The following is a 71,192-nucleotide window of genomic DNA, read 5'->3' as shown; positions in this document are numbered from 1 at the left end:
AGAAATTAAGTTTTAATCTCCCTTTTTTTTGGGGTCACCTGCAGGTGGATCACACGATCATCATGTACCTTGTGGACCCAGACGGAGAGTTTGTGGAGTATTTTGGACAGAACAAGAAAAGCAGCGAGATCTCCGGCTCCATAGCTTCATACATGAGAAAACACAAGAAGGCCAAGTAAGCCCCTGCACAGCTCTGCCACCAGCCGGTCAGTGAAGGACTTCTGTCACCACTTGTGTGCGCTCTTCTTCAAAGGAATTGAAGGGACTTTAACGCTGAACTGTATTTATTAATGTATAAATGAAGATGTCTGCAGTAACTTGCCCACATGTGCAGAAAGCAGCGGCGCACACAAGATCGCCGTTTCTGTGATAACGCGCTTGGATGTTTTCGTCTGATGTGCCTTTTTTAAAAGAACCTCAGATAAAATGTATTTGTGTAAAAAAAGATGTAACCCTAGGAAGGTTGAAAGTGTGGTTATTATTGGACATTGATTAGTGGCCGATGCACTGATCTAGGATAATATATGAATATGTACTGTATTTTTGTGGTACACACAAAACAATGTGTCTGGGATAGATCCAGTACACAGTAAAGTCCTCAGTGTTCTGTGTATAGATATAACCAAATTCAAAGAATAAGGGTCCATTTGATTGGTTAAAAGAATATTGAACCAATGAAAAACATTTAAAAGCACTTCGGACAAACCTCTTAACTCCATTGTACCCTCAAACCGTCTGCTAAAGCATCTGCCTCCACCACCTCTCTCCCTCTCATGCAAGTAATTGACAATATATAAAGTCACAATACCAACGTCTAGGCAGTATTGCTTTGTTTAAAAAAAAATATAAGGTTTACTTAATTTCCAGATTTGTTTTATTTTTCATTTCATGAAAAATGAACATATTGGAGTTACTGTAGGTGGTTTCTTCCCAACAGCAGAGATTTGTATACTGTCAGGGAGTTACCAGTGGATTCATTTACACGGAGGATTTTACTGTAGTTGAAAAGTTAACATCCCAAACTATTTTTTTACAAGCTGGCAAATTAAATTCGTTTTGGTTTGAAAAATGTTTATGGTTTTGGATGTTTTTGGTTGAGCACAAATTTTGATCTTGGTTCTGGCATCTGAATATGAAAGCACTTTGCTGTAGCACTCCTGAGCTCCAACTCTGTTCCATCTGCTGTAGACAGAGCACTTAACTTTACCAGTTTTATTTTGATGTAAGAAATGATGGCAAAGGCTCAGTGACCAAAGGATGAGCCTTCAGTAGACACTGACCACAAACATTTTAAATAAACACTTCTCCATGACCTTGCACCACCTCCAATATTATCATCCCCTTGAATCGAACATACTTCTATTCCTGCATTTTGTTAATTTGTTAAAAACTGATTTTTTTAAAATCTCATCGGAATCTATGTCTAAGGGCCTCATTCCTCATTAACCTCAATAACCTCATTCTGGGAATCAATTTGATGAAGAAAATCACACCTGTGTGAAGTGAGGGCTGCTCTTATCATCATACACCATCATACATCATCTCATTCTGGCAAATCACAATTTGCATCCTCACTTTTGTCTTCAATACAGTCAAATCTGGGCATTCAATGTTTGTGTTAACACAATGTTTGTGTAATACACAAACCCTCAAAGCTGGACATAGGAGGGGCTATATATATAGAGAGGGCATTTAGATTGTCCTGACCTGTCCTCTAAGTCACACTCCAATGTGAGTAACTCTTTCAAAATCAGAACCTCTGTCATTCTGGTCTCTGCTAAAACAATGCAACTTTGCTGCCATCTACTGGACAAAGCTCTAAACACACTTGGAGACTTTTCACATGCAATCACTCCTGCTGCGTGCATCCTGCACAAAATAAACTAGAAATGCACTCTGTCGAGCTGCCAACTTGTGTTTTGCACACAAGTTGGCCATGAATGGCCTACTTGTGTGCGAGCAGAGCACGCAACTTACCTCAATCAAGTTATTGAAACATCTGAGTTATATGTCTATATAAATCCCGTTCGAGATATCCACTACAATGTGTTCTAAATGTTTTAAGTGTAACATATAAGTTACACATATTATGTATTTTTGGTGGTGACCACCCAAACATACATATTTATGTCATTAGCCAATCCCTGATTGGCTGAGGGACAACACCGACATATGCCCCTTGGCCAATCAGGGATTATATGTATAATTCTATTATTTATGTAAAAACTGTGGTTCCTGATTGGCCGAGCGTGTCACCAAAATTCACAATCCTCGAGTGGCCGAAGGAGTCAAGGACTGTGACGGACATACGCAGCCGAAAACAGTACTTGCGCTCTGCTCGCGCATTTTCATTCCAAAATATATACAAAATGAAAACATCAGATTGTAATTAGGATATTAAGATCCATTATTAGTTTCACGGATCATACTGTATGTGATTAACTACAACATTCTAATACTGCAGCATAACCTAGCTGCTAGCAGACAAAGCATTATGGTGTGTACATGATATGCTTTTGTTAAGTGGAGGAAAATTGCCAATCCAAGTCCACAATGTGTCGTGAATCGTGACACATTGTGAGCTTGTATATATATATTATATATATATTCACTTGTGACATGCCCAGATAAACCTTACAAAATGCCTCCCTTCACACACAGAAAGAGGAGATGTTGCTACAAAGCTCTTTATTATTCCACTGGGGCCCTATTGGTCCCTACTTTTTCTCTTTACACCAAATGTCTTTGACAAAAATAACCAATCTACAAGCTTGCAACGTGTTGTGAGTTTGTAGATCATCCCATTTTCACTGAACGCTTGCCTATTATGACATGTGGTTAAACCTTTAAAAAATGCCCTCCTTCACAGAAAGAGCAGAATGCTGCTGCACACCGGGGCCACCGACGCTGGTTTCCCAGCAGTCAAAGCCAGAGCCTTGCAGGTCCTGTACGATGTTCTGGATAACTGAGCGATCCGTCTCAGGTCTTAGGAGGGTTATGCCACACCCGCCTCCTCCAGCGCCCGTCAGCTTGCTGTGAAGTCCTCTGGCCAGAGTGAGGCGGCACAGCGTGTCCAGAGCAGGGTGTCCAACACCCATCACATTCAGCTGGTGCTGGTTCATGTCAATAAGCTCCTCCAGAACATCGTAGTGCTCTCCTGTGACGGCTTCACTGCTCATCTCGGACAGGGCCTTCTCGCAAGTGCAGGAAATCGCATCCACTGACTCGAGCACAGGGTACATGATAGAGGGAAACTTGTCGATTTTGTCCTTCACCCCGGCGACAAGTGCCTTGGTGCTACGTGGCACTTTGGTGTTTGTGAGGAGGATTCTCAGCGATGGCGCCCTGCTCAGCGGTGTCATCTTCCCAGACGAGAACCTCAGCATGCCGCCCCATGTGCCCACGGCGTTGTCCACCCCGGAAGGGTCACCATGGATGATCGTCTCCCCTTGGAATGCCCAGCTGTTGATTAGCTCCATGTGTTGCTGACTCCAGTTGCCTGTGTTGTCCCGCTCTTTGAGAGCGGTGGGAATGGCTCCGCTGGCACAGAGCAGAGCAGCCGAGAGGCACACTGAGAGGGCAGCGCTTGATCCAAGACCTGCTCCGGTCGGCAACTCAGACCACACGGTCACTGTCATACTGGGAAAATCTCCTGATCCAAACAGGGAGAGGTACATGTAGAGGAATGATATGGTGGCCATGCTGCAAGTGTCCAAGTTCCCATCGGTGACACAGATAAATTCATGTATTCTCCTTAGAAGTCCCTCATCCGGCACTTTGACCTCCTTCTTCTTATCATTATAGGCGGGAAGAAGCCGCTTCATGTCAGACAGATCCCAGCAGACAAACGTGTCGATGTTTGGAAGATTGACAGAAACTTTACCCGTAGAGCTTGACTTCAACCATAAATATGTTCTCATGTTCAAACTCACTGCCAGAGCCACTTTTCCATGAACAACTGCATGTTCTCCGTGAAGGATGGCTTTTCCTGGAGCAGACACCATGCATTCCTTGACCTGCATTTCAATCATTCTTATAGTGTAAGGGGAAAGTTAGTAAAAATGGAAGCAATGGTGCGAATAACAAAGATGCTGATATACAGAACAGAAACGGAAGGAAAAGGTGTGTGATGACATGACAGCTTCCGTCTGTCTGTCTGTCCAACTCTGTGTATCTGTCGACTCGGTATGTGCCTAAATATGGAGATGCCTGATGACACAGTACTGACGTCATAGACTGTCCTCCAAGCACTCTGAAAACTCCAAATATGGAGATGGCCAACATTATAGCACTGACCTCATAGATGACTGACATCATAGACCGACAGGCATTAGTTCTAACAGCGCTAGTATATAACAGCAAAACAGAGAGACATTTTTGGAGCAATAAATAGTTTTAGTTTTGTCCGTTTACAGACACACTTGTGGTCTTTGTTAAAGAGGCACATCACAGTTGTTCAAGCAGGTCCGTTGGCTTGAAACTGAACCTACAGCAGAGGTTATAAAATCACAGACTCCTCTCCATTCCACCCATGGCAGCTGGGATGTCTAACAGCACCTCAACCCCAGTGAAGAGCCTCCTGGACAGAATCAGCCCAGAGGGACCTCAGTTGATTAGTAAGAAGAAGCTACAGGACCTGGTGAGAGAGATGGACCCCAAGGAGCAGCTGGATGAGGACGTGGAGGAGATGCTGCTCCAGACTGCAGACGACTTTGTAAACCGCGTGGCGACGGCCGCATGTCAGCTGGCACGTCACCGCAAGTCCAGCGCCTTGGAGGTGAAGGACGTCCAGGTGCACCTGGAGCGCCAGTGGAACATGTGCATCCCCGGCTACGGCTCTGACCAGATAAGGCCGTTCAGGAAGGCTTGCACCACAGAGGCTCACAGACAGAGGATGGCACTGATCCTTAAGACCAGCAAAAAGTAACAAGAGTGTATAGTGCAGTGATTCTCAACCATTTTATGGGGTGCTAGCCTCTCAACGTGTCGCTTTTGGAATGACGTCATGGCAGCCAAGTCTATAGACTTTTAATGTTTGTTTAGAGCACCTTTAACAAACATAGAGTGGCAGCGAAGTCTATGTACTTTTAATGTTTGTTTAGGGCTTTGTGATGTATGATGATGTTAAGAGCGGCCCTCACTTCACACACGTGTGAAGTGTATTGTATGTATTGTGATGGCCCCTGGCCATATTTATTATTATTGGAGTTCTACTTTTGGTTAATGATAGTATGAGGTGATATTAGTAGTAGGAGGGTATTGTGTTTTGTGTGTGTTCTGTCTTCAGTCCAGGTGGTGAGCTGCAGTTTTCTGTGAAAGAGGCTTGGATGTTGGCTTCATTGCCAATCAGCACATTGATGATCTGGTCACGGAGGCGTTGCCAGGTTCCTTCTCACCTGTGAGGAACTGATCACCCTCAGAGGATTGGTGGCTGCTCTCGTCTCCATCCTCATGTACTAAGGATGGAGCAGGACTGCACCACAAAGGTGGCCTTAAGATGGACACCACCAGGCAAAAGAAAACCTGGGAGGCCCAAGACCACCTGGCGCAGAACTGTGACGCAGGAGCTGGAACAGATGAACCTGTCCTGGGGAGAGGAGAGGCGCAACATGCTGCCAGGGATGGGATGCAATGGAGAGCGCTCATTGAAGCCTTATGTCCCATAGGGGACGAAGAGGAGTAAGTAAGTCTCTGTGGCAGGCCCAGCCCTCACTATAAAAGCCAGTCTGAGCCTGACTGTCGCTATGGGGAAGGATGCAATCCTCTTTCCCCAAACCAACTAGTGACTTTGATTATGATTTGAATCCCTTCGGAAAGGATTAGGTTTGCTTAGTTGTAGTTTGTCATTTGTTGTTGGTCTGAATTCAACTCATTGGTTCATCTTATGTAAATATTCATTCATTTATCCCCATTTCTGTTAATAAATTATATTTTTGCACAAGCTGCTGCTTCTCATTTCCAACATGTTGTGGGTCTTTCCCCTAGACACTTAACATGTTTTTTCATGGAGAGGGGTATCCTGGAACTGTCACCTGGAGGAGCAGCGGTGAGTACGTCTGAAGGTTTGAATAAGGAGGGGGAGGCGGAGGCTGATGCTTCCTTGTTTGGCCTTCAGGGCCATGGGGGATGGGTATTCCCCTTGGCTTAAGTACTGAACCGCCAACAGCAACCGGATAATGTGACTTGGGGGGGGGGTCATATTGCCTTGGTACTGCTGTCTTGAGGTGAGAGTATGCTCTTGAAGGTGTTGCTGCCACAGGTAATTGGCCTTAAACTGTGTGGAGCTTGTTATGGTTTTTGAAAGAATCTAACCAGTCAGGTTGAGTTTGCTTAAGAGAAAGTTTGCAATTTGGTGTAATTGGGCAAAATACTCAACTTGTTTGTGATGAGCAAAAAGAGTATTGCTAAAGCTGCCGTTTGTGCTGCCAATTTGTTTTAACATACCGTCCCATTTTTCACTCTGTGCACACTGAAAGTTGCTAATCATCTACCGGTCTAAACAAATGTCACCCAAACACTCAGTAATGGTAATGTCTCTTCTGAGGCTCATGTGTTATTTTTGCCATGAAAAAAGGCATTTGGCAAACTAGTTTGGCTCATCAGGGTGACTATTCTTAATCATGTGTTGATGGGGGCGTGCCCTGTGAGTCAATTAGTCGGATGTCACTCTGATTTGCATTTGGTGATTAACTTTGCATTTGATGTACCATATCGCTTTGGTCCTTATGCTTAGCACCACACACCTCAGGAGAATCGTTGCGTTTTGCCCCATTCAGTGATGGTGTAATCCATCGTAAGGTATACATTTAAAAAAGTTGTTTTGAGTATAAATTCTGTGATTCGTTCATTTTGTTGTAAAATGTGCTTGAGCCAGTGTTCTGGTCTGTTTGGTCAAATTAATTCTAACATGAGAGGTTATTCTGATTCCTGCATGGGTTCACTCTCCTAATTTGATACAATTGGCATTCCGACCCGAAAATGCATTTTGTTTACTGAACTGGTAGAAATACGGCAGTTACAGAACACACGCAATAGAAATTATTGGAAGAATATAGATTTATTTAACACTTATTTAACAAAACAAACATTTAATAAACACTGGTAACCAGTGTCTTTACATTCTTTTAAGAGTGGTGGCAGTTGTTTCAGTTCTCCTTTTTCTTGCTACATTGCAAGTGTCAAGAGCGATGTGTGTGTTGGAAGCTTGGGGGGGAGGGGGGTTCCTCTCGTAACTGCCCCTCTTAGTTTCCATTTACAATTAATACTGAGATCTGCAGTCTGTACTGCTTCCACTTTTAATGGCTAAAACAAATGAGTGCTCCTGCCCAGTCACAGGTGACATTTGTAGATAGCCCGGCCTTTATGAGCCAATTCACAGGGCTGTACAAGGAATCCCTGACCAGTTTTAAAGGTGACTTTTAAAAGACATTTTCTCTGCAACGTCATTGAGTAAATAGCTGGGTTTGTTCCAGTACTCAACACAATCCCCCCGAAGGTGCAAAAAAAACAAAAACACAAGTGATACACCACAATAAAAACCTAAGGTGTGTATCCCACAGTACATAAATTACTTCAGACTTAGTGCAAGTGGCAAAAATAAAACTTCACGACCACATCCCTCAGAGAAATACCATGGTACAGTTACAGTCCACCGTTTCTCAATGTCGTGTCCAGGGACCACCAGGGGTCCAAATGAACCCTCATAGCTCTGTAACTCAGAGTAAAAAAAGAACAATCTCAGAGTTAAACAGTGTACATTGGTGTCCCAGAGATAAAAAAGACGTTCTCAAATGGGGGCCGAATGCACACAACTGGGTGTTCTCGCTCGGGTGGGAGCAGTCGGTTTAAAGCAGGGTGGTGTGTCCAAGGCCGTGGTACCCCAGTACCACCACAACGATGCGTATGGGAAGGCACGGGTGGCGTGCTGGCTGGGGACGAGGCTGATTGGGCATTCAACACTGTCAGCAGTCACAGTAGAAAGCTTTGGTCCGGGTCCGAAATCCGAATTCTAGACGAGCCTGTGAAAGAAAACGCACAGTCATTTTCATGTAAGTCGTACAACACATTGTGGACCATGGACACGTCACACGACACGACTGAAGACAAATGGCGCGGGACTAATAGCCTTGGATTGCACACCACTTGTATGAACGTACACACATTTACGGCAGCGATTACGACTTACAACTTTACAAAAAGCTGTTGTAGAGGCCATTGGTGGAGGGAGTCAGAGGAGTCTCGGCGGTGCTGGGTTGGCTCCCCACTGTCCCCTGCCGTCCCATCAGGCTGTTGACGTTCTGCCCGTGGACGAACCCCCGACACAATGCCAGCTTGGACTCCAGGTTCTAAAAGGCAGGGACAGCAACTGTGACATTAATGTGGTTCCCTTAATTTTGTGTCTTCCTACTATACATTGTTTTTTATTATTATTTCAAACTATTTTCAAAACAAATATTACCAAAAAACATTATCAAAGATGTTCATGAATTAAAAAAATTAATTTTCCTTGTGCGCTTGCAGATCTGCTATTTTCACTAGTTTGGTTCCTGGGCAAACGTGTCATTTCTCTTTTGGGTTTTGAGCTAAAACGTTTGTAAAGTACACAGCAAGTTAGTGCTGTGGGAACCAACACACGGGCACCGGTCACGAGGACTACCCAAATTAACATGATGTGGATGTACTCAAAAAAGACACAAATCACCAACGAGCTGGCCAGATGTATGGAGAGCTGGCCAGATGTATGGAGAACTGGGATGACTGGAAGCAACGATGGAAGGCTCGTCTGAGGACGACCTAGAGAGTTTGGTAATCACTGCTCCAAACGATGCCAACCTTTCTTTTTGGCTAGTTTAAAAACCTTGGAGGGGCGGGTTATTGGCGAGCAGAATACACAAATAGACAGCCAGCTCAACAAAAACCCCTCGGCTGTTCCCTGAACTACACATCACACGCAAAACAGAAGATCACCGGCCGGCGGCTCTCACATGACAACCAGTAACTTGTTGGGGATTTTGTTGGGGCCTGCCCGGTTCATTAGACCACTGGTTCTCAACCTGTGGATCGGGACCCCCAGTTAGGGGGGGCTATTTTTAATAGCAAAAAAAAAAAAAGACTGCATCAAAAGTAATCAACACACTACTATATGATAACTGGCCAAATAATAAAAGAATATCAGTCGACCAGTCGACCTTGAGGCTTAATCAGGAGATGTAGTTTCCACAGGATAATCTAAGCGGTGGATATTGCTCATGTCTTTATGTATGTAAATTGTCTTGTTCTTTGTGTTTTGTATATGTGTTCTGCATACTTGGCTGCTGTGTCGCAAGACAAATTTCAGTGTGAACTGACAATAAAGTATTATATCATATCATATCATATCATAGCTGATCTACAATATAGCTTATATATTAATTTGTGGAACCAAGTCAAACTAAATGCAATGCCTCGACCCCTACATTCCAAATGTATCAGGGTGGTAGGTGGTCCCTAGTAGGTGGTCCCTAGTCTCATATATATATATATATATATATATATATATATATAAATAAAAAGAATTGGGCACTATGACAGCATAGTGGCATGTCTTCTTACCCCTACTTTCCTCAGCAACTCCCCCACGATGTTCAGTGCGGCGATTCGCACCGATGTCATGCCATCACCTGGCCAGACAAATACACACACATAGAACATTAATTATAATATCTTAAGAGTTGGCTAATGTGACACTACAATTTGTGAAACAAATGGTTGATAATGTTTTTATTTACCAAAATCAGATATTGGTTAAAGAATGATTTTCCTTTATACCACATAAAATGTAATAAAATGTTCAATATACTATATAGTAATCTCAATCAATACTGAATTCTTCCTCATCATTACACTAGTATCTATTAGGGGTGTGCTGAAATATTGATATTGCGATATATATCGATACGTCCTCCCACGATAAATAATCGATAGCGATTATTAAAATATTGATATCGGGAAAAAAATTATCTATATCTATATATATATATATATATATATTTGAGAACCACAGGGCTAGCTAACTGACCTGGGTTGCAGGATGGCGTGGCAGGTGGCGTGGCAAAAACGCTGGCTGAACCCGGCGGCCTGGAGGGGGGAGTGGCAGGAGGAAGAGCAGCGTGGAAGGAAGAGGATGGAGGAGATGACGCTGCCGTTTGGTCCGGCGGGGTGTGAGGAGGAGTGAGGTGGGGGTCCGAGGAAGGGAGCGAAGGCTCTTTGGCCCCACCGCCGAGAGAGGGCTTCCTCTCCTTCTGTTGCACCGCCAACTCCTGTTTCAGGTCTGCGTCACATACACAAAAACATGGATTAAAGCACCAAAACTAAAAGGAAAGAAATATCATGACTTAAGTTGTGTTAGGCCTTCTTAAAGCACATGAAAGGAGCCCCCCACGCCAGCATTCTGTTTCCTAAACAATTAGCACAATATGTAAAATTATGTTTTAGTATCATTCTAAACCTACATATGTTCCTGCTGTTCTACATAATTTACAGCCAACCGCAGCTGAAGCAATTAGCCCTTGGATTTCGCTAAAACCCACCCCAAAAAGCGACTGTCCAATGCCAATCCAAATAGTTTAGCAACCGTTGCTAAGGATGGCAAGCTTTCATCACCCCATAGCTGTCAGTGTTATTTTGCATGGCTGTGTTGTTGAACACATACACAGCTTAAGGTCTGGAAAGTTACACGACTGAGCCACCCAGGTGATGGCAATAATACTAATCACCGTAGTCTTTCGTGCATTACAAGAAAACTCTTTTAACCTCTAACATTTTGTATTTCTAGTTATGTCATGCTCATTTGTCCAGTGCATAGCCTACATAGCCTACTGCAGGCCTGGTTGACTAGATTTAGAACACATTTTGAAGCTCTTGCTACTGAAACAATCGATTATTTTTATGGAGAAATCCCGTCATTTACCATGCATCTCAATGGGTGAGAAGGGCAGCTTGCCATGTATCCCCTCTTGCTAACATGCCTATTGGACAAGGACAGGTTGGGGAGGGACTTAGCAAAGGGCTGGGTTTAACATTTGCTTTTACCAAATATCTGAGGGTATAAGATGCGTCTGAAAGTATGTATTCTGTTGCTTGCTTGAACAATTCAAATACTCTTTAATCGAAATCTTGTACATTGGCCATTTCTGGGCACAACACAAGGGTTAGCCAAGAGAAAGATGCAATAAAGAACTTTAACCGATGAAAACACTAGCTCGTTCAGTATAGACCACAGCTCACAAAACACTAGTCAATCGTGTTTTTCCTAGCATGGCAGGGCTTGAGCTCAGAGTCAGACAACTTTTGATTGGCTTGTTTTGTTTAAATTATACTTTTAGGAATTCAGAACTTGCATACTTAAGCAAACACAACATTATTCCAGCGCAATACATGTAGAGTCTTTTTCTAATCTTCATCAGTGAATAGTCCAATTGAAACTGCGCTGGAATAAAGCACAGTTTAAAGGCCAGATGCAACTAGTCGCAGCTCCTTGCAACAAAATCGTTTTAAGGCCAGTCCACACCAATGCAACTGCCATTGGGGATAATGGTTGCAAGTAGTTTATGAATTGGCCTTCCACAACAAATTTACATTTAATGACACCCAACACAGGATGGAGCTGTACGGCACCCAACACACATGCGGCCGTACCTCGTGCCTCGTCCTTTAGTCTCTGGACGGACACCAGGAGGGTCTCCTTCTCGTCCAGCTCGCTCTCCAGGAAGGCGTTCCTCTCTATCACCTGGTTCATCCTCTGCTCAAAGTCATCCAGAGACATGATGGTGGCCCTGTGGGGGAAAACAAGCACCGTTCACTCCATTGAGGTAAACTATGAAATGAAAACATGGTGGTCATTCAACAGTCTTTAAATCGCCACAAACCATGAGTCATTGTTTGTGGAGAGAAACACGATTTGAGCTCTACTCTACAAAAACAATCAACACTACTTTTGCACGCCTACATCAAATGACATGTGCGTGGGAGTAGGCAGTCAACGTATAAGAGCAAAAAAGGAATGCTACACACCATCTTCACATACAGCCAGAAAACATTAACGATACATCGTTTCGGTCCCCATATACTTAATCAGGATATGGTATTGTTGTACATTTACATTAAGGTCCAAGCGACCAAAACGTATTAAAAGGTTTCTGGCTGTAAGTGAGGCTCCTCCTTTCTCTTCGCATAGTTTTCCAGAGGATCAAAATATTTTCAGCATTAGGTGAAAGATGGATAGATAGATCTCTTTTTTTGGGGGGGTGGGTGTCAATCTGAATCTATACTTTGGTAAGGTGGTGAAAAAAGGTACAGTACTGTGGAATGCATGCATGTGTGCATGTTTAAAGCATAAAGTGTGCGTGAATGCGCATGGCCAGACCTCTTGGCCCTCTCCAGGTCATCATTAGCCTGTTCCAGCTCTCGGATGTATTTGTGCAGCTGGTCTCTGATAGCGGTGGTCTCTGCTAGGTCTCCCTCCAGGGTGGAGATGTGACGATGCGTCTCCGAGTGCTGAGTCTCATACTTATCCTGAACGCATCCCAGCCACACAAACACAAAATGGGCATAGTGGTTAGGATTGGGGCACAACAATTAATAGAACTAATCAATTGAAATATAGTCGATAATGTGAACCATTTAGACCCGAAACAGATTCTAAAAACGTCTTCTAAATCCTGACCCAAGTTTTCAGAAAGTCAAATTTATTTGAAAGAATTATGCAGCTAGATTGAAAGGTATAGTTACGTATAGGGGTTCCCGGTCAAAGTTATTGGTCAATACAATAATGGATCCCTATTTTGGGCATGTCAGGCAAAAGGTAAAATCAAAATAAGGTTTTTAATAACAGCGAAGATAGAAATCTACAAACTCACGTGCCACACTATGAGCCTAACTAGGAGCCATAGAGAGGATGACAACACAATGCATGACATTGTTTTCATAACGTAACAATGATCCATGCAGGTTTGAATAAAACCTGCCTAACTAATTATCCTGCGCTTCCACTACTGCATTTCACTAAAAAGATACTAGAATCGATTGAATCATCAACGAGTGCTGGAAACAGAGGAGAGACTGTGAAATGTTTGGAATGTGTCTATGACAAGTACATCCATCCCCTCCAGACACCAGCCCAACAACAGTCATCAGCTGCCCATCTGCACTGAATCAGCCCTCTGTGTGCAGGCATACACACTTCAAACTGTATTACACATGGTCTTTGCTGAGCCCCATAATAGTAGTCTTGACATCAGCCGACAAATCCTCAGTCTCACACATATTTGAAGGTTTATAATCATGTGCTTGGTAGCGATTAAATGTGTTTTCAAGTGTGTTCAAGGCATTTGAACCTGATGATGTTTGGTGTTAAACGATTATTTCTTATAATTATCTTTGCCTTTGTTAGGTCTTGTTTATCGCTGCCACATCCATCAAAGGGTATGTTAATGACCTCTGTGATTACATTGTTTTCTGGTGGCTGGGCCGTACTCTTGTGAAACGATGAGGACATGAGGGCAAGGTGAAGTGAACTGGAAGTGTAGGTAGGTAGATCTCCATTTAGTTTCCACTGAAGTAACGGAGTCATGTTTAAGTATTGTCTGTTCGAAAAGTGAACCTTTATCATTATCCATCTTATTCGTGCAATAGTCCAAAACAGAGCTACAGCTATATCGTCGTGACAACTTAGGCTATTAAATATCTAATACTGTAAGTTTACAACAATCAGCCTCTCAAACACATGGCTTGTACCAATGTGCAACGGGCCAGCTACCCCCCCCCCCCCCCCCCCCCCCCCCCCCCAAAAAAAACAGACATACAAGCTGTCGACGCGCCGTTTAATGGCATGGTGACAGCTTGCAGATCTGTTCTTTTGGGCACATAACCAATGATGCATGACGCGCGATGCAGTATAGACCAATTAATTGCGCGACACCATCGCGAGACGAAGCATAGATTATACTTGATGGGCTGCAGGTGCACGTGCAGCCATGGACAACCAGGCTCTACTGCCGTGATCATGAGCGCACCTCCCGTTCTTATGACAGCGACTGTAGGTGTGGTTTTGAGGACAACTGATTTGAATTGTTCAAACACAACAGAAACCAATGGATTATATATGTCAAGGGCGAGAGATCACAATAAAAACCCTAATCATTCTTCCTCCACACTGGGATAAAAACAGCATCTGAAAGTTTGATGGGGCATTTTTTTACACGCAAGTGCAGTTAGAACTTTTCCATTGCATCTTATGAGAGGTGGTGTTCTTCTGCTGCCGTTGTGCGTGCGCATGCTGTTGCTTATCAGTGCGACGTCGTCTGTTAAGGCGTCTGTAGGCTAAAACTAAGCCTGCAGGTACTGTAACATTACGTGGGCATGGTGGTCAACATAGGGAACTTGACGTGGCAATACATGGAGAAGTTTGTCAAGGAAGGAACTAAGGACGGATGGCCAAACGAGCCCTGGAACAAACTGCACATGCCACTTTATTAGCACCTGGCTGGAAGGGGAACAAGGTTAATCCTTTTATTTGACATCTTGTATTTTCACTGCTTATGGTTACTTGGTGGTCTTATTGTTGTGGGGGTTTTTATTGTTTGTATTCATGCATGGTTGATTCAAAGGGGTTTCTTGAGTTATGCATAAACAGTGATGAAGCTACTTTAATTAAGCGTTCATGTGAACATTGGTTTATTTATGCGGTTTAGGCCTATATGCTTTATGTCAACCTTTGCTGTGTGTATATATAAGTTTATGGATTTATTATTTGACTTGTGAGATCTTTCTCAGATTCTATGGTGAATTTTGGAATAAAGTGTCAGTCAAAATCATCAGTCGGCTTCACCCTTATTGTCCAGCCAGGGTCCGCTACACCAACGATATCCAAGTTTGTCAGCAAGCGGCACAATCAGAAGTAATGAATGCGGCACTGAAGTCATCGCACGTCTTTTACCTTGTAGCTCTCCAGTTCCATGCGGAGGCGGTTGTTGGCAGTGAGCAGCTCACGGTTGCGTGCCTCACACTGTTTCAACTCAGTCTCCAGCTCCACCTCGTAATCCCTGCTCATCTGCTGGAACTCCTGGAGCTCCTCCTGGCTCTCCTCTGAACTGCGCACACACACACACGTCCATTAGTACGACGCTGTCGCTTGCCGCAAAGAACTGATCTCGTCGGGGAGTGACACCGTTGCGTGAAACATGCGTAGGTCTAGTGAACAGCCACATGGGCCATAAAGACAAATGGGTTGTTCGTAAGCAAGCCGGCTCCATCATTCTAACTAGAGGTGCCCACTCTGAAACAGAGCAGACGGGAAAAAGTTATGGCCATTTTTTGTATACTACACCATAGACATACTTTAAGTAGCATGTGACATGTCAAACTAGGGGGTTTTCATGATTCTGAATCCATTCCAAGCATTAATCTTGCATGATAAACACTACTTGGCCTAAAAACGGCCACAGCCGTTATCACAAATGTGATGAGGTCAGCATATTTGAGAACCACTGACTGATACAGTACCTCTGGACCTATGCTCTGGACGTGAGACCTACCACTGGCGGTGTTTCTCTGCCAGATCCTTCCAGTATTTCACCTCCTCTTCCAAGGAGCTGAACTCCGGGATTTCCTGGTCCCCCATGTCTGGTGGTCCGAAGGGGGGCAAACAGCGAGCAGCAGCAGCTGTGGTGGCGAGTGTCACACACCAGGTTCAATGCACTCCTCCTCACACTCCCAGTTTTAACTCAAATGGAGCTACCTGTAGCCCTAGGGGTACGTGGAGGTACTATGGAGAAAATGGTGGAAGAATAGTGTCATTTTTAATGATAAAACATTGAGCTTTGTGTGAAACTGTGAACCCACTGATCTGTGTAAAGAGAAAAACTTGACTAGCACAACCATTGAATAGAAAGCAATACCAATATGCCGTTACGGTTTTAATTTAAAAAAGAATACAATCATGTAACGTTGCCCCTCTGTTTACATAATATAGAAAAGTTTTACCCATCATTCACGTCAGTTATAAGCCACTGAAGTAGTGTGGTGTTTACCTGCAGAAACACTGCCTTCTGGTGTTTTCACTGTTTGTTTTGCCTTCAAAAACGTCCCTGTCTAGCAAAACAAACCAAGTAAAATCACATACTATACTATACTGAGACTAGAAATGATGGATAAATAATATATTGATTTGTTATGTAAACACATGGCAACTATGCCTATAATAACAACTTACAAAAACAAATAGCCTTAGGGCCTACTGAAATGTTATAGTGACTGTTTAAAATAATTCAGAGGCACTTGTAACGCCTTCTGTAAAGCCCAAACCGCACGAATGATTCCCTCTTCTCAGTAAAACTAAACTCTTTTACTCTTTATAGTCTGGTGAAGGTGTAGACTAGCCTTATCAAGTAAATAAATATAAGCTACCATTAATGCCAAATAAGACAAAATCAACCTAGGGTTTACTTTTATGTAGGTAAGAAGCAACAGTCTCGCATGGGGGTGTCGCTCGCAAAAAGAACAGACCTACAAGTCATTAAGTTCCTCCAACCAACGCGAGCGCGATCGATGCGTTCGATGAATTGAACAATGTGGACCCTGTTGTAAACAAGTGTAATGCTTAATTGGGTCGTCCACTCACAGTTAACAGTCTTTGTATCGAGTTTGTGCTTGAAATGTACTGTAAATTCTGCAAACTGTTAATAAATATTTCAATCAATCAATGATAGTTTGTAAATCTGTTATTTTGGGCTAGCGACGCCGTCGTACTGCGGGGTATAAATCCAAGTTACGTTACACTGAAAAGGGGAAGTCGGCTTTCTTGCTCACTTGACATTTCTTTAAATGTAGTATAATAACTGAGTCCGAACTATATGTGGCCTCCGTACATTAGGATTTGAGCAAAGACTGCCCAATGTCAGACAAACATAACAATAAAGTGAAGTCGTAAGAGAGGCACGTACAGTCTACAGACCAGACCCCCACCATTTAAATCCCCTGCGCTGACATACGGTCACCAAAGCCGGCATAACGCTATCTAGCTTCTGCCCCCGATTATAAGACGCCTGGGTTGAACCTTAACATTTCAGTGTTCACTTTGAGGTCTTTTAAACAAGCCACTTACTAAAGTCCCGTTGCTCTGCGTGTTAAGGTGACATCCATTTCAGACAGTCAAGCAAACAAAACAAAATAGTTCCACACAGAAGTTAAACAAATGAAGTGTCTCTCCTTGGAGGAGGACGGACAACAATGAGTTAGTAGTCTTCACATTGTCCACGCGAATCCACCAATCACAAGGCATCCGATGGCATCGTAAACCCTTCTGATTGGTCAACAGACTCACCCTCAACACCAGGGGGAGGTTTGGGGTTTGTGTCCAATCAGAAGACTGATGTATTAGCCAGCGTGACACACACACACACACACACACACACACACACTACCCATTCTGCAAACTGTTAATACTTCAAACACTGAACTATTTTAGTTAAATGCAGGACTTAGAACCAGTTTTAGTTATTGTGTCAATGATCTTAAAAGTTGGTAGAATTTGGGCTATGTTGTACAGTCTTACAGACCTGCAGCTCCAGTGATGTGCACCTACGGTCCTCACCGACTACTGCAGCTGGGCTGTTTTTTATACTAGGGTGTGACTGATTGCCAATGTATTCTAAATACATTACATCAGTGGTTCCCAAACTTGGAGGACGCCTAATTGACCTTGTCAAATTGCCTAATTGACACTGATTAGCTCGCGGTCAGGGTATTAACGTGTCAGCTCTGTGCCAGTCTTTAGATTTAGTTTTTTGCCAGCCTCTTCTTGGGTTTATTTAATTTCCAAATAAATAAATCATTCTATACCATCTTGTCCCATTTAATTGTTAAGTGCACAGCCCTGCTCACGGATGACTCCTTCAGACGAAAATGCATGTTTGAATTTACACTGCTACCAACATACTATATTTACTATTTATCCATTCAGTTAAAAAAAACGCCCAGGGCTGAATGATAAGCAACCCCTGTGTGGAATAGTTACACCTTCTAGGAACCGTGTAACAGGTTCTGGAGGCTTTTTTTGATTGATTGATTGAAATATTTATTAACATTTTGCAGAATTACAGTAGCCTACATTTCAAGCACAAATACTCAATACAAAGACTGTTAACTGTGAGTGGACGACCCAATTAAGCATTACACTTGTTTACAAGAGGGTCCACCTTGTTCAATTCATCAAAACATTTAGAGACGTACAAATAGACACTTCTATATAGTCAAAGAACAGAACAGGAATTCATCATAAAGGAGGTAAAAAGGGAAAAGAAACATATACAGTGAGGGGAAAAGGGGTGGGGGGGATTCAGATTTTACGGGGGCCAATTTCGAATTGCAGCCGTCTGTAGGTTCCCTTTGAGAGCAGTTTTGAAGGAGTCATGGGATTCGCATGTCTTAATGCCTGTTGGTAGGGTGTTCCACATTTTGGTGGCATAGGAGCGAAAATAATTTAGTCCCTTGTTTGTGCCGAATCTGGGTTGTACATGGTTCGTTGCACTCCCTCTGGTGTTGTGGGTGTGGACTTCGTTAACATTAAGGAAGTATCTAGACAGGTACATGGGTATCTTGGTGGTGTATCGAATCTTGTGGAACAGACCCATTGCAAGATGCTGTACTCTGTCGTCGACCCTAAGCCATTCCAGCCTGTCAAAGTGGGCAGGGGTTCGGGGGGTGGGGCCAAGTAGGAGCCTGACCAGTTTGTTTTGGGAAGTCTGGAGCCTAGTTTTAAGAGCCTTTGAGGTGCTGTGGTACCAGGAGGTGCATGCATAGTCAAAGAAACCTTGTACGAGGGCTTCTGTTAAGGTCTTCAAGGTGTTTTTGTTGACCAGTGAGGAGATCCTGTAAAGGAATCTTGTTCTTTGACTTTTTTGATTACATTGGAGGCCATTTTATCACCGGAAAGATTAGCCTCCATATTAGGAACAATAAAGTCCCTAGTATGCTTCCTTGTGGAACACCACAGCTCACTGGGAGGGGGGGGGCAGTGTTCCATTCACCTCCACCATCTGTTCTCTCCCCTCCAGATAGGATTGCATCCAGCTGAGCTCACTGATCGAAACCAATTGCTTTTAGCTTGTTAACCAGTATGGAGTGGTTCACGGTGTCAAAAGCCTTTTGGAGGTCCAGCATGACCATGCCGCAGTATTTGCCAGCATCCACCTCATGTTTGATGTGGTCGCTCAAATAGAGATGGCATGTGTCAGTGGAGTGGGATGTTCTGAAGTCAGATTGGAACTCGTACATTAAGTTATTTGTGGCAAGATACATTTCAACCTGTTCATAGACTACTTTCTTTCTTCTTTTTTCTTTCGAGATGGAGCTTAGAATAGAAATAGGGCGGTAGTTGCCGTGGTCTAATTTACTCCCTTTCTTGTGCAAGGGGGTTACTTTGGCCAGTTTGAAATCTTGAGGGACCTGTCCCTGTTTGATGGAGATGTTTACTATGTGGGTGATTATTGGAGCTATAGAGATGGCTGAGTCTCTGAGAAATGTGGAGGGAATATTGTCATGGCCAGTGGCCTTGTGGGGTTGGAGGGCACTCCATTTCTTAAGTACGTCATCAGTTGTTACCATAACTAGTTTAAAATCGTCTTTACAAACACCTAGGTTTCTGTAGAAGGTTTTAATGTGCTCTACACCAAAGAGCCCAGAGTGGGAGGGCAGTTTGTTAACAAGAGTTGTTGCTATGTTTGTAAAGAAGATGTTCAAAGTGGCAAAGTGGAGTTCTGACCCACTACCAAATGGGTGTATGTGACCAAGGCCAAATTAGTCACACAGTATTTTGACGATAGAATATTCGTTATCGTTATTACTTTATAAGACATACCATTAATTATTTGAGTTGCACTGTTTAAAGTGCGAGTTATCAATGTTGTACCTCTGTGTAAAGTAGACAGACCTGAGACTATGCCATCCGTTGATTAAACAAAGAGCAACGGAAACTCTTTTGTCATTCTTATTTTTAGCTTCAGTTTGTGCAAGGACAACACCCACAGGTTCTCGTTTGACCAGGTAAGAGAGCAACAACCGTAAAAGGGCGGAGAGAGACTGACACTGAATCATGAATCAAAATATGATATTCGTTTATTCCCCTTGTACATTGGCCACTAAAATGCCATAAAATGTACAAAGTTTATTTGCCTAAAATCTCCTAAAAGCTAAACAGAACTACAAAAGAAACAAAATAATAAACAAAACAAATCATAAATCTTTAAAAGCAGCAGTAGAAAAGTGTGCAAAATGCAAAGTGCATTGGGTCAGATAGTTCAGTTTGTGAGTAGAGAGAGAGAGCCTCCAGTCAATCCAGCATCAATACGTGGAATCAGAACAATACGTCCACTTCAATACATCATGGATACACAACGGACAGTTTGCACTGCCCGCCGAGGTTGTTGGGTATCCGCACTCTGTAATCGGTAGCCATGGCCCTTAAAAAAATATGTTCTGGAAGTGAAACGAAAGATAAACATCTACAATATAATATGGTTTATAATGGTAAGTGGATAGAATTCAACAAAGTTTGAAGGTAGACAAAATAAGTATAGGACTCATACTCTCTAGTCACTAGAGTGAATAAACAAATTTAGGCCCTATTTGTTCATCAGTTACACGTGACTAGAGTAGTGTAACTGATGAACAAATAGGGCCTAAATTTGTTTATTCACCAATAGAAGCTTATCCAACCGAGGGCTGGGCCCAAGGCCCAAGCCCCAGGGTTGATAAAGTGCTGATCATTTATATATTACAGCCTTATTTTTCAAAAAGACAATGAGAATTTTTAATTTGATCAAGACTTTAATTGAATAAAGAGAGCATTAATGTCAATTGGAAGTGCCCCGAGAAATGAAATTAATCCTGCTGATTCCCCGACAGTGTGGGGAGGAATCGAGTTGATTGCTGCATTCTTTACCCTGAAGAAATTCACATCATTAAACTTGATCCAAATGTCCTTTTCCCCCCTCAGTAGGCCTATCTGATCAAGTGTTTTAGGGCAATATTGGGCTGCCCTAATACATTGGTGCATCTCTAAATATACAAATACATTTTTATATTACACTGCATCTCTGAGTACTTTTTGCCACCTAAATTAAATCTTTCGTCACCAAATGAAGGCACCATTCATACAATATTAATAACCCGCTGCATATTGAGTACATAAATCATCCCAAACCACTGGTTAAAAACAAAGCAAACAATAAAGCTAGCCACTGTAGTGATCCCAACAACACCTTGCTCGTTCTCACCCAACAATAATAACGTGCATTTCATTACGACAGTATGGAACACAACCTTTAACCGTTACACAGCAAAATCCTGGTAATTTAAAGAAAACATTTTTATGAAAATATATCCACAGATTAAAAGAAAGTTTGGAATGATTATATCCCAACCCGCCTAAAAAAATTAATAATAATAATAATATGTTATGATTATTAAATACCGGTAATTATTTGGAGAATTTTGTAGACCCCAACATTATTGTTTTTGTTTACGTCCGCCAGATGTAATTATCCATGTACTTCAGTTTTTGTTGGGAAAGGTGCTGCCTTACAACATGAACATAAATAAGTCAAGGAAACATTTGACAACAAAGGTGTTGAGAGTCTAGTGTTTGAAGTCTAGCATTTCTAAAGAAATTGTGGGAATCTTAAATAAAATAATTAACCCACTTTTTCTTCTTCTACTCCCTGGATTATAACTTGTGATGTGACAACAAACTGAAGTTGTTGTACTGTAGGTGGTAGATACCTATCTGGTATAGTCTATGAGGTACGTCCTCATCTGGGTGAAACACACATTTTACACAATGTAACATAGATGTTTTCAAAAGTCTGAAACTGAACTCACGTCATTTATACATTTGTAAAATTAGCACTGTAGTTGAAATGAGCACTGTAGAGTCCTGTAGAGTCCAGTGCCCAGTGCAGTGTTTGTCAACGTTTCCCTGTCCTCCAGAAACTCCTCAGCCATATATGTATTTTCATATCATCCAAGAGCATGCATGTGTGTGTATTTGTGGCGGCACTGGATATAAAACTCAAAAAATACAGTGCGACTCTCCGCCTCTTCACACAGGTCTATCCCACCACTGAATACAGTGATGGTGCATGTGTAAAACCGGAGAATCGAACCTGTGTCTCCCATGTGGAAAGTCATAATATCTTATCCACTAAAGGCTAAGTGGTGAAGATGTTGGTTTTCCACACGGGACACCCGGATTTGTTTAGCAGAAGCCCAGGAATGGGTTTCCTGGTGAGGGAAGGTCAAAAAGGGGGTGAGTGTAGCACTAGTGGCTCAGAGCCTCCGCCTGATGACCAACAGCCTAATATCTCCCCCACCCAAAGCGGAATTTCCCTTTAAAGTGCCGGAATTCCACACGGGAGACTGGGGTTTGAATCCCGGTCGTTGCACGTGCCGGCCCCCTCCTCAGTTCTCCCTCTGCTCTCCTTTTCTCTTGCGGTCCAGCCGGGCCTCACTGGCGGCCTCCAGTGTTTTGCGGGGGTCCATGACGAAGGCCAGGGCCACGACGGCTGTTCCGTCGCCGTTCTCCCGTGAGAAGCACAGGAACCACGCCCACAGGAAGGCGCAGCATCCCATGAAGGCCGTGCGCAGGTACAGAGGCATCAGCACAAAGTTCAGGAACTGACGGGGGGGGGGGGGGTGGAGATCAGTGTGGGAGACAATATAAATTTAAATAATACATAGTATTTTCATTTAACAAATGTTCCATTTGTACACAGTGAAATTAAAACTCTGGATTAATGTCGCATAGAGACCATAGACTCCATAAACACTATATTTTGTCTTAAAGATTAGTGGGTATAGTGAATAGCACGTAAAGAATAGCTCGTTACTTAGAGCAGCGGAAATACAATCCTCCACACAGTAAAATCCTCTGTGTTCATTGTGTGCTCGTATAGTCAAAATGTACTCAAATGGATTTGGTCTATTATTACACCTTCAGAGCTAAATGAAAGCAGGGTTTTGTTTCATTATAAGCATGGCCTTTTCAATAGACTCCGGGCAGCGGTTCCCAAACCTTTTTGGCCATGCACCCCCTGTTACCTCCTGACCTAGCTGACTTTATTTCCCCCACATGGAATTTGTTTTTGCATATTGCTATATGTATTTCCTATATATACACATATATGCACATATATGAACCTGAATATGGCATATATATGCAGCATAGACTATATTCTGCATATACTTGCCATATATTGGCATAATACAGTATGTTAATAATATATTTACTGTATAATAAATCCATAGCACCACCATTAGCCTTTTCATAGCACCCCCTAGAAGGCGCTCGCGCACCACAAGGGGTGCACGCACCACAGTTTGGGAACCGCTGAGGGTATGCACGTGACATCATCATCATACCCGGAAGTTATGCAGGAACGCCTACTGACTACTGAGTGTCAAAGAAACGACTTTCTGGGCTTGACATCCCATACATCCAAACAGAGAAATCCTATCTGATTGTATTAAATTACATTAAACTCACTTTGCCACTCACTTTGCGACTCGATTTGCGACTCACCCTAATGCGCAAACCCTCTATTGCGCGCATGCGTGCACACAGCCCAGCACACACAGGTCACGCACGCACGCACGCACACACACACACACACACACACACACACACACACACACACACACACACACACACACACACACACACACTACACACACACACACACACACACACACACACACACACACACTAATCCTGTGTTGGTTTATTTTGTGAATGTGTGTATTATGGTGTCTATCATCAGGAACTATACATAGAATTATGTTGAATGTTTACCTGCATAAAAGGCCAGTACATGAGTCCAGTCTGAAAGTCAGAGAAGGACAAAGATATTATTACAAAAATGTGACATATTTAGGGACATGGCACGCAAGTACAAACAAACACGTTACAGTAATACTTTCGTACCTTTACTCAAGTAAATTTGGAAGACTGAACGTTTACTTGTACATACATACTGCATACTGTACATACAAGTCTTTGAGGGAATTTCTATATTTACCCTGCTAGGCTGCAGGCCTGTCATGGGGCGACATTGGCAGTGACAGCAACCAATCTGCCTTGACCTTGGGGTTTACGGTGGCCGTGCAGCGGCAGGATTTCAGATTAGGACTACAGTTACTGAGGCACATTTTTATCCACTGACAGTAATCACGATTGAATTACCCCACTGCTCTGGCAGCGTGCCCGCCACGCAAAGCGGTGAGTGACACAATCTAGGTTAATCGGGGGTGAGCTCACACTGTGCGGAAGTTAGGTAGGAATGAAGGCAGATAGAAAGGAAGGGAGGAAGGACTGAAGGTGCGCTGAGGTGACTATACTGTTTGGGCCTTACCCTCCACGTGCTGAAGAACTTCTCCCTCCAATCTTCCAAAATATCCTCTTTGCCCTCCAAGAAGCTCACCCCTGTACAGTGGAGGTCACACAGGAGAGAGTTGTTACGCAGGGGGTTGGATAAATGACCTTTTCCCGAGCCATTAAGCCCAATGAATTATTTGCCTGGCGACACCACTGTGCGAAGGAGCACAATGGTGTCAAGTGTCACAAATGCCACCGTTTATTATGCATTCTAAAACACAAAAAGCAGTTCAAACCTGTCCATGTCTACATTTGAATACATGTAAGGCCTGTTGTGCCATGGGCCATTGGTTCCCAATACAATATACACAATGTTATGATGACAAGTGTTGGAAAGTAAATAAGTACATACTCACATACTTTTGAGGTAAATAGGCCTATATGGTTATTTCGAACCTGCTACATTTTCATATATCCTAATTATTTTGCAGGTTGATATACTGGTATTAACAATATAAAATGCAGATTTGAATTGACCCTTTATCAGCTGCAACATTAACTACTTACAAGTCTGCCATCCTAGTCCCATGACCCAAAAATTGCATTGTAAAACAAAATGCCAGATGCCAGAGCATGCATCAATGATCAATAATGATAGGCTTAATAAATAGGCCTATTCGGAAATGGGCCATTATGAATGTGTATACTGAGTGAAACTCTTGTCATGTTGGCTACCCAGTTGTTGTATATGGCAACTTCCTCCTTCCTCCACCACTGGTCTGTTGATGTTGACTCAGACTGTCTTACCGGTGTAAAAGACACTGGTTGCCAGCGGCGAAGCGAAGCTCTGGTCCAGGAGCAGTTTTCTCAGCACCATGCCGGCGGATTTCCCCGGGAAACGCTGCTCCAGCGCGCGCAGCCAGAAGTAGTTGAAGTTCCCTTGGAAACTGATGGCCACGATGGCCACGTGACGCGTGTGTCTCCAGTCGATGTGCTCTTTTCGTGCCATGAACTGATGGACAAGGTCACCGCCGGCGAACAAGCAGCCGTACAGAGTGACATTGGCCAGCCAGGGAAAGCGTTTAGCAGCCTCCCTCAGCACAGCTCTCCTCATGTTTAAAACTGTTAAACTGTAAACCAAGGGGTAAGCATGTCATGTCATTTGACTAATGTGGTGGAAAGTACCTGAAAAGAAGCCTATACTTGTTCTTAAGCTATATTTTGATGAACCCAATAATAAGCCTGTGATTGTGCCTGCGTAATGAGTTTGGTAAATGCCAATACATTTTGTTTACTCTAGTAAAAAAAAAAAGAAGAGGACTCGGAACAAAGTTGTTTCTTCTACAATGTTATTTCTAAGTAAATCATGCTACTCCTTCCACCACTGAATAAATGATGAATGAATCAAACCTGCCATGGTTACCCACGAGGAGTCAGTCGATCGGTCAGTCCGATCTTTTACAATAAAGAATGACGTCGACATGGGGCTCCACCGAGAAAAATAAAATATTTCTATCTAGGTGAGAATTCTGTTCTGTCTCCGGTTGACTGAGGTTGTTGTGATTCCTCGTCGACGCTTTGCTGCAAGTGAAACAGGTGCCTGCTGTCACTGTGTGTGTGTGTGTGTGTGTGTGTGTGTGTGTGTGTGTGTGTGTGTGTGTGTGTGTGTGTGTGTGTGTATGTACGCGCGTGTGTGCCAAATCCAGGCGCGTCATCACGGGCGCTAATCTGTGGGATTGTCCTCAGAGTGCTCCCTTTACACTTTATAATCCTGAGTGTTCAATGAACTCCGAGTCCGAGAGGGTACAACATGGCAACCAAAAGGACATTTGCGGAGTTATACAGACCCTTTTGGTTTTGTATACACTGAATTAAACTAACACTGAGGACTTTAAAAGTGTGCGCAGTAGTGCATCCATAGCTACAGCTGTGTCAAATCAACGCCTTTGCACGACGTCGCAGTCCACGTTCTTTACGCACGCGATGCAGTGCGGAAAGAACGTGCGTAAAGTGCGCAAAGTAGCTTGCGGCTTGCCTTTAGTTTGCTTAATTAATAATTACTTTGACACTGTGTTTAACATAATCACTTTTTGATTGATTCAATACTTTATTAGTCAGACATTGTAAACAGAAGTAGAACAGAATAAGGCCTACGGCGCCTATACATCAACACACACGGCGCGACTCTAAAGTAAAGGATCACAAGCAAATACCTGGGGACTTGTTTAGTTGTTTGTTTCCATTGTGTTTCCACTTGTTCCATTACCAATTTAGCATATTAACATAATAATAAAAATGAAGTAGACTTTCATTTCAAGATCTGAGAATCATGCCATCATTGCCTGATAATACTGTAGTAGCCCGTGTACTGTGAACTTTCCTCACTACCACCGCTAGGTGGAGCTCTAACCACAGCAGCAAAACTGATCACAATCCAGTACAGATTTAGCAGCGGTTCAGTTTTATTCTAGGTTTTATTGACACAAAATAGTTATTTTGAGCACATCTGACCTTGAATATCTGAGTCGTTATTTTTTCACAACGAATAGTAACAATTTGTTAGGGTTAAATAGGTTTTTGTTACTAACAAAAACATATTTCTTAAAACTAAGAACTTAATGATTTACAGGATAAATGGATAATTATATTATTGTACTTGTTGGTAAGGAGATATTGCTAGTAGCCTAAGTAATACATCATAATCTAATTTCATATAAGGCTAAATACATCAAATTTTAGCCATTCTTAAACTTTGTAGTAGTCGTAGACCTATATTGAAAACACATTTTGGATTATAGTGATAATACTAAATCATGGTCTGAGTAATAGGTGTCTATATGTATATATACCGTATGTAAATGTAATTTGTAAGTTGATTAGCAGTATACTGTGGTTACTTGGGTCGTTTGATGCGTATGTTCCGTAGCAGCATATGACGTGATGAAGATACCAATGCCAGGGTATACTGCATGCTTTCGATGGTGACGTAATGATGATATGTTTCAGTGTCGGGTGGATTAAAGGTAATGCCCCTATGTATACAAATACATGTATGTAATCTGACACCACTGCTATATCAAGCACAAATTAATCATTACGTCATACGCAGCCACGGACATACGCATCGGAGCACCGGACAAACAACATTACCTGCAGGCTCTGCTTGCGCAAGTAATAACCAGTAAGACGACCTGAGGGCGAGAAGCGACCTCGGATGCGTGCACGCATCCACCTGGGTGACAGCAGACCGAATTCTGTACTGGCCATTTATGGAGCATGTCTTGAGAGTACGGGGTTTGATGAGGTCAGATCAACATTATGGAATGTCAGAACAGGAAGGACGGGTGGGGAATGATCAACATATGGAATTTCAGAACAGGTCAGCTCCATATATGGAGATCTAAGGGTTTGAGGTCAGATGTAGAGTTGCTGGCCGGCTCCATGCAGATCTAGGTGATGATCCAGTCTTCTCCATGTAGGGCTATCCTGGGTTAGATGAGGTCAGTGTCGTGATCTTCATATATGGAGATGGACAGATGGTGGCATGTGTCACAAGGCGTGATGTCACGAGGCGTGACCATATTATATGGAGACGTGATGTCACGATGCGTGACCATATATGGAGGCGTGGGTGACTCACAAGGGTTGACCATATATGGAGGCATATACAAATGCGACTTTATTATTATTATTATTATAAATCATAATCTAGTCTGATTGAATTGAATAGAATAGAATAGAATAGAATAGAAAGTGGTTGTTTTTGTATGACTTGTGTTTTAATTGTAAAAAGGAAAAAAGGAAAGCCTAATTTACTGCTCAGGGTTTATATCCGGTCTAAAGTCCTCCTACTGTATCCGGTAATTTCCAGACACAAATGCACGCCCAGAGACTGTTTCCGTGTCCGCTCTAAACCGGATTATGCAAACTGCAAAGTGAATTGATGCCTCTCTCATAGACTCTGGTCAGGGGGTGGGTGCAAGAAAATGCCTTCATCTGATTGGCGTTTTACGTATTCGATCACAACGCTGCTCTGATCTCCTGTCTCTGATTGGCTGGTGGCAGAAAGTGTCGTTAAATGTCATTTTTGGACTTGTGCAGAACTTCCATCGGGTGGTGGTGATCCGAAGACACAGAGGATTCACTGAATCACTGCTTTCTGATGAGGATGGCTGGTGGCAGACATTCCTAAAGGTACGATGCCTTTTTCCCATTATGTTTCAGATGTTTTATACATGTATATCATCGATTCATAAGATGTTTGTTTGTCTTCATCAGAAGGATGTCGTTGGAGTTTGTAATCAATGTGCTCTTTCAAACATATTCCCGAGTTTCATTGTCTTGGGTAAACAGACCAGACAGACCCCATGCCAGTTCTGCACAAAACAACATGTGACAGTAGTTCTGAATTAAGAAATATCATTTTAATGGCCAAATACAATTTTTAGTTTTTAATTTCACTGATTGTTCATCATATTGGGTTGGACGGTGTAAGCTGAACTTTTAACGTGTAAAATACGGAAGTTGTTGAAGCGAGTATGGACATGTCTTATGTCTCATGTTGCGCAAACTTTGTGTCTTGTCACTTGTGTGCAGAATGCCTCACATAACTTTAATGTTAGTAATAACAGAATTCCTCTCATAACTTCAATGTTGGTATTAACAGCATGCCTCTCTCTCATAACTTCCATGTTGTGTCATAAAAACGGAAGTGCTTAAACAGCAGTTTATTCAGGCATACGGTTTGGGGTGGATGTATAGAAAAACACAAACTACAGTAAATCTGTAGTGTACACTGTGGGGTGGAAAACCAGACACAATACAAAAATGCATGCCATAAGGTATCAGAAATAAGATAAATAAATAAAGATTCTTATTAAGGTGTAATATATAATATGTGCAAAAGTCGTAGAGATTTGGTAGCACAGGTAGAGGCCCTTGGAACAGTGCAGATTAGATGATGGACTGTTGCTGACAGTGCTCTTCTTCTGTACATAAACCGGACCTGAGTTGGCTCTGTACACTACACTAGATTGCAGAATGCCGATATACAAAATATTCAAGTGTACAAGTTGTGTAGCCTAAGTTTGCAATTTCTGGAAAATGTTCCACCCTGAATTGGGATGCTGATCGTTCAAGTGTTTAAGCATAGTGGCTTGCAGAGGCTGGGAGCTATTGTCCATGAACATCAAAATGCTGAGTGCATATTACTTTTACAGTATTTCAGTTTGCAAAATTATAATCATCATAAACCACAAACATATTCAATTAATGAATCACGTAGTTTAACTCTGGCGTCCGAATTAAGTTGAATTAACTTGGAATGTCATTTATTCTATGACATTCTATTGAAAATGGCCGATCTACAAGCTCGATGGGCTTTCATAAAGCGTGGTTCCTCCCAAGCTCTCATCATGGAATCCCTGCTGGACTGTCAAGCCTGAGAACTAGGGCAGAGTCTGTCTGTTTGGGGCAGAGTTTAGGGCAGAGGCACGCATGTTGTCAGAGCACAGACAAGTAAACAATACCTCGAGGATGATCAGCACTCTCTCTCTCTCTCTCTCTCTCTCTCTCTCTCTCTCTCTCTCTCTCTCTCTCTCCATCACCTTCTCTTTCATTTAGGGATGCTACACTTAGAGTATATATGAATAGAGATAGCAACCGGATGAAACCCTGAGGCGAAATGGACATAGTGGCCAAATTTGTCATTGCAGCTCGAGCCCGTTGACTATCATTGCGCACGTTCATGTTATTGGGCCCATGACACATGAACGAATGTTTCATACATTAACGCGTGCAATGATAGTCAACGGCCAGCGCGTTCATGTGTTTGGGGCAAATCCATCCCAGTATGCACTCTGTTCCTACCCGGAAGGAGGAGTGAAATCGCCTCATGCGCTTTTGAGCAACTTAATGCAAGTGGATGGAAGGAGAACTCGGATGCCATCTCTATTAATATATACTCTAAGATGCTACCCTGGCCTTGTTCATAGAGGAAACATATTAGAGAGAGTCAGGTAGAGATGATGGCATGCAGCCCAAAACTACAATTGAGCCAAACCAAACCCCAGCATCCCTATCCCTATTCTGGTGGACAACATTTGGCAATGATCGTAGATCAACAAGTGTTGCGTAACTGCGTTGCGTGCGTGTGGGTCAGCAATTGTTGGTAGGGATGCTCCGATCAGGTTTTTTGGGACCAATACCGATCACCGATTGTTTTTCTCATGATCGGCCGATACCGATAGGTCCGATACCGATAGGTCTGATACCGATACTGATCTTGTGAAATGTTTCAATTTTTAATATTTCCAAAATGATTATATGTCAAAACCCACGTCAAAACTGTTCCTGTGTGTGGGGAGGAATGGGAGAATGTTTTTAATGCAAGTCCAGCTGCAACTCAGGTCCATTTCAATAAGAATAGAGGGTTTATTTATGTGGTCAACTCACTGCTGCCAACTCACTGCCTCTTATCAGCAGCAGCAGTAACATGATGACACGCAAACAGATGGAGGGACAGAGGATGTTTGTTCTTTTATGATGCTGTGCCATCATTTAGCACCGGAATCCTTCCTAAGCCATGAAAATACTACATTCTTTCATACATGTTAGTTCATTTATTAGAATAGAGTAGACAATTATCTAGACGCAGACACGCTGTGTTGTTGTTGTTGTTGCACAGGTTACCCCTGCACCTCCCCAGCGCCAGCGCACTATATTTATTTGACTCGATTTCCTTTTTCGGGCCTCCCCTCTGAAATCATTAAAGTTAAAAAACAACTTTCTTTATTATAGTTTCTTTGTAGTTTAAGGCCTGTTAGCAGTTTTTTTGGGTGGACAGAAGGGTTATTAATCTCTGGGATTCATTTTGAATTTGAAACACAACCCACACCTCACCACACCTTTATGAGAAGGTATGTGGATTTGTAGATTGTGCTCTCACCTGGAAAGCCCGTTAATTAAGTAATAATAAAATAATTTAAGGTTGTAGCCTAATTATGTCTGGATTGCAATGAAAAGAGAGGTTAATGGAACCATAAATTTGTGTTTTCTGTTGAGTGGAACCACAGGGAGATGGGTTGATGTAGTGTGTGTGTGTGTGTGTGTGTGTGTGTGTGTGCACGCACGTGCATGTGTACTGTGTAGTCTATTTGCCTGTTTCGTAAATGTACTTACTACTAATATATTGTATGTAGTGCACTCTCAGAACAAATATTTACCTTTACTTTCATTATGTTATTGTATGCGTTGGCATTCATACATTTTATCTTGTATGTGTAACTTGAACATACACTCTGTATATTCCAGATCTACAGATGTGACGGCCATAAATTCTTAATGAAGGGTTGTTACACGGAGGAAAGAAAAACAAAATGTTCCTCTCCGTGTTAGACTATGGAATGTTATGGCTGTGATGTTCCTACAGGTCACAGTGGAGAGAGAAATGTGACACAGGAATGCAAGAATTGGTCTTTACAGCGCATTAGATGCAGTCATTAGACTCATTCTCTCTGTCCCATTATTAAAACAAGTTGTGCTGGTTTGTGTTCCGTCAGGCGGCACCGAAACTCAACGTGCTTGAGTACGAGCAAATAACACAATTCTATAGAACGTTCAGTATATATATATTTCCATTACAAATGCAAAGGATTAGAGGCAGCACAGGCACACACAGAGATGCGTGGAAACAAAGACGTTAGCCGCAATAGCCAAACATGTAGAAAAGTTTCGCCTGTGGTACCTGCATGTTAGACCATGTGTGTTTTCAGGTAAAGCTGGTGGAGTCATTAGTTGTGCTAACCTACTTTCTAAGCACTAAAGCTGTGGTTTGACTCTACTGCCATGCATGTGTGGGTACTAGGTAGATGCAATAGAGCCAAGGCTGAGCAGAACTAGAGCTATGGGAGTACTCACACAACTTTAGCCTTGCGGGTCTTCAGCACAGTAAAATGTTTAATTATTTAGCTCTTTTATAAATTATGTTTATTTGTCATAAGTCCGCTGAGCGATGCTAGTAGTGCTGGTCATCTAACGCAAGGGTTCTCAACGTTTTTGGCTGGGGACCCCCGGAAATGCTTTGGCCGTGTCTCGCGACCCCCCCCCCACACCCAATACAAATTGACCGCTACAATAACCATAATAATAGCGAGAATCCGGGATGCCTGCTGCCCAAGTGGTCCAGGCGCATGCCACATATAGGCTTTGGCCTATATGTGGCCTATATGTGTTCGAGTCCGGTTCATGACGACCTTTGCTGCATGTCTCCCCTTCTCTCTCTCCCTCTTTCCTGTCTATATCTTACTATACTATCAATAAAGGCAGAAAAGCCAAAATATATACTGAATAAATACTGAAACCAGATATAATCGTTAAGGATGCATGCACTATGTGTACTACCGGTATATAAATTCTTCATTTCCATTGTCCAGCCATTTAGGAGGGGGGGGGGGTCTAGCGCCTCTCAAAAATGATAGGAAAGCAGAGCAAGACCGATCCATATTATTGAGGATTCCGGAAGATTTTGGGACACTGGTATATCCCGCAGACTACCTAGCTTGTGACCACACATGTACACACACACACACGCGATTTGTCAAAGACCTCTCTCGCCCCAGGCTTCACTCATACTGGTCCATGTTGATGCTCCAGTGTGACGTTATAGCAGCTGTTATCTCAGAGGTAAAACAACACTGCTAGACAATGTTCAGCTGGGTTCGGTTATTGTGGCTGCCTGTTAAGGTTAACGTGATTAAGGCTATGGAAAACTGACCGCACGGAACCAAGCAAGAATGTGTGCAATAGGCCAGGGCAGTAAAATAGCCTAAATCGCAAAGTTCAAATATTGTCTTGATTCAAATTCCAAATCCTCTCTAGGCTACAGTATCCTGTGCTTAGAGGGAAATGTGTTAACATTGGACTTTATGGTGCTAATAGTTCATTGTATTTAAGTGTATTGTGTGTGAATTCAGTTTAGCATTATAATCATCTTCACACTACACAGGGCTTAAAGTTCTCAGTCCTGGGGACGGATTTCAGTCCTGAGGGATTTCATAACGGTCATTTAATGAGATCAGTGCAGATTTGCAAAAAATAAATTTCTGTCTTGGGATTTTATTTTGCTTTAAGCCCTGCTTTTACATTAAACAATGTTTATGAGTGACGTATTAAGTGCTGGTTGTTCATAATAAGCTCAGTGGAACAGCACATTCTTAGTCAGTTATAAAGTATGTTCTTTTTTATAAGTTGTTATGCATTTATAATGACTGTTGTGAAGCCTTATAAATGCATTATAATGCATTATAGATCCGACCTTAGTATACAGTTTTACCAAACAAAGCATTTGGATATGCAACAGATTCAACGATGATAGCTGATTAATGATTATTGTTATTACTAGGGATGCACCGATCCGGCTTTTTGGCATTCGATACCGATTTCGATACATGGGGGTCCAGTATCTGCTGATACAGAGTACCGATCCGATACCCCCCACAAAGAAACGTAATAACCTATTAAGCTGTATGCCTCACTGTGTGGAGTCTGGAATCATTATTTTGTGTAAGGCAACATCAAGGCTTGACTTAAACATTACTTTCCCAACTTTGTAAAACAAAATGTAACAAACACAGATATAAATGCACTGAATTATTTATTAAATAACTGTGCAACAATTAGACCAGGTTAATGTGTGAGCAGGCTAGCCTGGCTGCATTCCACATGTTATACTGTCAATACTACACTGCTGTGTCACAGAGGAGGTAGAGTTGTTTTCATACTGTAATTACACATAATTATCGGATCGGATCGGATCGGATAATGGATCGGCCCATTTGCCACCGATACCCGATCTAGAATTTTAGCCTGGATTGGTGCCGATCTCCGATACGAGTATCGGATCGGTGCATCCCTAGTTATTACATGTCATGTTATGCACTCCTCCTGTTACTCTGACCAACCCAAAACAGAAATCAACAAACCGATGCAATTCAATAAATCGTTAGTTTGACTATTTCAGCCCTGCAAATTGATATACCGGTAGCTTGTGTTCTTCTTAAAACGCTCGAGTTGTTGTACACACCACCAGCTGTCAAGCATCTCCCCAATCTCCCCAATTAGACACCACCTTTCTGCGGTAGTGAGGCGGTGGTCCCTAATTCCCTTGTCTACTCTCACACAACACACACACACACACTCACACTCTCTCTTTCTCTCTCTCTCTCTTTCTCTCTCTCTCTCTCTCTCTCTCTCTCTCTCCCCCAATAACAACGTAACATTTGATTCCTGAAGTATAACCATACTCTTATTTGTATTTGCACAATAGTTGTATTACTACCGTATCTATAGTTTCATGCAATATATCTCCTACAAAAAACATTTTTTTGATGAACAAATGTATTTCTGATATCTGATACAAAATGCACAGAGAAATCATGAATGTTTTTTTAATTGTTTCAACATACGTAGACATGCATATTGGCTTCACTCCTCACTTTTAAACAAGGATACAAACAATTTCACTCAAGTTCCAATGTACCACAGGCTGGTTAGTAGCTGACCATTGATTGGTTGGTTACCTGTTGCACTGTCTGTGGCTGCTTCCTGGTTGTAGAGGAAGTGGTTTAATCGACTTCCTCTATCTGTTAAACGGCTCTGCACGTTGCGTTTTCACAACGTTGTTGGTTTACAATGTTTCCCCTACCATTGCCTTGGAGGGGAAGGCAAGGCATTGCCTTGGAGCCCCCCAAAAAAGTAAAGTCAATTCTATTTGTGCCAAATCAAAACAGAATTTACCCAAAGCACTTAATAACCCTTTCATAACATACTCTGGTTGGTTGTACAGTTGGATGTTTCAGTTCTATCAGTCATCAGGCAAATGGTTGTATTAGAGCAACCAAATATAACAAGTTTAATACAAGTATCAAGTGCCATTGATTTGAGGATTCAGTGTGTATTTTATTCCCTCTAGCAATATTATAAAAAAAGCTTTTGAAATGTAATGTTTGCTGTAGTCATGTAATGTTGTAAAAGTTAAGTCAGGTAATAGAGTTCCCCATATGAGACCAGATCTGATTCTGCAAAGTAACAAACATGTTCCTCTCTGGCTCAGTGATTTCATACTCTGTACTGCAAAGGATGCAGTTAACACTTGCAGATTCTTGCTGCACATAATATGTGTCAAAGTTTCTATGACTCATTAGATTAGGTCACTGTCCAACTGACTGTCGTGTGTGTGTGTGTGTGTGTGTGTGTGTGTGTGTGTGTGTGTGTGTGTGTGTGTGTGTGTGTGTGTGTGTGTGTGTGTGTGTGTGTGTGTGTGTGTGTGTGTGTGTGTGTGTGTGTGTGTGTGTGCGCCACCAGGAGGATGTCGGTGGAGGTGGAGGCGTTGCTGCAGGAGGCTAAGGAGAGCATTGAGGCAGCTCAGAACTACCGCAGTGAACTCCAACAGCGTCTGCATGGCCTCAACCTGGCCCGCAAGCAGGTACTGTAGCCACACACACCCTACTGCATGGCCTCAACCTGGCCTGTAGCCACACACACCCTACTGCATGGCCTCAACCTGGCCTGTAGCCACACACACCCTACTGCATGGCCTCAACCTGGCCTGTAGCCACACACACCCTACTGCATGGCCTCAACCTGGCCTGTAGCCACACACACCCTACTGCATGGCCTCAACCAGGCCTGTAGCCACACACACCCCACTGCATGGCCTCAACCTGGCCTGTAGCCACACACACCCTACTGCATGGCCTCAACCTGGCCTGTAGCCACACACACCCCACTGCATGGCCTCAACCTGGCCCGCAAGCAGGTACTGTAGCCACACACACCCTACTGCATGGCCTCAACCTGGCCTGTAGCCACACACACCCCACTGCATGGCCTCAACCTGGCCTGTAGCCACACACACCCCACTGCATGGCCTCAACCTGGCCTGTAGCCACACACACCCCACTGCATGGCCTCAACCTGGCCCACAAGCAGGTACTGTAGCCACACACACCCTACTGCATGGCCTCAACCTGGCCTGTAGCCACACACACCCTACTGCATGGCCTCAACCTGGCCCACAAGCAGGTACTGTAGCCACACACACCCTACTGCATGGCCTCAACCTGGCCTGTAGCCACACACACCCTACTGCATGGCCTCAACCTGGCCCGCAAGCAGGTACTGTAGCCACACACACCCTACTGCATGGCCTCAACCTGGCCTGTAGCCACACACACCCTACTGCATGGCCTCAACCTGGCCTGTAGCCACACACACCCTACTGCATGGCCTCAACCTGGCCCGCAAGCAGGTACTGTAGACACACACATCCTACTCTTAGGCCCAATCCCAATTCCTTTTTTAACCCTACCCCTCAGCCCTTGCCCCTTCCCCTTGTCCCTACATAATGAGTGTCAAGGGGTAGGGAGATAAATCATCCCCCTAGGAATTGGAACGTCCCTAAATATTGAACGTCCCTTGTAGAAATTGATATACAACCTGTTCTCAGAAAATAGCTGATCTGCAAGCTCACTACAGGCCAGTGGTCCCCAAACTTTGATGGCATTTCTGTCTCTAGGACCCCCAATTTATATTGTAAAATCAATGTTAATTAACTCTGAGAGTATACAAACTATCATTTAGCCCATAACCCACTTTGGAAACTACTTTCCATTTGATTTAAGCTGTAGAGATGGAACGTAAATATAACATTACTGTGGTTATGATGAAATAAATGTATTGTAATTTTGTCTCATGTTGGTAGCCCATGTATGTAATTCAGCTAGATATAGCTCATTCTGACACCTGCTCAACAGTTGTACCTGATTAATTGATTATTGTTTGTATAGCATGGGTACAGATATATATACACGGTTAGAAAAAGGAAAAACAATTTACAGTATAGAAAGAAGGGGCTGTGGTCACTGTTCATTGTTTTTAATATCATTAAGAACAGAGTAATTTTCTATCAATGAAAATGCCATCGTGATTCATCTCCATCCAATGTATAGTCTGCACGGCAGCTTGCAATCTGTTCTGTAGCTGGTTTGCCTGGGGAAAAAAACAACACCATTGCTAATTAGTTATGTAAGTTTTGCAACTTGTGGGGATTAGCTTAACATTGGTCATGATAAAACCATAGCTATCACTGCAGCGCGAGTAGCCAACGTTATGCAGTGACAGCGTTATGTAGGTACAGTAGGATATTTCACGGCTTTTAAGAGCTCCAAAACTGCAGAATGTTGACATATCGTGGTCTGGGGGGTCGGACTGATGCCTGCTAATAAGCTAGCTTGCATCCGTGTTGTATCACCGGCGCACCGGCGATAAATAAAAAAGAATAAAGCGCCGATGCGGCGCCAAATGAATGGGTAACGTTGTATGAATGCAACGCCGTATCATATCGTTAGTTCACGTGAGGTAACGTTAACCTTTGCTAGAGATTGCGATATTTTTGGCGATGCAGAATGTTAATACATTCAAATAATATTGGTTATTATAATATTTTTCCATAATAAAGGACATAAAAGGCTTCTTACCTCGTCCGCCTTTCAGCCCTCACTGCCCCTCAGTGATGTTGCTCCGTTTGAAGTCCCGTCGAGATATCCCTTCAAACGAAGGGGATTCTACCCCTCGCCCTCTGCCCTACCCCTCGCTCCAAAGACAATTGAGATAACCCTTCCCCCTCACGTGAACGTGCATAAGCAAGGGCAAGGGCTAAGTGCCAGGACGAAGGGAGGAATTGGGATTGAGCCTTAGAGTATATATATTTATAGAGAAGGCACCCAGAGGAAATCTTGAGGCGAAATGGACATAGTGGCCGAATGAAGGTATTGCAGCCTGGCCCCAAACACATGAACGCGCTGTCCGTTGACTATCATTGTACACGTTCACGACGGACGACGCTCGTGCGCGTTCAACGGCAGCGCGTTCATGTGTTTGGGGCCACTCACCATTGCAATCCGTCCCAGAATGCACTCTGTTCCTACCAGGAAGGAGGAGTGAATCCGCCTCATGCGCTTTTGAGCAACTCAATGCAAGTGGATGGGAGGAGAACTCGGGTGTCTTCTCTATAGATATATATACTCTATGACCCTACTGCATGGCCTCAACCTGGCCTGTAGCCACACACACCCTACTGCATGGCCTCAACCAGGCCTGTAGCCACACACACCCTATACTGCATGGCCTCAACCTGGCCCGCAAGCAGGTACTGTAGCCACACACACCCTACTGCATGGCCTCAACCTGGCCTGTAGCCACACACACCCTATACTGCATGGCCTCAACCTGGCCTGTAGCCACACACACCCTACTGCATGGCCTCAACCAGGCCTGTAGCCACACACACCCTACTGCATGGCCTCAACCTGGCCCGCAAGCAGGTACTGTAGCCACACACACCCTACTGCATGGCCTCAACCTGGCCTGTAGCCACACACACCCCACTGCATGGCCTCAACCTGGCCTGTAGCCACACACACCCTACTGCATGGCCTCAACCAGGCCTGTAGCCACACACACCCTACTGCATGGCCTCAACCAGGCCTGTAGCCACACACACCCTACTGCATGGCCTCAACCTGGCCTGTAGCCACACACACCCTACTGCATGGCCTCAACCAGGCCTGTAGCCACACACACCCTACTGCATGGCCTCAACCAGGCCTGTAGCCACACACACCCTATTGCATGGCCTCAACCTGGCCCACAAGCAGGTACTGTAGCCACACACACCCCACTGCACCCCAAATAAATAAATAGTGAAATTGGCCAATAGCCAATCTACAAGCTCACAAGGCATCGTGGTGAAACGCATTGTAAGCTTGTAGATCGGCAATTGTAGATCGGCAATTGTAGATCGGCTTGTAGATCGGCAATTTTTGGACGACACCGCTGTGCGATTTACTATGTATATATACTATGTATGTATTTACATATAGACCTGAAAAGCCTCAATTATTCGATAAATGAAAAAGGCAATCGATAGAATAATTGGTTAGAAAATTATCAATCAATAGATGCAGCCCTTCATTTGCATTCACCTAAAAATGCGGCCAGCGGCAGCCACTCCAAGCTAGCCAGACACACACCCTGGATTTACATGTACGCACTATGCATTTATAGCTGGAACAGGACAGATAAGACTCACTCCAGTCCTCATATACATACATCTACAGTTGAAATTGGACAGCTTATCTTCACATATAGAGATCTGCATCTGGCAGCCTCAAGGTCAAACACCCACAAACTGTACAGTGGTTTTCACATGGTTTGTGACTTTGTGCCCAAGGCACACGAAGGAAAGGGGCTGGTCAAAATGGTTGATCACGACTTAATAAACACAATTCAGTTTGAACTCACTTTATTCACCGTACACCGGCAGGACCTGTAAACACAGGTTCCCTCCACAATTCACATCTGAGCCACCGCGCCTGTTGCGCATTATTCCCTGGTATGTATTGCCGTAAACTAAAGGGTACCATATAGAACTGACGTAAAGTGTACAATAGCCCATTCTGACCTGAGATCAGATTCATACGAGGTTTCCGCCGGACACACACTGGTCTGATGAACCCATTCTGACCTGAGATCAGATTCTAAAAATGTCAGTCGCTCTTCGATTTTTCAAAAATAGCAGACCTACAAGCTCGTATCGCGCCACTCGGTGGCGCGATATGAGCTTGTAGATCTGCTATTTTTAAATAGCTAAAGCATAACATGATGCTGACACCAAAATGGGTGCCCGTTCAGAATGGGTTAGAGAGCAACACAAGTTCAAAAATCTCAATGCACAACTCTATTGCATTTTGTATCTGTTTTTGAATTAACTGTTTATTTGTACTTGACTGTCGAGGCCCCAGGCAGTCACCTGACCTAGGTCGCGGAAAAGAAAAAACGCGAAAATTGCTAAGTTGTCTTTGGCTTTGGAAATGAACTATAACATCTATGAGTTTCATACTACACTGATGAAGACAGCACGTTAGCATAACGATGAAGACTCCCAGGGGCCTTGGAGCGTGTTCCAAGCCATCTCCAGTGATACATAGTGATACAAATGATACATACTGTAGTTACAACCACAGTTAAATTAACAGTGAGGATCTTTAGTGTAGATTGGGTAACAGAGATCCCCGGCTCCAAGTCCCATGAAATGTACTTTTTCCCAAACAGTCGGTCAGGACCCATATGTGGGTCGCAAACCAATTTTTATGGGTCGCGAGTAAATACCCTTTTATTTCTTGTTTCCTACATAGTTTTTTAATAATCTTTTAATCCATTACTTAGAGGGGACTCTATCTTGTAGCTCTGCTATTTTCTCTAGCTTGGGTACTGGGGAGAGACGTCGCATTTCTCTTTTGGATTTAAAACGTTTGGGAACCACTGGTCTAATGCATTATCAAACTCTGGTTCCTTAAAACCATGTTATGTTCTAGTTCCCTTAATATAGATCAAGACGCAAAGTCACTACCCCTCCTCTCTCTCTCTCTCTCTCTCTCTCTCTTTGTCTCTCTCTCTCTGTCTCTCTGTCTGCTATCTCTTTCCTTCCTCCTACAGTGTGTCTGCAGCCCCTCCAGTAAACAATGCTGCTATTTCCTGCTACTGTACAGAGAGAGAGAGAGAGAGAGGGGATATAAATATGAAAGATGAGAACAAAGAGAGGGCCATGGAACTAGAACGAAGCATGCCTGTTGGACCAATTCAACGAAGCACTTTGAACTGGGTTGAAAATTACATTTGAGAGAGTTTTTTCAGAGTTAAAATAATATTGATCATTTTGCTGTGTGTGTGTGTGTGTGTGTGGAGATACAAAAAGGGGAGTCACAGATATTAAGGTGAAAGAGGTCTTTTCAGGATTACGGGTCACGGCTGATGCGACGCGGCATGAGCTTATAGATCGGCTATGTTTGGCGCGAGACAGAGTTGAAACTAGGTTGAAATTCCCCAGAGACGAGGAGATAAACATCCTAACTGTGTGTGTGTGTGTGTGTGTGTGTGTGTGTGTGCTCTTCGTGGTCAGACAGATCGCTGAGTCATCTGCAGATGACCACGCATTCTTTCTGAGAACTCTTATTAGATATACAAGAACCAGATTCAGACTCACAGGTCATAATATGTGTCTTAAGTGCTTCGCTGATTTGGAGAGTGTCACACTGAGGTGTGACGTCTGAGTGTTGATTTTGTCGACTAAAACTATGACTACAGTACGTCAACCGATACAAACTAGACTAAAATGTTAGGGATGGACTTGTGGAGCAGAGATGGAACCAAAAGATAAGGTATTTTATGTTTTGGTTGTGTTCCGGTGTGGCGCTCTGAAAATAGCCGATCGGCTATTTTTAGCATGCTCAAAAACAATTCGGCCTGCCTCGACAAAATCAACTATAGATTTAGTCGACTGAAATCGTATATTTAGTCGACTAAAACTAGACTAACACTAAAACTTTTTAGATTACTAAAATGTGACTACAACTAAATTACATTGTATTCAAAAGACTATTACTAAAACTAAACTTTGCTGTCAAAATCAAATTGCAGAACCAAGCCAAAGTGTTTAGGCTGGTCCTTTATATCCGGGTGGTGATGTGGTAGGTTTCCAAAGCAGTGGGACTAGTTAAAAGGGTAGGTCTATGCTCTGATATGTTTTTTTTTGTTTTCAACAATTTAAGTTTAGTTTGAAGTTGAACATACCATTTTTTTCCATTTTCTCCCTCCCCCCACAGTTATCGTCTATGCTCTGATATGTTAAAAATGATACTGTACTGTATCTTGTATTTGGGAAGCTAGGTGGTGTGAACGGAGGAGGGGTGTGATGTGTTCGTGTTTATGTATCTATCATCAGGATCCGAGCAGCCCCTGCTGTTCTGGATATACTGCAGCTTTTGAAGGCTCTTGCTAGGGATCCCGATGAGAAGTGCAGTAGTCCAACCTGGAGGACACAAAGGCGTGGAGTCCGTGGACACGTTTTGCGGAATCTGACAGGGCGTAAGCACACTGTCGCGTCAAAAAAACGCCTAGTCCAGGCGTCTCTTTCGGGTTTTTAAACAGCTGGTCAATGGAAATGATGCTCGCGCGCAGCTTCAACTTGACGCGTCGGCAAAAGAACGGAAACGCTTTGCCGACACTGAAGTTGAAGCCACGCACGAGCGTCATTCCCATCCACCAGCTGTTTAAAAACCAGGAAGAGATGCCTGCTCTCTGCCTTTTCTTGCCGCCTCTTGAGGCGTATATGTGCCCGCGCCCACAGAGTGAGTCAGAGTGTGGGGCGGAGTTTGAATCCAATCCAAATTACACCTGCCCGGAGTAATTAAATCACAATGTTTTTAATACCAATGGAAAGTTTTGCAATCAGTTTGGCGTCATCGATCTACTGATCTACAAGCGCCCGTTGTAGGTTGTTTGTTTTTTTGCCAGATGTTCACTCCCGAAAAGGGACGCTATAGTATAGACTATAGAGTCTGTCACTCCACTCCCTCCAGTCGGGTGTGTGTGCGTGTGTGATATCCAGTGTGAGGTGGCGTTTTCCCCATAACCCTGCTCTCCCTGTGGAGAGTGACTCAGACTTACTAGAGTACAGGAATCGAGGAGGAACCCCCCTTGCCCCCACCACACACGCACACTGTACTGTCACTGTACTATCTATTTTTGTACAACAATGTCACTGTGTGTTTATGCTGCGCGGTATGTACATGTACAGAATGAGAACACAATGCTATCACAGTAGCATATCTTGTCCTTGTAACGGAGGGACTCTAAACGTCCTGCCCGCCCCCCGGCTCTCTCTCGTGTGTGTGTGTGTGTGTGTGTGTGTGTGTGTGTGTGTGTGTGTGTGTGTGTGTGTGTGTGTGTGTGTGTGTGTGTGTGTGTGTGTGTGTGTGTGTGTGTGTGTGTGTGTGTGTGTGTGTGTGTGTGTGTGTGTGTGTGTGTGTGTGTGTGTGTGTGTGTGTGTGTGTGTGTGCACGCGGAAAGACTCACATTAGTTGTGACTCGGTCTCAGCTGCCACAATCTGTGTAGAGACCAATTACTTGTTAACGAACATTGAGACCGCAGGTGCCAGGTTTCATGTACGCTAATCAATTCCCAACAGATCCCCAAACAAAGCTGTTATTTTGGGGGAGCGCTGGTTTCTGTTCATTCAACGTCCTCTGTGGAGGCTGATGAGAGGAGGAACCAGCAGGAACACTTCCTGTGTGTGTGTGTGTGTGTGTGTGTGTGTGTACGCATGCATGCAGTCAAAATGCTTATGGTCGGTTCAGTGTGTGCCGTTTTATTTTTCCATTCTCACCATATCAATCGGCCTGCTGTTTCCTGCTCTCTCTCTCTCTGTGTGTGTGTGTGTGTGTGTGTGTGTGTGTGTGTGTGTGTGTGTGTTTGGTGCATTTATACAGCGCTTTTATCCAAAGCGCTTTACATAGATTGTGCGTTACCCTCCCTGCCCGTCGTACCTCCCCCGAACACCAATTGTGTTCGCCCGGCGCACCACGGTGGATTCGAACCCACAACCTCCGTGGTGGAGGACAGGGACACTAGACACTATGGTCCTGATTCTTCAACGCGTTTACGCTGATATAATGACGTGACGCTAGCGGAAAGGCATTTACGTGGATTTCCCACATTAATTTGGAATTCATGGAAATGGCCGTGAACTTGACGCTCACGTAGGTTTGTCGGAAACTCCGCCAAATCCTACGGGACCTCTTTAGGTGGCGGAGAAATCTACGCAAGCATACACTTGCGTATAGATTTATTCAGAAGGCTTTAGTCTTCATGCTGAATCAATAAATTGTTCCCAAATCTCATATAAAATATGTAGGCATGTGTCCCCAACATATTGGTCGATCAGCACATAAAAAAATGATAGCCTATATATATATATATATATATATATATATATATATATATATATAAAAGCCTAGTGCACTTGTATGCCTAAATGCATGCATTAGGATATTTGCGAACGCAGTGAGCCACTTACTATGAGACCCTGCTGCTCATGTCTGTGTGTGTGTGTGTGTCTGTCTGTCCCGCTGTGACACCACCCGCCCGCCACCAGAGGGCGCAGCTGTAGCACACACACACACACACACACACACACACACACACACAGGGCGCAGCTGTAGCACACACACACACACACACACACACACACACACACACACACACACACACACACACACAACCACACACACACAAGCTGCGTTCGCTTCCCGCGTTTGCGCGTCTTACTTGTTCTATCATGCGCGATTGGGGCTGCTCACTCGGCAGCCTTCTACTCGAAGTGCAACGGTTGTGAGCTTGTAGATCGGCTCTCGCGGACTCGCGCTGCATGTTAAAAAACAAACTCACAATTATATTAAGAACATAGGCTTATCTGCATTCTGCACTGTACGAATCCAAAAAATTTTAGTGTAGTAATGCCTGCAGTAGGCGGCAGGCCTATTGAAATTGTTTTGTTACGGAGCTCCTTGAGTTCACTGTCGGTGTGTGTGTGTGTGTGTGTGTGTGTGTGTGTGGGAAGGGGGAGGGGGCAGACAGCAGCGTGCTGCCGATCCGATTCACATTGGAAAATGAATAGGGCTAATAGCCTAATGAATGGCATCAGCGTGTTTGAAAGTCGGCCAGTCATATCATAGTTTTAAGCAAGCTCACCTCCACTCGCGCTTGTTCACAAACATGACGGACAGACAGACAGAATTTATAATAATGTATATTGATATTGATCACATGGATGCCACACACAGAATAGTTTAACTCACTGGATAAACTCACTGGATTATAATTTCTTCAGACAAGAGGATCCCAGGCCTACGAGGTAGGCCTATAATTATTCACTTATGAATGTAGCTACTGTGCTTTATCGCGCAAACAGTGTCGAGGGCCCATGCCCCCCTCCCTCTCTCTTTCTCTCTCTCTCTAGCTCTCTCTCAAAAGACGACTTTTGCATTGACAATTTGACATATATCCGATATTTTAAATATCGGATATGTTTTACCTCTGCAAAGGTGTGAGTGAGCACCCGCCTTGGTCCCGAACTTAATTAAATAAATTATAATTATATTGCTTCAGCGGAGCACGCACCGTTGTAAGCTTGGAAATCTTTTAATTTCCTTTGGTGTCCTTTGATGGATTGATGTCAGTTTGTACATATATAGTAGCCTACAGTGGTAATATACAATGGTGCAAAAACGACATAACATAAAAGCCCTAACTGTCCTCATGCTCCTACATGTGTGGAATTATTAAATTAATAGAGTGCGGGCTATATTCATAGCAGTGACCGCGGCTGTGATTTCTTTCCAGCAATCATTTTCATTGTAGGCTAATTTGTGAAGCCGCTACTATAGTCTGCGGCTGCAAAGCCTTTTTTCTTTTTTTGACAGATGGATCTCAAACTGCTGTCTGCTGAGTCATGCTTGAAGCCTTTTATAGTGCGATATGGGGCGTGGATCTATGCAGATGAGGTTGTCGGGTGCTTTTCCGATCTCTTTGCACCCGCTGCTTTCAATATGACATACGCCTGCGTACCTGTGGTACACACCACTCTCTGAATAACACTTCATCTCAACGTAGCTTGATCGGACGGATAAATACGATATCTGTTTCCGCCACAGTTACACTCTGGTGCATCTCTTGTCCACTAGTCCCTCCCTAACATTTTCGTCTAGTTTTGACGACATTTTGTCTTAGCTTTGGTCAGCATAGTTTTTATTTAGTTTTCGTCAGTGAAAAAAGCTCATAGTTTTAGTCGGCGGCCTGAACCCTCTTCCCTCTCCCTGTAGGTGCGGGGCAGCTCGGGGCAGGCGCGGGACGCCCTGCGGAGGCACTTTGCAGAGCTCCAGGCGGCGGCGGTGCGCCTGCTGGCGGAGCGGCTGAGCAGCCTGCTGGCCGAGGTGGACGCCATCGAGACGGACAGCGTGCGTCCTCTGGACGACTGCCAGAGCCTCATCGAGCATGGCGTGGGACAGGCCGACGAGCTGCTAAGAGAGGGTGGGTTCATCAGGAGAGAGAACAGGATACAAAAACATTAGCAGACACACTTGTAATTGGGGACCACCTGATGACCTCGCTTCCAGGCCAAAGCTTTATCCATTATAATCGCATCTTTGATGTATTTACAAACTGAACTCCCTGGGGAACCACTGACTTCCAGGAAAGTCTGTATGGCAACCGAGGAAGGTCTGTGACGCTGGAGAGACAGCTGACCTCCAGGAAAGACTGCGGGGTAACAGGTGCCACAAGGTTTCTTCCCGACAACACCTAATGCTGCTACGGGTGCAATGGTTCTCAGCCTGTCTGTTGCGAGGCGTTGTGAGCTTGTAGATCTGCTATTTTCACAATATTTATCTGTGGAACCGAGTGAAACTAAATGTAATGCCTACATTTCCAAGTGCTTGTCAGGGTGAGGGGGTCCCCCCCGTTCAAATATGATTATTTTGGGGGTCGTGGCCTGAAAAGGTTGAGAACCACTGCTTTACGAGACAATAAATCCTGTGTGTGTGTGTGTGTGTGTGTGTGTGTGTGTGTGTGTGTGTGTGTGTGTGTGTGTGTGTGTGTGTGTGTGTGTGTGTGTCCAGGGGAGGCTGCACTGCGCTGTGGACTGGGGGAGAAGGAAGACAAGCTGGGCAGTTTCACTAAGAAGGCCCTCCACATTCAACTGGACAGGTGAGAGTTAACTAACTAGAATGATGTTGTTTTCATTTAACTCTGAGAGATACAACTTGGTCTAGGTCTTTGAGACGGTCCCGTAGCGGAGAGCTCGCAGGTTCAATTCATGAAAAGTTTTCCCCCTTTTTTTAGATTGTTTTGTTTGGAATTTAAAAAAAAAGCAAACCATAAAATAAAGGAGCCCATACAAATTTGTCCGTGACCCACAAATGGGATCTATGTGCTTCTTGTGCCGATCCAAATATTATCATTCAAGTGCGTGCGTTCAGTGCTTTTGCGTAACATTGTGGTTTCTGTGGGGTGCAGTCTGCCGGAGGTTCCAGCACTGGTGGACGTGCCGTGCGTGTCGGCCCAGCTGGATGACTCTCTGCTGGGGGTGCTGAGGGAGCGCGTGGCCCGCCACGGCTTGGTGTCCTCCCACCCCCCCGTCCTGATAGAGGAGCTGCAGGAGAGGCCTGGAGGGGTGCTGGTCCGCTGGTGTAAGGTGAGGAATGATCATGGTTCAAAGCTGCACCCCACCCTAGGGACTTTTTAAAAACATGCTTCAGACTCACCTTTTCACCGTAGATAACTCTGAGGTTCACTTGTTTTGTGGGGTGTGTGTGTGTGTGTGTGTTTAGTTTCTACTCCCTACTGTTGTGACTGCATGATGGAGCTCTTCGCGGGTCGACCCTGCGAAGAACCCGAAATGGACCTGTGTAATTTGAGCCGATTCCGACCCGTTCCGAGATTTCTTTCAAATATCGGCACCGAGCCAGAGTGGACCCCAGACAATTTGGTCCTATTCCGAGCCGTTACTTTCTTTCTTTACTTACCGAGATTTTTAAGGCCCGGCGAGGAATCCATGATTTTGGCCGGTGTCTTACATTCAAAACATCCTGCATGCCAGGCAGTGGCAGCTGGCTTCCCTTGCAGTGTGGTACGCTACGCATGTATTGTGTAGCTAATTTCTTTTTAAAGAAGTGTGCGTGTGCGCGCGTGTGTTTTTCAGGTGGATGAGGACTTCACGGCAGCTGACTACCGTCTGCAGTACCGCCGAGGCGGCACCGGCGGAGCGCAGTACGACGACGCGTACATCGGCGGGGAGCGTGAGTTCCTGGTGCTGCACCTGGACCCGCACAGCGACTACCTGTTCAGGGTGTGTGCCCGCGGGGAGGGCCGCACCGAGTGGAGCCCCTGGAGCGTCCCGCAGACCGGATACACCACGCTGGCACCGCACGGTGAGCCTACCCCACGACACGTCAAGACCACAATAGAAACAAACGAGTCCCCCAGGAGTGTTAATATGTTATCCTTTCAGCTATAACCAGTGGTAGAAAGCGTACTCGGATGTTTTTCTTTAGTAAAAGTATCAATACAGAAATAACTCCGTTACTTGTAAAAGTCCGGATTTCAAAATGGACTTTTAAGTAATGAATGTGCAAGTACTCACTATGCAGAATGTCCCATTTCAAATGTATGAACATCTTTTGAAAATAGCAGATCTACAAGCTCACACTAACTAAAGTTTTCAAATTAATGTAGTGGAGTAAAAGTACAATATTTGGTTCCAAAATCTAGTGGAGTAGAAGTAAAAGTATTGGAAGTTGGAATTATTCAAGTAAAGTACAAATACCTCAAAATTGTACTTAAGTACTGTACTTAAGTAAATGTCAGCGTTGTGAGCTGGTAGATCTTCAGAGCGCAACGCCCGAGCTCAACTAAACTCAAACTTGTCTTATAGTTCTACTAAATCTCTTCTCCTCAAGTCCCTCCCAAACATTTTAGTCTAGTTGGGACAAAATTGTCAATATATTTAGTCTCAGTTTTCGTCAGTGAAAAAAAGGCAGTCGGTGGACATTTTTGGAAAGCAACTGGTTGTTTTGGTTGTTTTGGTGGAAAGCAACACTGACTGGTTCTAATGCATGTCCTCCAGAGTGGCGTCCAGGAACGGAGGGCTACATCCTGAGCAGTAGGAGAAACATGGCCATGCGCAGTGACTCCTCCTCGTCGCGCTGTCCTGTCCTCTACTCCAACGCACCCACTTACTTCTGTGGACAGACCCTCACCTTCAAGTCAGTATGCACTAGGGCATTAACCACTTGAGATTTTTCCAAGTCGACTTGTCAGACAATAAAGTTGAAGTTGAGTCGATGCATCGTTTAATGACGGTCACGGGGGGGACCTTAACAGGGGCAGGTGGAGGTGCGCACGCTCAAATACGGAGCATGTCAAACAGAGCACTGCGCACACAGTGGCCTCTCCAATATGGCACAGTGTATGTATCATCTATATGGCAAAGCGCTGATTATTAAAACATAAAACTGTAATAGTAAATACTAAACAGTGCAGGCACACTCGTACAGAGACCAGAAAAGAGAACACAACAGGAGAGGGGGCATAATTGGCACGCAGCAGCGCAGCGGCCCGAGAACACAATACAAAATATAACATTAACAGTCAGCAGCCCGACCTTCAGAACACAATATAGAAGACATATGTCTATATATTAACATTACAGCAGCCAGCAGCAGTTTGGCACATCTATCAGATCAGAATACAATCTGCTTTACCTTCCACGTTCACGGTTCACAACGTGAACCATCTCCTCCTCCTCCTCCTCCAGCAACTCGATAACGTTCTCATGTTTGTTACTTATTTTCTGAGCCATGCAAATAAACAACAACCCGCACTGACCAGAGACGGAGAGATTCATGCGTCCCACCACTCCCGCGGGTAATAAACCAGAAACAGGACAGTCATTGCGTCAGCAGTGCAGCACAGATGTAGCCTTGGAAACCCAGACGTTTTATTTCCAGCACGGAGGTTTGGGGGATATCGTTTGGGGATAAAGTTTGCGTGCTTCTACCTGTTACTTCTCTGACACAGCACAGTTCAAATTCAACCAGTCAATAGTGGGACACCGCTGAGAGCCACATACACAGATACAGTTCGGTTCTTCATTAAGGGCGCGTTCTGAATGCAATGCAAACTAATAGGCGAGTGCGCTCCGGTGCGTTATGCAAAGGGAAAGAATGACTTCTCTCCATGACAATAATCAATGCTACAGTTTGAATTCTGTAGACACACACAGAGCAAAGAATATGATATGGGGAAAACAATTGATTTTTTTCCCCTACAAGCTCTAAACATATACATTGCAGCGTGATGCGTTGAGAGGTTGTAGATGGCTGTGTGTCTGTGCGGCGCCATTGTGGTTAATCTCGATTTAGTCCATTAAAAAAACATGCTTCTCCATTATTCAAGATTATTATTGAAGAAGATAATCGATAGTTGCAGCCCAACACACACACAAAAGCATGTTAGCATTATACGTGTACATCTTTCTAGCATTCCGTGGGTATCACGCTTTTGCTTAAGGCAGAAGAAGCCCATTTGGGATCACTCGGAAGAGCGCAGTCAATATTCACGCCGAAATACTTAAGTACTACCAGAGTGTATTTTATAACTTTATTAGTAATTCATTGTGATACAACAAAACAACATTTAGTAAACACATCCGTAGTGACTAATCTGCACAGTATTGACCTTTTTAGTCCTGGTTTTAGATTGTCACAATAACCACATATCCCTGACCACTGAGCCACGGCCCAGGCCAAGGAATGTATCTACAGTATAAGGGACAATAATGTGCTATTACTGTACATGCAAAACGTGTTTGTGTGTGTGTGTGTGTGTGTGTGTGTGTGTGTGTGTGTGTGTGTAGGATCTCAGCAGCAGGTCAGATGGATCGCAGGGACAGCTTGGGGGTGTGTGTGGAGTCTGACGGTGGAGGGGAGTCACTGCAGAGAGACCAGGCGGTCTGTATCTCCACCAGTGGTATGCACACACGCACATACAACCACCCACAACACAACACACACCTCTGGATATGACCCGAGGCCTCTCGTTTCATAGTTTAACATCCGGCTTCGTCGCACATCTATACGAACGCGTAGGGAGGGCGGTATTCAACACTGCGCGTACACCTACGGGCTGGGGACCGTCCTCCTGGTGGGGGCTCCTCACTCACTGTCTGGCAGGTGAGCCAGGAAGGATACAACAACAGCAGTACAACACACGGAAGTATGCGTGGGCATAATTAATTAATTGGCATAACAACTAACTTGGAGGGAGAAAAAGAGGTTCAAATAATTAGTTGAAATCCATTTGCTGAGCAACTCTCCGTGGTCTTGGACATGCAGTTTTCTTTTCTTTATTCAGTGCGAAGAAAGTGAAGAATATAGTGAAGAATATGTTATTATTCAATACACATGTCTCCTCCTAGCGACTTTTTCTCACCTGACAGTGAGGCGTTTCACCAGGAGGACTTAACGCAGGAACCCTGACCAACCAGTAGGAGTCACTGTTAACCGCCTTCCCATTACCATCTTGATACCTACGAATACAATAAATTCTGTATTGGAACATTTGGTTCCATTTGTACAGAACACTGTCGGAGTTAATTTAATTAACTCTGACAGTGTTCTAATTTCTTTTTGCTACCACAATATTTTGCATATGGTGGTTATGACATTTATATGAAATGAAAAGGTTTGAGAATGTCTATTCCATCTTGTAAGGTCTCATGTGAATTGTTCACACCGCTGCTCTCCCCTGTACCCTCCACAGGCGCAGTGTCTGTTAACGGCAAAGAGATGACCAACCAGTTGCCCGCCATCGGCGTGGGCTCGGCCGTCACCTTCGACATGGAGGTGGTCAGCATGTTCCCACTCAGCAAGAGCGACCCGGCGGACGGCGGCAACTTCAAGCTGCGGGTCACCATCGGCTCCGGCAACCGCGAGGTGGTGTTCGATTGGCTGCTGGAGCAGGCGGTGGACTGCCTTTGTTTCGGCTGCTCCTTCGCCCACTCCGGCTGGAAGGTGCTGGTCTTCTAAAGAAGGAACCTGAGCTCATCCTCAACTCTGCGTGCCGTCTCCTCCTTTAAGGTCAAGACTTTAGATGTTGGACAGTGTTTTGAGGATTTCGAATTGCTGGACAGTATTTTGAATTGAATGAACAGGATGGGCCTAAGCAGTATGGCACCAGTGACCGCATTAGAGGCCGACCGGTGCCAGATTCTTGGATTCTTGGGTCCAATGTGAGTCCTAGACCACAGATTATAGATGTAAAATGGGTTGTTTTATTTTATTTCACCACCATTCAAAGATGTTCAAAAATAACCGATCTACTTGCAGCTTGTAGATCTGCTATTTTTTTATCTTTCACTTTGGGTACGTCATTTCAATGAAATGCCCAAAATAAGCAGGTGATTTTCTTGTCTTGTCGGGTTTATGTTCGGTTCCTGGGCCGGTCGAGAGCTTGGCCATCGTTTACAGACCCATTCCCAGCGCCCCCAATGGCTTCACCATTTCCCTGAATACGGGGGAAGGGTTTTAGTTGTCTATATATACAGTGCAATGAGTGCATACAGTATCTATGCATTTGTTTTAGTTGTGCATGGGGGTAGGACATGTCGTGAATTCTGTACTGTAAGTGAACAGTGCACCATAAAAAAGTGCAAAAAGACAGTCTGACCTTGTGTGTGAAGAGAAGATTAATAGTGTGTGTGTATGGGGGGGTTAATTCACATGAGAAAAAAAGAAAAGGTTTAGCCGCAAAGCATGCTGGTTGATTTTTATTGCAACAAAAGCACAGCCACTGTGAACGTCGCTTCTTTTGTTTTCCTTTCATCTCCATGCAAGCCTGTAAGGCTCAGTCTGTTACGTCATGTATGTTAACCTGACTTAATTTCAAGAAAAGAAAATTTGTATTTTCGCTTCTCTCGTTGTTTCGCTGTGACAATCCTACCAGTATTTACAGAACTGTATAACTTGTAGTTATTTTAAGGTGGAGAGGAAGGTGGGCTGTTTTTTTATGTGAATTTTGAGGAATACCTTGTTGAAATAATTAATTCAATCACTAGCTTTTTGTTTAACCACTTGAACCCTACTAGTAGTGTCCTTATTCTGAGGCAAACTTCAGAAAAGTTCAACGAAAATAGCTGATCTAGTACAAGGTCACTGAACTTATAGATCTGCAAAGAGGTTTGTTGTAGAGGGAAATACCACCAGGATCTAGTAGCCTATAGAGCACTGTTTCCTAAACAGTGGGTCTGGACCCATTTCTGGGTCACAGACCAATATTTACGGGTCACGACTCAAGTAAAAATCCTATTTTCTATTCCTACATTTAAGAGAAAATAAATAAATAAAAAATAAATACATTTTATAAATGTTAAAACAACCAAATCTAAGAAATACCATGAATAAAATAATAAGAATTTGTGAAAATAGCCAATATACTCTGTTCAGTCGGTTGTGAGCTTGCTGTTTTCACTAGTTTGGGTCCTGGGCAAATTTTATTTTGCTTTTTTGGTTCTTGAGATAAAACGTTTTAGAGCACTGGTGGACTCCACTCAACTAAGTACATAGGGTTTAAGTGGTTAATGTAAATCAACAAGCTAGTTTAGACTTTAGACCAATCCAATTCATGTGTCTGATCGGATATGTTTTGGTGTTTGGTAAATGGTAGTCTTGCTGTTCTTATAGGGGACATTAACGTATAACTCACAGTAAAACGGTTGACCAAGAAGTAACTTGAACCTTTTACTAATGAGTATCAAGTCAGTTATCTATAGCCTAATCAATGTTGTGTGTGTGAATAAAATAGGTTATTGAAAAGGGGAACACTCCAAGATATGTTATTCCCACAGTCTAGGACAGTCCAGTTATAACTTAAACAGGAGCAACTATTTAAAAACTGCAATCCGGATTCCAGAACTTTTTTAAAAGAAGATTTTTTTTTTTTAATCAATCAGTATGGTGGAGTATATTAAAGGAGCATTTCATTGATTTTCAACCTTATCTTCCATATCGTCTGTCAGGTGGAAACCTCATAACCCTAACTTTTCAGGATTCAAATTCCAAAACATCAAAAGTAGCTCAGCCCCCCCTAGAGTTTTATGAACATGTTCAATCGGCAACAGGATTTGGAGGATTTTGAAGTCAAATAACTGCTACATAGCTAATTTGAAACAATTGGTGCGCTTATCTGCATTATACTCGTTTCGGTCTGCTCACTCTGTCTTAGCTGGTCATTAGGTACTAGGTAGGCAGGTTTCTTACTGTCCACATTAAGAGAATGGCTGTTTCTATTATATTGAAATAACCATTGATGATGTCATTGGTAGATGGGTTTTGGAACTGTCCACAGCCCACCTCTGAGGCACAGATCGAGTAGACAGAAATGGTATCATCTTATTTGAAGCATTAGCTATGACCAATTATTTGAAGATCTAGGTTGAAAATGGGTTCCTCTAAAAATATAACCAAAACATGTGCAGTGGTTGGAGGTGGTCTCGCCACACTTCCATTGAGACGTTTAGGCCCCATGGTTTTGAGTAGGACATCGGCTGGTAGTAGTACTGCCTAAACGCACGAGTGCAATAAATCCCCCATACCAATTGGGCATTGCCTCTTGAGTCTTGACTGAGCTGTAGATGTTTAGCCTCCCATGCGAGGGTTCGAGTCCCAGAGTGGACATATACTGTAATTTAACACCACAAACCCCTTGAGCCTTGCAAACTAACACTGACTGTGACATTGACAACTAAGACTGCCTGTGACATCATTGACAACTACAGTAGTGTTGTGTTCACTGCAGGGGCAGATGCAACGACGCAGTCTACCATTCATTATCAATGGAAGCCAGCCACGTGACGCTGCAAAGAAGCAATGATGCATGTAGCTGCTCCAAATGATACTCTGCCTGTGTGAACGCACCATTACACACTGCCTGTGACATAATTGACAACTACGGTAACACTGCCTGTGACATCATTGACAACTACAGTAACACTGCCTGTGACATCAACACTGCCTGTTTCGTCATTGAAAACTTAAGGGGCTGATGTGTCTAAGGACTTTTTTCCCCCTGAGGGCATCGTGTATTTTGAATAGTTATCAATGCGACCGATTAATTTGTGTGACACTGAGGCCATCCACATTTCGTTTGGCATTTGGTCCCGCTGCATAACACAGCCTGTGAGACCATATAGATGATTAAATCTTAAATTTCAGGAGATTGAAACCCACAAAAAGGAGAAGGTTGCTCATCTCCACAGGTTATGGGATGGACACGAGGAGACATGATTGGTCTAATGTCCAGACTCCAGATAGTATGATGATGGTTCATATTTACTCTTCAGACCATTTCATCAGCTGTCGCATGCATCATTTATAGATGCTGATCGATGTCTTGGCTTCTACACCGTATGTTCTTTTTTATGTATTAATTTCTAATTCAAGAGTATTCAGACGTAACCAAATGGACCCGCCATTTGGTTCTGTTTGCATACTGTTGAGTTACATGAACACTTTAGTGTGCAGTTGTGTGTTTAGAGCTTTTTTTTTTTAATGTATTGTCAGTGTCATGAACAATGTTTGAGGTAGTAAGGTAGGACTGACCCTGCCAACCAACGGTACGTTCAGTTCACTGCCAACATTATATTCATTCAACTGTGATTGGCTGTTTAAAGGCTTGTGACGTGGAATATCTGTATGACCTCAGCTTGTCTTGTCCGTCTCCCTATATCTGAATAGAGAGACTTGTATTTGCAATAAAGTGCTATACGTACGTTTTGTGACTTTGTATTTTGATGTCGTCAGTGGTGGAAGTGCTCAAATTTAGTTTTTACTTGATTTAAAATTTTCATTAGGGTCAGTGCTAAGTTTGATAAATAGGTACACTGCCGTTACTTTTTACAGACTGGGGGAAAATGCCTCATTAAAGTTTGTTTTCTTCAACTCTCTGAGTCTACAGCTGTAGAGAAAGGGAGAGGGTGACAGGGTGTAGAGTTAGCTGGTTTGGTGGACAATTTGAGGATCCAATGAGTGATTGTCAGAAGCGCTTTTTAAATACATACTTAATACATTGGTTTCACAGGAAATGGGGAGAGAGATGTCTGGATTCAAACCTGCGACACACTGCTAGGTGGTAGGTTTAATATATATTTTAACCAACACACAAAGGGTGTTCAATAGTGTTGATTTATAAAAGAAAAAATAGAGAAACAAATGAGCGGTGGTGGCTCAGGGGTAGAGTGTCTAGATGGCAACAGCAGGTTGCCGGTTCGAACCCAGGCTCCCCCAGAGTTAGTGTTGAAGTGTCCTTGAGCAAGACACTGAACCCCTAATTGCTCCTGATGTGCTGGTTGGTGCCTTGGTTTCCGCTGCCATCTGTGTTTGAATGTGTGTGTGAGTGGGTGAATGTAATGCACAATCTATGTAAAGCGCCTTGGATAAAGGCGCTATATAAATGCACCAATATAATAATGGGAAATAAATAAGAATATCAAGCATTTAGCATTTAACCCGGGAGCAGTATGGGTTGGCGCCCCAGCCTGTGTCTTCCGTGAGGAAGGAGCCCAACAAACCCACAGTGAGGCCTTTAGGAGGGCCATTCAAGCCTCAAGCGGAGCCTGCGGCACCACCAAGGGCAAGGTGGAGCCTGCGGAACTGTTGCGGCTTGAGAATCCACCATTCCTGAATAAAGTGCCTGGTGCTGGGAGTCTGGTGCAACGCACAGGGCCTGACCTGGTGAGAGCAGGTGTGGACCTGGTGAGACGTAGGAGGGGCCCGGACAGGTGTCAACCCACAGAGCCTAGTCCTTCCACGCGCCAGAATGGTACCTCCCAGTCCCGGCAGAGTAGTTCAGGAGGAACGGATTGTGTGGCCCTGGTTTTTCCCTCATGGGACTGATCGAGGGTAGCTACTGGGACGTAAGTCGGGACTTGATCACCCCGGCTGGGTCACCTGAGTGAGGGGTATGATGTTGGGAGACCCGAAACCCCGATGACCTTGGGATACATCACTGTGGATTCGCCCCAGGTGCATCCATGTATGTATTTTGTTTTAGACCCCCTGGGCTGGAACTCCACATCAACCTCTGTGGGGTCTATAACTGTCTACATGATTTCAAAGGTTTTTATACATTTGAAAAGTTTTTTATTTTATATTATGGACTTTTACTTGAGTGTCTATTTCAAACAAAGTGTTTTCCCAGTATCAGGATGTATTAGGATGTTGATATTCATTCATCAGCCAACACTCCCCACTCACAGCTTCACGTGTGTGTGTGTGTGTGTGTGTGTGTGTGTGTGTGAGGGTGTGAGGGTGTGTGTGTGTGTGTGTGTGTGTGTGTGTGTGTGTGTGTGTGTGTGTGTGTGTGTGTGTGTGTGTGTGTGTGTGTGTGTGTGTGTGTGTGTGTGTGTGTGTGTGTGCGTGCGTGCGCGTGCGCGTGCGTGTGCGTGTGCGTGTGTGTGCCCCGTGTGAACAGCGTATCTCGAGAACCGCACAACAGGATGGACTTAAAACTCAGACTGCGTATCACTGAGGACCCGGTGGAATGGATGGACCGGGTGGAATGGATGGACCGGGTGGAATGGATGGACCGGGTGGAATGGATGGACCGGGTGGAATGGATGGACCGGGTGGAATGGATGGACCGGGACGGAATGTGCCAAGTGGGCGGATAGGCAGATCTCCCATAAGAATCACACCCGTGTGAAGTGAGGGGCGCTAATATATTAACGTCTAACTCATGTTGATTAGGTGATGTAAAACAAACGGTGCCAACACAAACATTAAATGCCATTAACAATAAAGAGACAATATGACGTAAATTTTCCCTTCATTGTCAATGGCGTTTTTAAAACAAACATTGAACAAAAAACAAACCTGTTATACCCTCAAAAATTGATAAATGCACAAATCCCCATATTATCATGATGTCACCAATATGACGTCATAGATGATCATCATGCAATGACATCGCTACGTCATTTAGTCACCAACAAATCCACTTTTCGGTAGTAAACGTCCCCAGTCAGCAACACGCACACTTATGGCACCATTCCCTCTGTGGAGAGAAAAGATATTCTGTCACGATGTCTTTCATTGTAGCAAAGAAAAAGAAATTTAAATTCAAAGTAGACTTCGACTTGGTCGATCTCTCTTTGATCCCCCTCGTCAATGGAGTTATATTTTGTAAAATCAGACTCTTTGATGGTCGCTTTACCGAAGTGTCCTCTCGGGAACCAGTCCAAGATAACAGTGTGCAGTGGAATAAGAGATTCTCCTTTGAATGCAAATTAAGTGCCAAGGAAAGGACAGGAGTTCTAGAACCCTGTGTGTGCCGGGTGTCTGTGCGCATGGAAGAGAAGGGAGGAAAGGCATTTATGAAGCTGGGCTATGTCGACTTGAACCTCTCAGAGTTTGCTGGGTCGGACAGTACCACACGTCAGTGTCTACTGGAGGGATATGACCTGAAATATTATAACAGTTTTCAATTCAACCCAGTCACCAGAAGACAGGACAATTCCATCCTCAAGGTTGTTATCACCATGCAGCTTATGTCTGCAGACCCCTGTTTTAAAACGCCGCCATCGACGGCTATGACGTCGCGAATCCCACAGGCCGAGACCGGAGGTCTTAATAAGGACAGAAAGGGAGGAGCCATGCACAATGTCATTGAGACTCATGTCAGGAAGTCTGTCACCTCCACCACGAGGTCTGTCAGCTGCTCCTCAAGGTCTGTCACCTGCTCCACGAGGCACAGCTTTGTAGAGAACCAGTCAAGGAGAGTTAACGACACCAGGGTGAATCCTGACGACATCATAGAAAAGATCATGCAGAGTGAGAATTTTGCTCATAGTTTGCTGAGTTCAGAAGAGGAAGGTCTCAGGCTATTGGTTGGATCTGATGGAAGCACAGCACTGGGAAACCAAAACACCAAGGCCAAAGTTGGATCCAGGGCCTCCTCCCTCGCCCTATCTTCCTTCAAATCTACGACAACACCAACCCTATAGGGGAAAATAGGCCTGGTAGAACTTAAGGTGGTATGAGTAGGCAGATCAGGATCAAGGATGCATGCATCAGTAAAGGGTGTCACAGTATCCTGGTGTGATAGAAGGAAAAAAGGGGTGCAGCACCAGGAGAGATGATGGTACCATTTTCCAGGAACATTATTGGCCTAACAGATGATTATGGTCCGTGTCAAAGTCTATTTACTTTATTGACTTATTTTTTTTTTCCATTCCTATAATTGTTTTATATTTTTATTTTATTGTTATTTATATATTTATTCATAATTTCTTATCTCTATCTTTACCCGATCCTGTGTTCCATGCATTATCTACTCAACACCACTTCATTGACTCACAAAATCATGTGATACACCAGAGTTCCGGAGTATTCAAAGAGAAATTCCAAGGCCACATTTCCAGTCAACAGTTTTGCTAATTGAGTTAATTTGCTAATTTAGTTAATTGGTATATTTAGGGACATTGTCAACTGTTATTCGGTTGGATCAGAAAGGCCTTGCTGTTCATTGAAAGTCCTATGGCACTGTGACCAAGAAAGCCTTCTTTCATCTCAGAAGACTTGATAATGCATTATATACTTCCCCAAGAAGTCTATAGAGGGTATGTGCATGAATAAAGTGAGTGGCAAAGTGAGTTTTTAATGCATGTTTGGATGTATGGGCTGTCAAGGCCATACATCACACCAATCTTGGCTACTTTACACTGTAATTTAGAGTTGTCTTCAAAGTCCTCCTATACTTGTTTTTATAGTAGCCTATTAATGTGACCAGGGTGAACACTGAACAGCCAATGACACATGAACGCCTCCAAGAGTACGTACTTTAGGCCTTCTGCTGCTAGTTTATCCCAGAAGAAACTTGGTGATGCTGCGTTCATTAATTATGCCCCTAATCTGTGGAATCCCTTACCAGAAGCACTTTGTTGATGTTTTTTTTCTTTCTTTCTTTCTTTCTTTCTTTCTTTCTTTCTTTCTTTCTTTCTTTCTTTCTTTCTTTCTTTCTTTCTTAGGTCTGTTCACCACTTAAACTGCATTTTTATGTTAGTGTAGAAAGACAGGAAACCAGGGACAGAGGAGAAATCTTCTTCAGCTGGAGGTCACCTGGAGCATAACCCAACTGGCATGTTTGGCCCAGGCCCAGGGGCCCCTGAGTTAGAGGGGACCCTGAGCTTGTGCCTTCCCGGTCAGGCAGAGGCTCAAGCTCAGGGGCCCCCAAAAAGTGCAAAGTTAATAACAGTGACGCGGTCTGCGTCAGCGTCACTGTTATTAACCTAGCACTTTTTGTCAGACAATGGACAATGTCAATAAAAAGAACCCCAAAAGGATTAAACCACCATGATGTGTTTAAACCCTCAGTTTGGCTTCCAGAGGGAGGGATCGAAAAAGCAAGTGCTTAGATGTGTAGATGTTTTAATGTCCACGCATACCACAATGAGAGAATGAGAGGATTTAGATAAATACATTTGGGTAGATATTATGTTATCTACTCTGATTTATCTAAACGGGCCCCTAATTCATACAATAGATGCTAATTACCATAAACCCCTATTTTTTAGCAAATGTATAGGGGCCCAACTCTTGCAAGAAACCAGGGCCTGCCCTATTTACATATAACAGATATAATGTATAATGATATGAAAAATGTATTATTAAAACTAGAAAAAGTGCCCTTCTGGGCACAGGTCTCCACCAGGATTTCTTCCTTAGCCTGGTGGGAATATGCGTGCACAGTTTCATCGCAATCGGACGCTGCGTTGAGGAGTTGTGGCGATTTGTACAAAGCGGGCTACTCCTGAAAACTGTAGGAGCCAATCGTGGCCAATCAGGATGGAATATGAGAAATCAAACAAACCTGTCTTGATCACATGACTATGGAGATCATGTGTACCGATTTGCGAATTTGGATAAAATCTGAAGGAGTAATAATAGAAAATGTGTTTTACATATGTCGGCCTCCTGGTGGCGCTATAAAGAGCAGGTGTGAAAAATTCCAGGCAAAGGTTTTTCCTTGGCCTCTAGGGAGTTGGCATACAAAGTTATCCACAGATCCGTGCAGTTAGAGGTAAAAACACTTTTGGGCCAGTTATAGCGCCACCTTGAGGCTGAGTTGAAATTGTTCATGTGGCATTTCGTCCTCGGCCTAGTGGGAATGTGGGTGCACAATTTCACGGAAATCATGCGATGTGTTCATGATTTGCAGCATTTTGTTTGAAACTGAGCACTCCTGTGAACTTTTGGAAGCCAATCTTAGCCAATCAACCTCTATACCGCTATAACAGGCCGTTCTGGAAAGTTTGGGGCAGAGGTTGATCGTTGGCATCCAGGGAGTGTGTGCAAAATTTGGCATCGACCGGGTTAACTGTGGCCGAGATTAGCTGCTCACGGACGGACGGACACACACACGGACGGACGGACACACGGACGGACGGAGTGCAAAACATACTCTCCCCCCATGCCTTCGGCCTGGTGGAGACAATAAGTGTCTGAGATGAAATCGTAAATATGTAAATATGAAATAAATGCTTAAACATGTAGCTATAGGTGTAAAGACCACAAGTGAACCTTTCACGCCTGTTTTCTCAACTCGCTGTTTCTCTGTAAGACATTGCTCTATAAGCCATATCTCCAAAACTGGTGGGTGAAACTGAACATGACCAATATGTCAATTTGAAGCTATGATTCCCTGCTTTCATATATATTTCATATTGTGGGTGTGCAAAGGTGCAAATTCCCAAAAGAGAATTAGTTTATTTACGTATGTAGTGAAAAATGGGAACAAAACGAATGGAAATAATTACACACATATATATGATTATTATTACTACCATAGCCCATAGCCATATAGAAACTCAGACTTTCTTTGTTTAAAAAAGAACCTTGGGGGATTAATAAAATGACAACTTTTACAATATCTCCATTACCATTATCCAAATTAATTCCTTATGCATTTATGGCCTAAACGGCTTCCCATACTCGACTAAAGAGCCTTGATCCTATAGCCGGGTAGTAGAGCAGCACCATATAGCCTAGTGCCCTAGTCGACACTAGCATAGTAGAACACAGGCAGGATTGATTGATTATTTTACAGTTTGCAGAATTACAGTACATTTCACTGTACAACTCAATACAATAACTGTTAACTGTGAGTGGACGACACCATAAAGCATTACACTTGTTTACAATAGGGCCCACCATTTTCAATTCATCAAAATTAGACGTACAAATATACACGACAACTATAAATCCGACAATGTTCCATGATTTAAACACTCTCAGAGAACAAATTAACCCTGATTTTACAATATAAATTGGGGGTCCCAGAGATAGAAATACCACTAAATGGGGGTAGCCTAATGCATGTCAAACTAGCCCTAACAATAACCTCACAAAACAACTAGTCAGTGTTTCCCTTTTTTGCTTCCTATATGATGAATTCCTGTTCTGTTCTTTAACTATATAGAAGTGTCTATTTGTATGTCTCTAAATGTTTTGATGAATTGAACAATGTGGACCCTGTTGTAAACAAGTGTAATGCTTGGGTCGTCCACTCACAGTTAACAGTCTTTGTATTGAGTTTGTGCTTGAAATGTACTGTAATTCTACAAACTGTTCTATCTACAAACTGTTCAAAAATATTTCAATCAATCAAACCAGAGCTAGACTACACCATGATATATTATATTATTAGGAGTACAATAACTTTGCATTGTGAATAAAAAGGTAGCCACAGTGGGGTTGCAGTGTGTAATGCTGAAGATTTAATCACAGGGCTGTCTGCTTTATGTATTATGATTAAACGTGCATTCTGGTATTGTGTAGACATGTGAATCCCTTGACTCCTTCAAAACCGCTCTCAAAGGGCACCTACGGATGGCTGCAATTTGAAACTGGCCTCTGTAAAATCTGAATCCCCCCCCCCATTTCCCCTCACTGTATAATGTATATTTTCCCTTTTTTGCTTCCTTTATGATGAATTCCTGTTCTGTTCTTTAGCTACATAGAAATGTCTATTTGTATGTCTCTAAATGTTTGTATGTCTCTAAATGTTTTGATGAATTGAACAATGTGGACCCTGTTGTAAACAAGTGTATGCTTAATTGGGTCGTCCACTCACAGTTAACAGTCTTTGTATTGAGTTTGTGCTTAAAATGTACTGTAAATTCTACAAACTGTTAATAAATATTTCAATCAATCAATCAAACCAGAGCTAGACTACACCATGATATATTATTAGGAGTAGGCTACAATAACTTTGCATTGTGAATAAAAAGGTAGGCTATAGCCACAGTGGGGTTGCAGTGTAATGCTGAAGGTTTAATCACAGGGCTGTCTGCTTCATGTATTTATGATTAAATAAACGTGCATTCTGGTATTGTGAATCAATGATTGAGAAAAACATCAGAGGGGTTTGAACCCGTGAAGTTACATAAAGTTGTATTCAAAGTCGGGTGTCTTGACCACTAGACCACTGGGGACGCCAAAGGAAAGGGGACTAATGTCTGTATTGACTAGTTAAGCCGTGACGTAACCCGCTTCCGGGTCTTACTCAAGGAAGCTCCACGTCATACATTTCCTTTGTCGTGACACTTTACAGTTAGTTACATTAATAATAATTATACTCGAGTTGGAAGCATTAAGACACACTTTAACCCTCAATGGCTTCCTTTCTGAAAAATAACGCTATTGTAAAAAAATAAAAAATAAAAAGATTCACGCGTTCAGAATCATAATAGAAGCGGACGGGACCCGGATGTAACGTAAGGAGGACTACAAAGAAAATCGCGGCAAAAGACTCGCGGGCGTGGCCTCACGTCACGTCACACCCGGAAGGAAGTGACGCCCCCCCTCCTCAAATACGGAAGAGACGCGTGGAGGGGGGTTTGCTTCAGTGTTGTTTTGATTCTGCCACGTCACCATGTCCGCCGCCTCGTCGTCGTGTCCGCAGCAAGGTACGTTAAATGTTATTTAATACTTAAACGTTGTTGTTGTTGTTCAAACATCTGTGATCACTTTATATGATGTTAACTTTGTTGTGATGTTTATATATTATGTTCGTGCCGCTTTGTAAAACCTTGTTCCAGTGGCCGAATGGTTAATGTCGGCGCCTAGCAGACAACAAGGCCCGGGTTCGATTCCCCGTCGAGGACTGAGAAGTTAGCTTCATTCTTACCAAACTAAACACAATTGTTTTAGCTTGTCTCGTCGAGGTCCATTATTCAATTCAGTATTTGAGCCTAAAAATGGTGGTCCCGTGGCCGGCTCAGATACTGAATGAATTATGGACCTCCACTCGATGCAAACAAACAGTTGTGTTTGTTAAGAATAAAAGATACTCGGTCATTGACTGGGAGTCGAACCCGGGCCCGATCGACTCTAACCATTCGGCTACTGGATCATGGTTTTGTAAAGTAGTAGAAACATAATATATGAACACAACAGAGTAGGAACAGCATTCTGGGATGCACGCTAGTTCGTTAGCTAGCTAGCTAGCTAGCGTGCTGCCGTCGTGAACGTGCACAATGATATAGTCAACGGACCAGCGCGTTCATGTGTTTGGGGCCAGGCTGCAATACCTTCATTCGGCCACTATGTCCATTTCAGCCTCAGGGTTTCCTCTGGGTGCCTTCTCTATTCATAATATACTCTATGCTCACAATGGTGGTCAGTGGCTCAAATGGGTCTGAGAGGCTAAATGGCCTCAAATGGTGGTCCGTGGCTGAATAAATAATCGACTAGAGGTGAACAGAGTAGTGTTTAGATGGTTCTGTTATGACTGCATGCTGTAGTGTTTAGATGGTTCTGTTATGACTGCATGTTGTAGTATTTAGATGGTTCTGTTATGACTTCTCCTCTGCATGTTGTAGTGTTTAGATGGTTCTGTTATGACTTCCCCTCTGCATGCTGTAGTGTTTAGATGGTTCTGTTATGACTTCTCCTCTGCATGCTGTAGTATTTAGATGGTTCTGTTATGACTTCCCCTCTGCATGCTGTAGTGTTTAGATGGTTCTGTTATGACTTCTCCTCTGCATGCTGTAGTATTTAGATGGTTCTGTTATGACTTCTCCTCTGCATGTTGTAGTATTTAGATGGTTCTGTTATGACTTCTCCTCTGCATGCTGTAGTGTTTAGATGGTTCTGTTATGACTTCTCCTCTGCATGCTGTAGTGTTTAGATGGTTCTGTTATGACTTCTCCTCTGCATGTTGTAGTATTTAGATGGTTCTGTTATGACTTCCCCTCTGCATGCTGTAGTGTTTAGATGGTTCTGTTATGACTTCTCCTCTGCATGCTGTAGTATTTAGATGGTTCTGTTATGACTTCTCCTCTGCATGTTGTAGTATTTAGATGGTTCTGTTATGACTTCTCCTCTGCATGCTGTAGTGTTTAGATGGTTCTGTTATGACTTCTCCTCTGCATGTTGTAGTGTTTAGATGGTTCTGTTATGACTTCTCCTCTGCATGCTGTAGTGTTTAGATGGTTCTGTTATGACTTCTCCTCTGCATGCTGTAGTGTTTAGATGGTTCTGTTATGACTTCTCCTCTGCATGCTGTAGTGTTTAGATGGTTCTGCTATGACTGCATGTTGTAGTATTTAGATGGTTCTGTTATGACTTCCCCTCTGCATGTTGTAGTGTTTAGATGGTTCTGTTATGACTTCTCCTCTGCATGCTGTAGTGTTTAGATGGTTCTGTTATGACTTCTCCTCTGCATGCTGTAGTGTTTAGATGGTTCTGTTATGACTTCTCCTCTGCATGTTGTAGTATTTAGATGGTTCTGTTATGACTTCCCCTCTGCATGCTGTAGTGTTTAGATGGTTCTGTTATGACTTCTCCTCTGCATGCTGTAGTATTTAGATGGTTCTGTTATGACTTCTCCTCTGCATGTTGTAGTATTTAGATGGTTCTGTTATGACTTCTCCTCTGCATGTTGTAGTGTTTAGAATGGGGGTGGGCAACTTTGACGATAGAGACTATATTTCCACTATATTTCCACTCTCACTCCAGAGGGCCACGTTGCATATTACTGTTGTAGCAAAAATAGACGATGTACAAGCTCAAAACGCGTCGCAGTGCAACAAGTTTGGGGCTTATTGATCAGCTATTTTTTCCCCCAAGACGGTGGATTGTGGCCCATGCCTTCCTGCTGTTATTTGTCATGTTGGTGTTCTCTATATCTTTTCGTCCTGGGCATGACGTTAAACTGTTCCGTTCGAGAGGACCGGCGACCCTCAAATGTAAACAGCCACGAAAGGAAACTATGTGTGTGTGAGGTGTTCTCTATCATTTCATTCCAGTACTACTACTTTGGGTAGTGGCTGGACGTTTGTGTAGATATTGAAAAGGAGGGGGCGAGCAGGCTACCTTGTGGTAGGCCGTTCTTTTGGGCTTTCCATTTACTCCTCTGGTCATTTAACTGGACATAGAAGCGCCTGTTGTTGAGGAGGCTTTTCCTGACCATTGTGCGGTGTTGGACAGTGTCGTAGGCTCTCTGAATGCTGCTCCAGTTATTTGTTTTCCCTCAAACCCATCCTCAATGTGTTGGGTGAGGTCGAGCTCTGTCCAGCACAGGAGCGGCCAGGACGGAAACCAGCTTGGTCTTTAGTCAGCTTGGTGTCTATGAGTGGCATGAGGCGTTGGAGTAGCAGCCTCTCTTGTAGGTGATGCAGAGGAGGGAAATGGGTCGGTAGCTCTTTGGGGATGATGGGTCTTTGCCAGGTTTGGGGATTGCAACCACTTTGTCTTTCCAGACAGAAGGGATGGTTTTCTGTGCCATGCATTTATTCAGTATCCCCACGAGCCAGGTCATTGCGTTAGGTCCCAGGTGCTGTATCATTTCTGCCAGTATGTCATCAATCCCTGCTGCTTTTCCGGGTTTCAACTTTCCCATTGCAGTTTCGAGTTCTTCTAGGTCGAAGGGTTTGGTTTGAGGGCTGGCTGATTGAGGTTGGTCTGATACCACTGTGCGATGGTATTCTCCTGTGGGTCGGTGGCGGTCTTGGTCACAACTGGTGGCCAACAGTCGTAACCAACACTGCCACCGACCCACATAGAATACCATCGCACAGTGGTATCAGACCAACCACAATCAGCCAGTCCTCAAACCAAACCCTTCGACCTAGAAGAACTTGAAACTGCAATGGGAAAGTTGAAACCCGGAAAAGCAGCAGGGATTGATGACATGCTGGAAGAAATGATACAGCACCTGGGACCTAGCGCAAAGACCTGGCTTGTGGGGATGCTGAACACGTGCATGGCCCAGAAAACCATCCCTTCTGTCTGGAGAAAGGCCAAAGTGGTTGCAATCCCTAAACCTGGCAAAGACCCATTATCCCCGAAGAGGCTCCCCACCTACTCACTCAGGGTTGACGTGTCACACCTGCAGCGATGGGAGGGGCACCAAAATGTGGTGTTTTGATTGGTTGATGGGGGCACTCCCTTAGTATAAAAGTGTGTGTTTTGTGTACACATGACCTGATGAAGATCAAATAGATCGAAACGTTGTCAGTATTAAAATACAGAACGTTTTTTTTATACCTGTGATGTGCGGGCTCCATCCAATACCTACACCAGTTGTGATGCAACAGAGTTTGCTGTGACCGTTGTGAATTATGGGTGGTGTGGTCTTTGCCAAGACGGTGGATTGTGGCTCATGCCTTCCTGCTGTTATTTGTCATGTTGGTGTTCTCTATATCTTTTCGTCCTGGGCATGACGTTAAACTGTTCCATTCGAGAGGACCGGCGACCCTCGAATGTAAACAGGAGTAGCAGCCTCTCTTGTAGGTGATGCAGAGGAGGGAAATGGGTCGGTAGCTCTTTGGGGATGATGGGTCTTTGCCAGGTTTGGGGATTGCAACCACTTTGGCCTTTCTCCAGACAGAAGGGATGGTTTTCTGTGCCATGCATGTATTCAGCATCCCCACGAGCCAGGTCTCTGCGTTAGGTTCCAGGTGTATAGTCCATGGTCACGGACCGCATACTGGTCAAGGTCATTTATACTGGTGAAGATCATTTACTAGTCTTATGAAGGTCATTTATACTGGTCAAGGTCATTTACTAGTCTCATGAAGGTAATTTATAATGCCTTCCTGCTGTTATTTGTCATGTTGGTGTTCTCTATATCTTTTCGTCCTGGGCATGACGTTAAACTGTTCCGTTCGAGAGGACCGGCGACCCTCGAATGTAAACAGCCACGAAAGGAAACTATGTGTGTGTGAGGTGTTCTCTATCATTTAATTCCAGTACTACTACTTTGGGTAGTGGCTGGACGTTTGTGTAGATATTGAAAAGGAGGGGGCGAGCAGGCTACCTTGTGGTAGGCCGTTCTTTTGGGCTTTCCATTTACTCCTCTGGTCATTTAACTGGACATAGAAGCGCCTGTTGTTGAGGAGGCTTTTCCTGACCATTGTGCGGTGTTGGACAGTGTCGTAGGCAGCAGAGAGATCTCTGAATGCTGCTCCAGTTATTTGTTTTCCCTCAAAGCCATCCTCAATGTGTTGGGTGAGGTCGAGCTCTGTCCAGCACAGGAGCGGCCAGGACGGAAACCAGCTTGGTCTTTAGTCAGCTTGGTGTCTATGAGTGGCATGAGGCGTTGGAGTAGCAGCCTCTCTTGTAGGTGATGCAGAGGGAAATGGGTCGGTAGCTCTTTGGGGATGATGGGTCTTTGCCAGGTTTGGGGATTGCAACCACTTTGTCTTTCCAGACAGAAGGGATGGTTTTCTGTGCCATGCATTTATTCAGTATCCCCACGAGCCAGGTCATTGCGTTAGGTCCCAGGTGCTGTATCATTTCTGCCAGTATGTCATCAATCCCTGCTGCTTTTCCGGGTTTCAACTTTCCCATTGCAGTTTCGAGTTCTTCTAGGTCGAAGGGTTTGGTTTGAGGGCTGGCTGATTGAGGTTGGTCTGATACCACTGTGCGATGGTATTCTCCTGTGGGTCGGTGGCGGTCTTGGTCACAACTGGTGGCCAACAGTCGTAACCAACACTGCCACCGACCCACATAGAATACCATCGCACAGTGGTATCAGACCAACCACAATCAGCCAGTCCTCAAACCAAACCCTTCGACCTAGAAGAACTTGAAACTGCAATGGGAAAGTTGAAACCCGGAAAAGCAGCAGGGATTGATGACATGCTGGAAGAAATGATACAGCACCTGGGACCTAGCGCAAAGACCTGGCTTGTGGGGATGCTGAACACGTGCATGGCCCAGAAAACCATCCCTTCTGTCTGGAGAAAGGCCAAAGTGGTTGCAATCCCTAAACCTGGCAAAGACCCATTATCCCCGAAGAGGCTCCCCACCTACTCACTCAGGGTTGACGTGTCACACCTGCAGCGATGGGAGGGGCACCAAAATGTGGTGTTTTGATTGGTTGATGGGGGCACTCCCTTAGTATAAAAGTGTGTGTTTTGTGTACACATGACCTGATGAAGATCAAATAGATCGAAACGTTGTCAGTATTAAAATACAGAACGTTTTTTTTATACCTGTGATGTGCGGGCTCCATCCAATACCTACACCAGTTGTGATGCAACAGAGTTTGCTGTGACCGTTGTGAATTATGGGTGGTGTGGTCTTTGCCAAGACGGTGGATTGTGGCTCATGCCTTCCTGCTGTTATTTGTCATGTTGGTGTTCTCTATATCTTTTCGTCCTGGGCATGACGTTAAACTGTTCCATTCGAGAGGACCGGCGACCCTCGAATGTAAACAGGAGTAGCAGCCTCTCTTGTAGGTGATGCAGAGGAGGGAAATGGGTCGGTAGCTCTTTGGGGATGATGGGTCTTTGCCAGGTTTGGGGATTGCAACCACTTTGGCCTTTCTCCAGACAGAAGGGATGGTTTTCTGTGCCATGCATGTATTCAGCATCCCCACGAGCCAGGTCTCTGCGTTAGGTTCCAGGTGTATAGTCCATGGTCACGGACCGCATACTGGTCAAGGTCATTTATACTGGTGAAGATCATTTACTAGTCTTATGAAGGTCATTTATACTGGTCAAGGTCATTTACTAGTCTCATGAAGGTAATTTATAATGCCTTCCTGCTGTTATTTGTCATGTTGGTGTTCTCTATATCTTTTCGTCCTGGGCATGACGTTAAACTGTTCCGTTCGAGAGGACCGGCGACCCTCGAATGTAAACAGCCACGAAAGGAAACTATGTGTGTGTGAGGTGTTCTCTATCATTTAATTCCAGTACTACTACTTTGGGTAGTGGCTGGACGTTTGTGTAGATATTGAAAAGGAGGGGGCGAGCAGGCTACCTTGTGGTAGGCCGTTCTTTTGGGCTTTCCATTTACTCCTCTGGTCATTTAACTGGACATAGAAGCGCCTGTTGTTGAGGAGGCTTTTCCTGACCATTGTGCGGTGTTGGACAGTGTCGTAGGCTCTCTGAATGCTGCTCCAGTTATTTGTTTTCCCTCAAACCCATCCTCAATGTGTTGGGTGAGGTCGAGCTCTGTCCAGCACAGGAGCGGCCAGGACGGAAACCAGCTTGGTCTTTAGTCAGCTTGGTGTCTATGAGTGGCATGAGGCGTTGGAGTAGCAGCCTCTCTTGTAGGTGATGCAGAGGAGGGAAATGGGTCGGTAGCTCTTTGGGGATGATGGGTCTTTGCCAGGTTTGGGGATTGCAACCACTTTGTCTTTCCAGACCGAAGGGATGGTTTTCTGTGCCATGCATTTATTCAGTATCCCCACGAGCCAGGTCTTTGCGTTAGGTCCCAGGTGCTGTATCATTTCTGCCAGTATGTCATCAATCCCTGCTGCTTTTCCGGGTTTCAACTTTCCCATTGCAGTTTCGAGTTCTTCTAGGTCGAAGGGTTTGGTTTGAGGGCTGGCTGATTGAGGTTGGTCTGATACCACTGTGCGATGGTATTCTCCTGTGGGTCGGTGGCGGTGTTGGTCACAACTGGTGGCCAACAGTCGTAACCAACACCGCCACCGACCCACATAGAATACCATCGCACAGTGGTATCAGACCAACCACAATCAGCCAGTCCTCAAACCAAACCCTTCGACCTAGAAGAACTTGAAACTGCAATGGGAAAGTTGAAACCCGGAAAAGCAGCAGGGATTGATGACATGCTGGAAGAAATGATACAGCACCTGGGACCTAGCGCAAAGACCTGGCTTGTGGGGATGCTGAACACGTGCATGGCCCAGAAAACCATCCCTTCTGTCTGGAGAAAGGCCAAAGTGGTTGCAATCCCTAAACCTGGCAAAGACCCATTATCCCTGAAGGGCTACCGACCCATTTCCTTCTTCTGCATC

General features: G+C 43.9%; 7 protein-coding genes across 9 annotated transcripts in view; 4 read left to right on the top strand and 3 right to left on the bottom strand.

Annotated features, from left to right (window-relative positions):
- The window catches only part of sco1 (synthesis of cytochrome C oxidase 1), a 6,314-nt gene extending 5,002 nt beyond the window's left edge, over window positions 1–1,312 (top strand). For both annotated transcript variants that reach the window (XM_083779612.1, XM_083779611.1), the window contains exon 7: window positions 45–1,312. In XM_083779612.1, coding sequence (XP_083635738.1) covers window positions 45–179 — 135 coding nt within the window. In that variant the 3' untranslated portion in view covers window positions 180–1,312. The remainder of the gene's footprint in view (window positions 1–44) is intronic.
- A 1,534-nt stretch (window positions 1,313–2,846) lies between these two features.
- Window positions 2,847–4,022, bottom strand: LOC310868473 (mevalonate kinase-like; the record flags this gene model as incomplete). Its single annotated transcript, XM_083778931.1, has 1 exon — window positions 2,847–4,022. One exon carries the CDS (start codon window positions 4,020–4,022, stop codon window positions 2,847–2,849), a length of 1,176 nt encoding a protein of 391 aa, XP_083635057.1.
- A 509-nt stretch (window positions 4,023–4,531) lies between these two features.
- Window positions 4,532–4,927, top strand: LOC310868472 (transcription initiation factor TFIID subunit 12-like; the record flags this gene model as incomplete). Its single annotated transcript, XM_083778930.1, has 1 exon — window positions 4,532–4,927. The coding sequence occupies one exon, from the start codon at window positions 4,532–4,534 to the stop codon at window positions 4,925–4,927; it is 396 nt and encodes a 131-aa protein (XP_083635056.1).
- Window positions 4,928–7,785: 2,858 nt separating this feature from the next.
- LOC310869246 (nuclear distribution protein nudE homolog 1-B-like) lies at window positions 7,786–15,684 on the bottom strand. 2 transcript variants are annotated; one of them, XM_083779884.1, is made up of 8 exons: window positions 15,573–15,684; window positions 14,975–15,128; window positions 12,404–12,552; window positions 11,677–11,813; window positions 10,058–10,309; window positions 9,592–9,659; window positions 8,179–8,345; window positions 7,786–8,018 (listed from the first exon to the last, which is right to left on the bottom strand). In XM_083779884.1, the coding sequence occupies exons 1-7, from the start codon at window positions 15,656–15,658 to the stop codon at window positions 8,190–8,192; spliced, it is 1,002 nt and encodes a 333-aa protein (XP_083636010.1). In that variant the 5' UTR covers window positions 15,659–15,684; the 3' UTR covers window positions 7,786–8,018; window positions 8,179–8,189. The 2 variants fall into 2 exon arrangements, with proteins under 2 accessions (XP_083636010.1, XP_083636011.1); XM_083779885.1 differs by having other exon boundaries at window positions 15,541–15,674.
- A 4,449-nt stretch (window positions 15,685–20,133) lies between these two features.
- Window positions 20,134–26,010, bottom strand: LOC310868877 (mpv17-like protein). The gene is made up of 4 exons (XM_083779357.1): window positions 25,214–26,010; window positions 24,444–24,514; window positions 23,885–23,914; window positions 20,134–22,710 (listed from the first exon to the last, which is right to left on the bottom strand). The coding sequence occupies exons 1-4, from the start codon at window positions 25,518–25,520 to the stop codon at window positions 22,495–22,497; spliced, it is 624 nt and encodes a 207-aa protein (XP_083635483.1). The 5' UTR covers window positions 25,521–26,010; the 3' UTR covers window positions 20,134–22,494.
- Window positions 26,011–28,490: 2,480 nt separating this feature from the next.
- On the top strand, window positions 28,491–55,685 carry crlf3 (cytokine receptor-like factor 3). Its single transcript, XM_083780568.1, has 9 exons — window positions 28,491–28,600; window positions 35,768–35,888; window positions 46,184–46,391; window positions 46,979–47,066; window positions 47,376–47,553; window positions 48,061–48,289; window positions 48,985–49,123; window positions 50,776–50,888; window positions 51,681–55,685. Exons 2-9 carry the CDS (start codon window positions 35,772–35,774, stop codon window positions 51,944–51,946), a joined length of 1,338 nt encoding a protein of 445 aa, XP_083636694.1. The 5' UTR covers window positions 28,491–28,600; window positions 35,768–35,771; the 3' UTR covers window positions 51,947–55,685.
- A 2,311-nt stretch (window positions 55,686–57,996) lies between these two features.
- On the top strand, window positions 57,997–58,917 carry LOC310868471 (EEIG family member 2-like; the record flags this gene model as incomplete). The annotated part of the gene is made up of 1 exon (XM_083778929.1): window positions 57,997–58,917. The coding sequence occupies one exon, from the start codon at window positions 57,997–57,999 to the stop codon at window positions 58,915–58,917; it is 921 nt and encodes a 306-aa protein (XP_083635055.1).
- Between the last annotated feature and the right edge of the window lie 12,275 nt (window positions 58,918–71,192).

The sequence above is a fragment of the Protomyctophum parallelum genome (genome assembly GCF_964188405.1).
Source record: "Protomyctophum parallelum genome assembly, chromosome: 13".
Classification (NCBI taxonomy): domain Eukaryota; kingdom Metazoa; phylum Chordata; class Actinopteri; order Myctophiformes; family Myctophidae; genus Protomyctophum; species Protomyctophum parallelum.
This window is presented reverse-complemented; position numbering and strand designations above follow the sequence as displayed.

Excerpts from the sequence above, each read along its gene's own strand:
- LOC310869246 (XM_083779884.1), bottom strand. The coding sequence starts at position 15,658 with ATGGGGGACCAGGAAATCCCGGAGTTCAGCTCCTTGGAAGAGGAGGTG. Across the intron at positions 12,553-14,974 it reads TGGAACTGGAGAGCTACAAG|GATAAGTATGAGACTCAGCA; the intron begins GTAAAAGACGTG and ends GGATGCGTTCAG. Across the intron at positions 9,660-10,057 it reads CACGCCATCCTGCAACCCAG|GTGATGGCATGACATCGGTG; the intron begins GTCAGTTAGCTA and ends TTGTCTGGCCAG.
- LOC310868877 (XM_083779357.1), bottom strand. The coding sequence starts at position 25,520 with ATGAGGAGAGCTGTGCTGAGGGAGGCTGCTAAACGCTTTCCCTGGCTG. Across the intron at positions 24,515-25,213 it reads AACCAGTGTCTTTTACACCG|GGGTGAGCTTCTTGGAGGGC; the intron begins GTAAGACAGTCT and ends TCCACTGTACAG. Across the intron at positions 23,915-24,443 it reads AGTTCTTCAGCACGTGGAGG|ACTGGACTCATGTACTGGCC; the intron begins GTAAGGCCCAAA and ends TCTGACTTTCAG.
- crlf3 (XM_083780568.1), top strand. The coding sequence starts at position 35,772 with ATGTCGGTGGAGGTGGAGGCGTTGCTGCAGGAGGCTAAGGAGAGCATT. Across the intron at positions 35,889-46,183 it reads TCAACCTGGCCCGCAAGCAG|GTGCGGGGCAGCTCGGGGCA; the intron begins GTACTGTAGCCA and ends CTCTCCCTGTAG. Across the intron at positions 49,124-50,775 it reads GGACAGACCCTCACCTTCAA|GATCTCAGCAGCAGGTCAGA; the intron begins GTCAGTATGCAC and ends GTGTGTGTGTAG.